Source organism: Leptodactylus fuscus, chromosome 2, assembly GCF_031893055.1.
Source record: "Leptodactylus fuscus isolate aLepFus1 chromosome 2, aLepFus1.hap2, whole genome shotgun sequence".
Taxonomy (NCBI): Eukaryota; Metazoa; Chordata; class Amphibia; order Anura; family Leptodactylidae; genus Leptodactylus; species Leptodactylus fuscus.
The window spans coordinates 256,804,943-256,877,031 of NC_134266.1; the positions used below are offsets into that span (position 1 = coordinate 256,804,943).

Genomic DNA, 72,089 nt, shown 5'->3' on the forward strand with positions numbered 1-72,089 from the left:
AATGTAGTAGTGAAGGACATACTGCTGCTATGATGGACATCCACTAGTAAGGACATACTGCCACCATGATGGAAATCTACTCCTGAAGGACACACTGCTGTCATGATGGACATACATTACTGAAGGACATACTGTTGCCATGATGGACATACATTACTGAAGGACATACTGCCGCTATGATGGACATCCATTAGTAAAGGGGATACTGCCACCATGATGGACATGTATTAGTCAAGGACATACTACTGCTATGATGGACATCCACTAGTAAGGACATACTGCTGTCATGATGGAAATCCACTAGTGAAGGACATACTGCTGCCATGATGGACATCTATTAGTGAAGGGCATACTGCCGCCATGATTGACATCCACTCAACTCCTGAGGGGACATCATATTTAAACACCCAACATCCGCCCTACTATTATGGAAGATGTCTGGAAGGAGTTAATGAATGCTTATTTTAGTACACACCCATATTTATCACCACCAGCTCTTATTTATATGCCATGCCACTGAAATTTGGTCTTATTTATTCACATATCAGCAAACGTGATTGGATAGAATACATACAGTGACACATTCTTTACCCAGGATGGCATGGATGCAAAATAACTCAAAGAATTAATGCAAAAAAGTGCACAGTTGATTGAGAAAACTTCCGGTTTTGTTTATTTTATTAATTGTCCAGCCCTACAGGTGAAAATGATTTTTTCCTTTAACACTGTTATGGTTGAGATGAAAGAGAAAATTTCAGCAAAAGCAGAAACTGGCTGATAACAGCGAGCGAGACAGAGAGAAACTCCCAAACAACCATCAGCGCCAGCCGCAAGGCCAGATGGCCTTTACTGAATTTGGGCGTCTGAATTATCAGCACCAGAAACACTCCACTTACTGAAAACAAACCAGAACCCACAATTACTAATGAGCTGATCTGAAAAAGAATAATTGTACAGGCACAGGGCCAAAACCAGGAGAAGTCATCAGAGGCAGAATCGGGAGGCGAAACCAATATCCAATAGAGTCAAGGGTCTAATCCAAAAGGGTTTTTTTATATGACTCCTCAGCTGGAAATTGGAAAAGCCTGGGGAAGTTCTGGAACTGCAGAAGTTTCCTAGGATGACATGGTAACATTACAGTTATAGCAGCTGGACTAAGAAGCCGAACATACATCTCCCCTGAACTCCTCAATTTTTAGACAACCCCTTTATTGATCGTTCATCACCATACCAAACCAAAAACAAAGTCCACCCTTTTGATGGAGTTAACATAATGCCAAAGAGGAAGAACATCAGCAATGATGTTAGAAAAGCGTTTGTTCCTATCCATCAATCGGGGAAGGGTTATAAGGCAAACTTCCCACGAGTGAATGTCCTTGTAAATTCACCCCAAGGTCAGACAGTGCAATGCTCAGGGAAATTGTAAAAATCCAAGAGCCACGTCTAAGACACTACGGGATTTAGTTACCATACTACGACCTGCACAAAAAGAAAAAGACTGAATAAGTATGGCTTCTTTGGAAGGGTTGCCAGCATGGAACTCATCACGGACAGTATCCTTCTGTCACCCACCAGCTGTACTGTGTCCACGGGGCCACCCAGGACAGACCTGGCCCTTCCAATCAGCTTGTCTAGTCTATTCTTATCCCTGGTTGATATGCTACTACTCCAGCAGGCCACTCCGAAGAAGAGGGCTGATGCCACTTGAAAAAGACCCTAAGAAGTGCCCTCTGGGCTCCAAAGGCCCTCAGTCTCCTGAGCAGGTAGAGCCTACTGGCCTTTCTGTGCAGCGCCTCCAGGTGATCGGCTCAGATAGCTTGTTATTGAGGAGTACAATCAGGTACTTATAGCTGTTGACTATCTCAATGCCTGTCCCCTGAATGTCTACTGGTTTTGGAGGATAACTGTGCTTGCGAAAATCCACCAAACCCACAAGACTTCTGGAACAATGTCCATGGACAGACAAAACCATACTGGAGATATCTGGCCATAATACAAAGCATAGTGATGGAGGAGGATGGGGTGTGATTTAGGCGTATTTTGCAGTTGCAGGTCCTGGGCACTTTGTAGTCTTTGCATTGACCATACATTCCTCTGGACACCAAAGTATTCTTGAGTCAACTGTATGGCCATCTACCCAATAACTAAAGTGTCACCAAAACTGCATCATGCAACAGGACAATAATCCCAAACACAACAGAAAATCTACAACAGAATACAAAAGAATCAAGGTGTTACAATGGGCCAGACAACAAGTCCAGACCTTGAACCAATTGACCTTGACCCAAAGTCCAGACCTCAACCCAATTGAAATGCTGTAGCGGGAGAGCTGTGCAGAAACGAATGCCCAAAACCTTGATGAACTGAAGAAACATTGTAAGGAAGAGTGGACTATATTCCTTCAGAATGAGGTGAAAGTCTGATAAAGTCCTAGAGAAACCAACTATCTCAAGTGTTTGCTGTTACAGTTGGTTCCACAAGCTAGTGATTTATAGGGCATACTTAGATTTTCGCACATGGCTTTTCCATTTTGGCTTCATTTTTGTTAGATGAAACGGTGGAATCGGTCACATGTCGTTCTCTACCTGAGGTTGTGGCTACCTAATTTTACGACCATGAAACAGATATGTCCTGATATGTAACATCATAGAATTCAGTTGGATGTGTTTTGTTTTTGTCATGACTGTATATGACAAAAGATATGCTCAACATTACATACAGTACATATCTATACGCTATTGGACATCGACTCCATACATGTAAAGATAGAGGAAATGGACCGGCCTCCAAGGGGGTAGGCATAAACCAGCGCTCACCCAATCAGATAGGTAAAAAGGCAATTTTATTGAGCACGACGCGTTACAGGCTTCACAGCCCTTTCTCAAGTGCAAGACAATCAATATTTTCTAAACTACTATAACTTGATTTCACCACATTTCTTGCACCTGTAGAAGACCTTTGAAGATTTGATGAAGTTTTCACTGGAAAAATCTCCCGTTGATCTTAGCGTTGAAATCAGATATCAGCCTCCCGCACTGTTGACATGATAGATCTGCCTGACACCAGGAACGGCTCGGTGCCGTGTTCTTATCTCTTGTTGTTCAGTTTTCTACACCAGGAATGGCTCGGTGCCGTGTTCTTATCTCTTGTTTTCCATACATGTAAAAGGACCTTAAGGTTTCATTTTCCCTGTATCCACTGCAAAATTTTTGGATACTCCAAGAGTGTGATGTTGAGCTTATGGTCATCGTCACCTTCATTGTTAAATCTGATGTCCGAACTTCCAGACTCTTTCACCTACCACCCACTTCCTCTCCATCCATTAATTTCCCCGTCTTTCCATTTCTCCTTATCACAACATGAATGTTACAGACATAGCACATTTTAACTTGACATTTAACATGGTTGTCCAGTCCAGAGGACACTTTTTGTACCCTCAATTTCAATTTTGAAACAAAGCAGTGGAGAAAAGCCCTCCATGCAGGACTGGATTTCTCCTCCAATTTTTGGCAGTCTCTGTGACGATGTCTCCAACCACTCTGACACAGATGTGAGCCCGCCCTTACTTATACAGTGCCATCTCGTTCCGAAGCACTTTACAGATATCGTCACTACTGTAGGGCTCACAATTTAAATGCCCTATCAGTATGTATTTGAAGCTTTCGAGAAAACCAACCGAAACACGGGGAGAACATACAAACTACTCCTTGCAGGTGTCCTTGGCTGGATTCGCTACTCTAATAAGCACATCCTCAGATGAGCGAACAGTGAAATATTCGATATTCATTTTGAGTAGAGCCTCTATATTCGACTACTCGATCAAATATTGAATCCCATTATAGTCTATGGGAAAAAAATGCTTGTTTCAGGGGAAACCACTATTCGACTAAAGGAGAGTCACCAAGTCCACAAGTAGCAGGAGGAGCGCTGTGCAGTTAAAGTGCATAGACCCCATTATAGTCTATGGGGTCCGTGCGCTTTAACCGCACAGCGCTTGCAATTGCGCTGATAAAAAGTAAGATCCTTCGTAATAGCAAACTGCCAACTCTCCCAGCTTGATGTTACGAGGGAGCTGACTTTTTCTCATAGGAATGAATTGACCAGCGTAGATTGGCCAGTGTACAGCATTCGGCCAATCAACGCTGGTTCTGCAGCAGGCTCGTCTGTGAGGAGGCGGAGTCTAAGATTGGACCACAATGGAGACTGCTGTGGTTTGATCTTACACTCCGCCTCCTCACAGACGAGTCTCCGGCGGAACCAGCGTTGATTGGCCGAATGCTGTACACTGGCCAATACATTCCTATGAGAAAAAGTCTGCTCCCTTGTAACAGCAACCTGCCATCTCTCTGCTGACTAGCAAGGAGGAGCCTGCTGCAGAACCAGCACTGATTTGCCGAATGCTATACACTGTTTAGCATTCGGCCAATCAACGCTGGTTCTGAATCGAATATTTACTGCGAATAGTTAGTAGCATTCGATCGAGTACGAGTATTTTGAATACCGTAGTACTCAATCGAATACCTACTCGCTCATCCCTAATGCTGTCCTGTACATATACAATGAGCTTCTCATTTACTGTATGTCATGACATAGGCACACTTTTTTTTTTTTTTTTTTTTTGTAGGATATATGTCCATGCGCATAAGGCCGCCCAGTGGTTCTGATGTGAAGGACTTTGCTCGCATGTCATAATAAAGTATTGAAATAGTATTGTGAATCCTCAACATAATATGAGTCAGGTCAGAGTTCTATACTGCGGTGGTATCTTCCGCCCTGTCGTCGCCTTCCATCTCCATGCCTTCGCCCCCTCCCCTTTTAAACAAGGGAAACTTAATGAGGCATTATATCCGTATATCAAGGTCTGGGAATGAAATGCAAAGAGAAAAATAACCATAATTGTTGAGGAAATCAGCTTTTTTATTTATTCAGCTTTTACAAAGCAGAAAACCCACAGAATCAAACCTGTATTTGCCTATCAATATTGTCTTTATTTACCGGGCTTCAATTGGGATGCGGCGATGAATGGCCCGCCATTCCCGTGTATAGAAACATTTGCCTACGCTCATAATGCCAATGTAAATTAATAGCATCGCCTTCATTAGAGGGGAAATAACAGGTGAATTCAGCGGAACGGAATGCGGTGATTATATATTTATGGATTTCTTACTCATGAAGGGTTTTAGTAAATAGGCTGCTTTATGGCAATCCCTGGGCATTGTCCTTCCGGAGATTATTTCGAACGTTTCTATAGACTTTCGGATGCCAGGTTTCCATGGCTGCTAATGCTCTTCTAATTGTTCTATCGCTGTCTGTCTGATAAATACATTATACAGTCTATACATCTGCCGCATAGGTGACGTGTATAGCTTACAGAACACAATGAAAGCAACTGACTATTCTATAGGAAGAGGGATTTTATTAAAGAGGTCTATGGCTGGAGAAAGCGCGTCCTTCTCTTCCCTTCAGGGTATGTCCAATCGGCTGTAGATTTTCGGTGCGCACAAAAAATCCAATAGTGGTGAGGTAGATCCCATTTACTGTCCGAAATCTCATCCACGTACTGACGTGACGATAGTCCAACAGTGAAAAGCTAGTCATTCTGTGCTACCCGTGGACCTTCTATGTTTTGTGGTGCGGACTCCTCTAGATAGAATGCAAGATACAAAGGAGAACCACGAAAGTGATAGGGGTGATGGAGGACCCCAAGAAGTCTGAGAAGAAGCGCCTAAGAGGGGGCACATCCTTAACTTAGAGATCTACAGTGCTGTGTGAAAGTTTTAGACGGGTGTGGAAACCGCTGGGACGCCATAACGCTTTAAGGCTAGATTCACATCTGTGTTCAGGTTTCCGTTCCGGGATCCAAAAGGAGACCCCCCTCCCGAACAGAAACCTAATCTATATAAAAAAGCGGTCACCTTAGGAAACCTGCGGACCCCATAGACTATAATGGGGTCCGTGTGCTTTCCGCACGAAAAATGCAGAGAGGAACGGAACCCCGAACACATATAAATTAATAGTTGGTTTATGTCAATTAAATGAGGTGAATGAAGAAAAGAGCGATGTAAATCCCATTAATATTTGGTGTGACCTTTGCCTTCCATCAGTTCTTCTCAGTACTTGCAGACAGTTTTTGGCAGATCTCTGCCGGGAGGTTGTTCCCGGAATCGTGGAGAACTAAGCACAGATCTTGGGTGGATGTAGGCTTGTCCAATCCTTCTGTCTCTTCATGTCATCCCAGACAGACTGGATGATGGTGAGATCAGGGCTCTGCGGGGGCCGGATCATCACTTCCAGGACTCCTCCCCCAAAGGGCAAAACTGACATCAAATATTGATGAGATTTACATTGATAAAAATAGCCCATGAACCTTTCTATTTCTGAAAGCAATCTTACTCTGCAACACCACACCTGCCTAAAACTATTTCATGGTACGGAATATAAAAAATACGGGGAAAAATGCTTTCAAGTAAAATCCACTCAGTAGGCACTCTTTCTGCCTAGAGGAAAAAAAGGTTCAGTCTCAAGAGCTGACAAGGCTTCTTAACCATCAGAAGTGAATTTACGGAATCCCTTTCCTAAGGAGCTGGATCTCTGCTGTAATAGCAATAAATGTAAAAGATGCCACAACAGGAACGGCTGACAGCTACAAAGACAACTCAGATGTCATTTTCCCAGGGCTGTGGAGTGAGTAGGACAAAGTACTGACTCCAACTCCTCTATTTTCCTACTGCCTGACTCCATCTTCTTCGTAAATGACTGACGCTCATGGTCTGGTCCCCGACTCAACTACCCTGCCTCCTACAATGAAATAACATTGATGCTTATGTAACGGCACAGAACTTTTGCTATGCTGAGATTCCCTTCGGCCATGTCCTTTCCCATCTCTGAGGGCGGGTTTAAACCTGCGCCCGGTCTCACTTTGTGGGTTTATGTCTTCTGCCTGAGAAACGGGACAGGAGATGGAAACCTGGCAGTCAGTGTCCGCCCGTGAGTGTCTTCTGCCTCTCTGCGGCGAAAGTTGTTTTTTTTTTTTTTTTAACTGGACACAAAGTCCTGCATGTCCGACTTTGTGTCCGGATAAAAAAAAAAACAGTTTCAGGCAGGTTCACATCAGCGACCGGTCTCTGATTTGTGGGGTTCCGTTTTCTGCCCGACAAACTGGACAAGAGACGGCAGTCAGTGTACAACCGTAAGCGTCTTCTGGTCTATGCATTATTTTTAAGCAGTCCTAGATGTCCGACTGTGTCCAGTTAAAAAAACGGTTTTGTCGCAGCGAGGCAGAAGACGCTCACGGGCGGACACTTTGCAAACCCATTCAAATAAATGGGTTTGAAAACTGACTGTCCGTTTCCATCTTCTGTCGAGTTTCTCGGGAAGAAGACGGAAACCTGCAAAGTGGAGACTGGGCGCAGATGTGACCCGCCCTAACGCTAGGTTCACACCTGCGTTCGGCACTCCGTTCTGTGGTTTCCGCCTTCTGCATGCAAGAAGACGGAAACCATAGACCGGATCCAGCCATGAGCGGCGGCGAGCGTTTTATGCTCTCCGCCGCAAAACCGTTTTTTTTAAATCCGACTGCATGTCCGACTCTGTGTCCGGATTTTAAAAAACTGGTTTCGCGGCGGAAAGCATAAAACGCTCACCGCCACTCACGTCCGGACAGCTTTCTCACCCATTCAAATGAATGGGTGAGAGAGTCCTGCAGGTTTCTGTCTCCTGCCCCTGTTTTGTGCAGGAAACGGAAACCTGCAGAACGGAGACCGGGTGCAGATGTGAGCGAGCCCTTAGCTGTATTTGATGGCCATAGTACTAACTATGCAGCTATGGAGTAAAAGTGTTGCATTGTTGCCATAAACAATCATCAAGTTCTGCAAAAAATTTTATTTACACAAAAAAACTGCAAATTATCAGCTTATACAATTCTTATTTCACTGCAATATACCCTATTACGTTCCTATATAACACTGCGAATAAGCGATTTGGTGCAGAGATCATGTGCGCCATGCAGAATTCATTTCATCCTGGCGATGCCACAAGGTCACAATATTCCTTGCTCTTCGTTTCTAGGAAGAAATCCTTGGATTCAGACAGCCCGCAGCAGGTCTCATGCTAGGCAGTCCCTGAGCAGATGTGAGATTTTCTTGCAAAGTCTGGATAATCCTAAGGCTTGGGATGTCTAAAGCTTCAGGTGACAGATTCACCCCTCGCTGTGGAACTCTGCCGCAATGGTAATTCTTGTTTGGAGTGAAAGTTATCCCAATAATCTGGATCCTCGGGTGTAATTGGGACAGCAGATGCCACGAGATCCTCATAGGTGAGAATTGTGAACGCAGTTTCACTCTGGAGATAGAACAGACAAAATCAGCAAAACATGCAAAATGTATTTTCATGCCTGTATGCGTGTGCGGGGCAGAGAGGGCTGAGCAGAGTCGCGGGGGATTTACTGGATCGCCTGAAGAACACAGAAGGAAATCCGACAACACCTCTGAAGGGATTAGACTTCTATAAAGTTACCAAAGTGTTTCAAAGTCATTGCAAGGAAAGGACAGAACAGACTGAAAAGATCAGCAGAAAATAAAACTGCGCTGAGTGGTCTTCCATCTTTATAGCGAGAAAACGGTTATCTATCTTATTGGGAAAGACTGAGACTACAAAGAACGCAGTTAAAGGGTCCAAACTATATAGAAAATGTGCTGTTATAGGGGGGAGGTCCAGACTACACAGGCAGACTACTGTTATAGAGGGAGGTCCAGACTACACAGGCAGACTACTGTTATAGAGGGAGGTCCAGACTACACAGGCAGACTACTGTTATAGGAGAGGTCCAGACTACACAGGCAGACTACTGTTATAGGGGGAGGTCCAGACTACACAGGCAGACTACTGTTATAGGGGGAGGTCCAGACTACACAGGCAGACTACTGTTATAGGGGGAGGTCCAGACTACACAGGCAGACTACTGTTATAGGGGGAGGTCCAGACTACACAGGCAGTCTACTGTTATAGGGGGAGGTCCAGACTACACAGGCAGACTACTGTTATAGGGGGAGGTCCAGACTACACAGGCAGACTACTGTTATAGGGGGAGGTCCAGACTACACAGGCAGTCTACTGTTATAGGGGGAGGTCCAGACTACACAGGCAGACTACTGTTATAGGGGGAGGTCCAGACTACACAGGCAGACTACTGTTATAGGAGAGGTCCAGACTACACAGGCAGACTACTGTTATAGGGGGGAGGTCCAGACTACACAGGCAGACTACTGTTATAGGGGGAGGTCCAGACTACACAGGCAGACTACTGTTATAGGGGGAGGTCCAGACTACACAGGCAGACTACTGTTATAGGGTGAGGTACAGACTACACAGGCAGACTACTGTTATAGGGTGAGGTACAGACTACACAGGCAGACTACTGTTATAGGAGAGGTCCAGACTACACAGGCAGACTACTGTTATAGAGGGAGGTCCAGACTACACAGGCAGACTACTGTTATAGGGGGAGGTCCAGACTACACAGGCAGACTACTGTTATAGGGGGAGGTCCAGACTACACAGGCAGACTACTGTTATAGAGGGAGGTCCAGACTACACAGGCAGACTACTGTTATAGGGGGAGGTCCAGACTACACAGGCAGACTACTGTTATAGGGGGGAGGTCCAGACTACACAGGCAGACTACTGTTATAGGGGGGAGGTCCAGACTACACAGGCAGACTACTGTTATAGGGGGGAGGTCCAGACTACACAGGCAGACTACTGTTATAGGGGGAGGTCCAGACTACACAGGCAGACTACTGTTATAGGGGGAGGTCCAGACTACACAGGCAGACTACTGTTATAGGGGGGAGGTCCAGACTACACAGGCAGACTACTGTTATAGGGGGAGGTCCAGACTACACAGGCAGACTACTGTTATAGGGTGAGGTACAGACTACACAGGCAGACTACTGTTATAGGAGAGGTCCAGACTACACAGGCAGACTACTGTTATAGGGGGAGGTCCAGACTACACAGGCAGACTACTGTTATAGGGGGAGGTCCAGACTACACAGGCAGACTACTGTTATAGAGGGGAGGTCCAGACTACACAGGCAGACTGCTGTTATAGGAGAGGTCCAGACTACACAGGCAGACTACTGTTATAGGAGGAGGTCCAGACTACACAGACAGACTACTGTTATAGGGGGAGATCCAGACTACACAGGCAGACTACTGTTATAGAGGGGAGGTCCAGACTACACAGGCAGACTGCTGTTATAGGAGAGGTCCAGACTACACAGGCAGACTACTGTTATAGGAGGAGGTCCAGACTACACAGACAGACTACTGTTATAGGGGGAGGTCCAGACTACACAGGCAGACTACTGTTATAGGGGGAGATCCAGACTACACAGGCAGACTACTGTTATAGGGGGGAGGTCCAGACTACACAGGCAGACTGCTGTTATAGGGTGAGGTACAGACTACACAGGCAGACTGCTGTTATAGGGTGAGGTACAGACTACACAGGCAGACTACTGTTATAGGGGGAGGTCCAGACTACACAGGCAGACTGCTGTTATAGGGGGAGGTCCAGACTACACAGGCAGACTACTGTTATAGGGGGAGATCCAGACTACACAGGCAGACTACTGTTATAGGGGAGGTCCAGACTACACAGAAGGACTACTGTTAGAGGGGGAGGTCCAGACTACACAGGCAGACTACTGTTATAGGGGGAGGTCCAGACTACACAGGCAGACTACTGTTATAGGAGAGGTCCAGACTACACAGGCAGTCTACTGTTATAGGGGGAGGTCCAGACTACACAGGCAGACTACTGTTATAGGAGAGGTCCAGACTACACAGGCAGACTACTGTTATAGGGCGAGGTCCAGACTACACAGGCAGACTACTGTTATAAGGGGAGGTCCAGACTACACAGGCAGACTACTGTTATAGGAGAGGTCCAGACTACACAGGCAGACTACTGTTATAGGGGGAGGTCCAGACTACACAGGCAGACTACTGTTATAGGGGAGGTCCAGACTACACAAGAAGACTACTGTTATAGGGGGAGGTCCAGACTACACAGGCAGACTACTGTTATAGGGGGAGGTCCAGACTACACAGGCAGACTACTGTTATAGGGGGAGGTCCAGACTACACAGGCAGACTTCTGTTATAGGAGAGGTCCAGACTACACAGGCAGTCTACTGTTATAGGAGAGGTCCAGACTACACAGACAGACTACTGTTATAGGGGGGAGGTCCAGACTACACAGGCAGACTACTGTTATAGGGGGAGGTCCAGACTACACAGGCAGACTACTGTTATAGGGGAGGTCCAGACTACACAGGCAGACTACTGGTATAGGGGAGGTCCAGACTACACAGGCAGTCTACTGTTATAGGGGGAGGTCCAGACTACACAGGCAGACCACTGTTAATGGGGGAGGTCCAGACTACACAGGCAGACTACTGTTATAGGGGAGGTCCAGACTACACAGGCAGACTACTGTTATAGGGGGAGGTCCAGACTACACAGGCAGACTACTGTTATAGGGGGAGGTCCAGACTACACAGGCAGACTACTGTTATAGGGGGAGGTCCAGACTACACAGGCAGACTACTGTTATAGGGGAGGCCCAGACTACACAGGCAGACTACTGTTATAGGGGGAGGTCCAGACTACACAGGCAGACTACTGTTATTGGAGGAGGTCCAGACTACACAGGCAGACTACTGTTATAGGGGGAGGTCCGGACTACACAGGCAGACTACTGTTATAGGGAGAGGTCCAGACTACACAGGCAGACTACTGTTATAGGGGAGATCCAGACTACACAGGCAGACTACTGTTATAGCGGGAGGTCCAGACTACACAGGCAGTCTACTGTTATAGGGGGAGGTCCAGACTACACAGGCAGACTACTGTTATAGGGGGAGGTCCAGACTACACAGGCAGACTACTGTTATGGGGGGAGGTCCAAACTACACAGGCAGACTACTGTTATAGGGGGGAGGTCCAGACTACACAGGCAGACTACTGTTATAGGGGGGAGGTCCAAACTACACAGGCAGACTACTGTTATAGGGGGAGGTCCAGACTACACACAGCCCATCTGCTGTTATTGATAAATCCAGACTACGCAGCCAGTTTAATCTACTGTATATAGTCTTAAGGAAAAAAGGGAAAGAGGGACAAGACTGAATTCTTTATATTGATTAAAGATATAAATACGATTCAGGATGGAAATGTTTAAATCCAAAATTAAACACAAGAACAAGGGGGTACAATGTGAAATGAGTTGGGCGGAGATCAGAAGTATTGCCAAGAAATGTCTGTTACACACTTCCAGCAGATGTGGTAGGAGCATCTAACGTAAGTGAATGTAAACACGTCTGGGATAAACACATCTATGTTAAGACCAAAAGGAAATAATATAAGGGCAGACTAGATGGACCAGGAGGTCGTTGGTCTTTTCCTACCATCCATCTTCTATGTCACTACTATTATACTTGCAGTTTTCAATGTCTGTGGCCACAGTGGACAAAACACATGTTGTATTTCAATATATTTATAAATGATCAAGCAAATATTTGGCAGTAATGTATACAGAAATGTCATCCCCAGTATATGGAATGTCTGCACTGTATCTACTGATGTTATATATACTCTAAGAACAGGAAACATGTTACTGTACCTGAGATTTGGGGTGGTTATTTGTATCTGCGCTCCCTAGAGCCACCGCCACATGATGCTTTTCATCTAGGAGCATTTCCTGCAAAATATGAGCCAAACAAAACCAGAATACAAATATACAGGTTGTTATGTGAATGTCCAGCCCAAAACTATCATTTACAGCCCTGAATCTGTGGATATTCAAGAACATTAGCCTTCGCTTGAAGTCTGCGGCCGGCTTTACAAAGGTTATTTCCAGTAATTTTACCTTCCCAGAAGCAATGACAAAAATTTGTAAGGGATTCAAAGTGCAGGCGGTGTTATGGAATAGAGGAGTCCGTGGCTGCCGTACAGGCGCTCATCCCCAACACCCACTTAGGGTCAGTTGTTTCTCTTATGTTTAGCCAATTTACCTATTAGTATATTTTTAGCACGTGGGAGGAAACCGGAGTACCTGGAGGAACCCTACATAAACATGGAAGAATATACAACTCCTTGCAGATGTTGCCTTTGCTCAGATTCGAACCCAGGACCTGTTGCAAGGCAATAGTGCTAACCACTGAGCCACCGTCCCACCCAACACTGCATTATGCTGCCACCACCATGTCTAACTATTTAGTAAAGGATAGAGATGAGCGAACACTGTTCGGATCAGCCGTTCCGAACAGCACGCACCCATAGAAATGAATGGAAGCACCCGGCACGGCGACCGGCCGCCGGCAAAGTGTACGTGCCAGGTGCTTCCATTCATTTCTATGGGAGCGTGCTGTTCGGAACGGCTGATCCGAACAGTGTTCGCTCATCTCTAGTAAAGGACACTAAAGCCAGGCTGAATGTGGATGTGACTAGTGGTGGGCAGCGTTCCCCTTCAAATTAATTCGGCTTTCTCCAGCACTCCCATTGAAGTGAATGGCAGAGCGTCCACCATCAGTCATGTCCACATTCAATCTGGCTGCAGTCAAGCTGAAAGAGCAGTGGAAATAAAGGACCCCCCCATCATTGGGATTGTGGGGCTCTCAGTGGTCAGATCGCCACTGATCAGGTATTTATCCTCTATCGTTTGGATACATATCCTATCCCCTTTAAAGGGAGTCTGTCAATTACTCTCAAACCAATAATAATTCTGTGTAATACCGTATATACTCGAGTATAAGCCGACCCCTCTAATTTTTCCACAAAAAACTGGGAAAACGTATTGACTCGAGTATAAGCCGAGGGAGGAAATGCAGCAGCTACTGGAAAATTTCAAAAATTAAAATGGTCGGAGTTTTTGGGTGCAGTAGGTGCTGAGTGCTGGGAAAGGGGAGGAGGTGTTTTTTTTTTTTTTTTTCCTTGACTCGAGTATAAGCCGAGGGGGGCTTTTTCAGCACAAGAACTGTGCTTAAAAATTCTGCTTATACTCGAGTATATACGGTAATTCTATAGAGTCTTTAATAGGAACAGACACATACCTTTGTGGTTACAAACCGGTGAAGCAATGCAGAGATAGTTATTTGCTTATGGATATGCAAATCAGCCTGCAAGTGCAAAATGAGCGGGGCCTGATTTCCCTAAATAAAGAAGTACCCCAGGCAGAGGTTGAAAATGCCATTCACTGGTAAAGGGGCAGCAAACTTAGGGTATGCTCACACAGCGGAAAATGGTTTCCGCTGTTTAATCTTCCGCCTATCTAGCCACGACAGAATGCCGATGCAGTGCCTCGGCATTCCGCTACTGATCAAGCCCGAATGAATGGGCCTAAACAGAAGCGTGTCTCAAGGCGCTGACGCCGCGTTTGACTCAGCCATGGAATCTGCGGCAAGATAGGTCATGTCGTTTCTTTTTTCCGCTACTAGCTAGCGGGAAAAAAAAAAAAAAGCGAGCGACTCCCACTGAAGTCAACGGGAGCCATTTTTGAAGACGGATTCCATGTCAAAATACGCCTGCAAAAAACTCTGTGTAAACTAGCCCTTAAAGGACATTCACAGCACTTGTGACTGTTTGTAGGAGAATCTAGCAATCCAGACCCCGTTTCGATGTACTTGCAGCAGATTTGCATATCTATAAAAAAAGATGTCAAGCATGGGGCACTGTACTCTCATGGCTGGGAGCAACAGAAAAATCAGCTTCCTTTGCCAAGCTTGCTTGCACGGTTGCAAGTTCAGAGCTTTTTCACCATGCTCTTTTCTCCCTTGCCTTGTGTAATTGTGATTTTGTAGTAACATAATGCACCATAAGCCCTGTCCACATGGTGAAATCTGGTGCTGATTTTTAGGCAAATTCCATCCCATAATCAGCATCAGACTCTGCTCCGAACCCGTCTCCCATTGTATTCAAGCGGCAGAATGTTTGCAAAAGGCAAATTCTTATTATTGACACAAAAAGCTCCGATTCAATATAACACAACTTTATTTACTCTGAGCAGGGAGTACGCTATAAATCAGATTGTACACGGCTGCATCTCTCCGAGGAGACGCGCTCTTACCTCGAAGGACCAGTTTTCATCTTCACCATCAAGCAACATCTTGGTCTGCGTGTAAACCTTTCCCACTTCCATGTCCAATGGCGACACCTCAAATTCAACTCTTTGTAGGTTAAAGCCGAGTCCGACCCCTATGGCTTTTATAAAGCTTTCCTTGAGTGCCTGAAACCACAACCACACACACGCTGCCAAGACAGATTTTCGTAGTCGTAACAAAATTCAATGTATTATTTACCAAAGTTCCCATCGTATCAAAATCCTTTCGTGTCTGCGCATTCAACCTTATAAATGTTTCACTTCTTGACGTGAATAATGTATGTAGTTATGTCAGCAAAGAAGCGGAGCATTATCTGACGTAGGGAAGTGTTGCTACTGACCTCTTGTCCCCATAGTGAAAAACATATTCTTGTTAGGAAACCACGTCTACAGTTTACTGCCAACAGTGCGGCGGCATATGTGGCGCCAATGAGTAAAGGGGTTATTGGGTTATGGACCGGCAATATCAGACTGGTGAGGGTCGGGCACTCGGGGTCCCTCAGATATATGAAGGGGCCCCCTGTATTGGTTATCCAACATAGTGATGTCCTTTTAATTGTGGTTGGGTTTGGTACTACAGCTCTGTCCCATTCTAGTAAATCAGATTCAGCTCTACATTTTATGGTGGATCTTATGACTATGGGTTTGTAGGGACAGGATGTAATGGATATGTCCTAGGTTAGGTGAAGCTTAAAGGGATTGTCCAGTTTCAGCAAATAAATGTTATTGTTGACATAACGAAAGGTTGTACAATTTTCCAATATACTTTGCTTATCAATTCCTCATAAGTTTTCTAAATCAGGGCTCACTGTGGTCTATTTTTTAACTGCCAGTGGATTGAAATCAGTCCAGAGTCATGTGATGGTTAGTCTTTGATCAAGTGATGGGCAGTCCATGGTCATGTGATGTGCAGTCCATGGTCATGTGATTGGCAGTCAGTCCATGGTCATGTGATGTGCAGTCCATGGTCATGTGATTGGCAGTCAGTCCATGGTCATGTGATGGGCAGTCCATGGTCATGTGATTGGCAGTCAGTCCATGGTCATGTGATGTGCAGTCCATGGTCATGTGATGTGCAGTCCATGGTCATGTGATTGGCAGTCAGTCCATGGTGACGTGATGGGCAGTCCATGGTCAACATGTAATCTTAGTTAAATATGATCCGACAGATACCCAGCAGTTGATACATGGAGAATGGAGCCAGAAGTAAATGGTCCTGTTCTCTACAGGTGACATCCCATGCACTTGAATAGGTGCTGTTGTACAGTGACTCATCTTGGCCACTACATGGAGAACAGCGCTATCTGCTTCCAGCTCCATTCTCTGTGTACTGGCTTCTGGGAGCGGAGGTCCAGGGTGTCAGACCACCGCTGATCTGATATTGATGACCTATCTTAAGAATAGATAAGCAATTTATCTGTTATGGAATCCCCCTTTTAGAATAATATTAGCATGTACGCTCGAAACGGTCATCGCAAACCAAATCTTTACAGCCCGTACAGCCATTGCTTTGTATCATGTAGCCCTACAGTCCGTACAGCCATTACTTTCTATAATGTGGCCTTTACTTGCCAGCAATGATTTACCCAGTGCCTGTAGAACATGTCGAGCCGTGCCCAGTCACTTCCCAGACTCTTGATAGAGTGCCACTCTCTTTCCGTGAACTGGCGGTGCATGATACGAAAGAACTCCTCCGTGGAGCCGCTGCCTGAAAAATGGCAAACATAAATTCAAATGGTCTGACTAAATATTATACTTCTCACTTTTAACAAGCAAATGTGACCTTGCAGTAATATACTGCACCTCGCAAACGGGAGAATCCAGCTGAAGATTTACCGCAGTGCTGGAGCCCTGCAATTTATATCAATTACGCGGTATAGTGCAGGAGTGGAAGCTTCAGTGTGTGATGGCTGCACCTGGATATCCCGCCAGGCTCAGGGCTAGGATACAGGAGGATGCAATGTATTATACAGAGATATAATGTGCAGGTGAAGACCAAGTAGAAAATGATACACAGGGTATGGGGCCATCTCCTAGCACTCAGCAATGACTCCCAAGCACATTGCTTACCCTAAATTTGTGTTTCTCTACAAGATGCATGCAGGGGAAGCATAGAAGCAATGAATTGTCAAGACAAGACCCAAAGCAAAGTTTCCTTTACCCTCCATCTACTATATTGTATTGCTGCAATGTATTCCAATAAACGTCATGAAGCCTTGTAGGGATGAGCGTCCCTTAGCTTCTCCCCGGATGCAGCAGATTTTAGCTTAAGACTCTGTTCACAAGGCTTCATTCTAACACAAAAGCCTCAATGTTCTCCAAATGACAAACCACATTGACATACAATATAATGGGGCCCATCTGGTTCTACCAAGGTGTTCATTTTGATTGGAAAAATATGACGGACACTGAGACAAAGGTGACGGTGATGTGAATGTGTATTGCAAATTGGGGTTTTGGGTTTTTTTTGCACATTTCTAGAATTTTTTTTCTATTTTGTTTTTAGTGCCAGGTCCTCTATACAATGGACTCCTTTGACTTATAATGGGTCCATCGAGTTTCCACCCTGATGTCATGTTTGACGGGAAGAATAGCATAGCAAGTTAACAGACTATTAGACAGTTGTTATGCAGCACAAAATATTTCATTAAAGGAGGCTTCAGAGAATAAATCGTCCAGGCCCCACACCGATCAGAAGTTTGAGGAGATTGCAATGTTCAGGTGATCGCTGCAGCCTCTGCAGTACTTAAAGGGGTATTCCCATGTCCCTTGCTCACCAGTCTTCACTGCTGCAAAAACTTCTTTCTTCCTAATTTTTGAAGTCAATTGTTGGGGGGGTTGGGCGGGGTTTCATATGCAAAGCCATACTGTCCGACTACCTCCAGTTTAGCTCCGCCCACCACATAGCGTGATCTTATGGGACGACTGAAGGGCCTGTGATGTTATCAAAGGTCCTATAACACTTGGATTTCGCTTGTTCTATATACAGTCGGCTAAATCCTAGTGGGCTAAGGGACCAGGGTCCTTTAGCCCACTAGGATTTAGACTGTCTTATATAAGAAAGCAGCACTCATTTCCCCCTCCTTTATCTGAGAGCAGGAAGCTAGGTCACGTGTGTGGTGCAGACACAGGAACAGCTACAGACACAGGCTTGCTCCCATGCACTTAGCCCCTCCTCCCTGAGAGCAGGCAGCTACGTCACTTGACATTTGAGCAGATAATCCCAAGGGCCATAGAAACGCATTGTCAACAATGAAGTAAATAAATTAAGATAGTGGACAAACAAAGCAGTTTTGCTGAAGCAGTGTATTTAAGAAAAGTCTTAAATCCACATTAACAAGCAGTATAGATAGAATCCTTGTGATGGGACAACCCCTTTAACACTACAGTGCCATACATTTGTATAGTGGCTGTGCTTGGTATTGCAACCCACTAGAATAGAACTGAAGCGTTCAGCCCACGATACAGATGAACATGATGTAACATAATGGCTATCGCTCCAACCAGTTGAATCACAAGTTTCCTCGGTGCCCGACCCCCACAGTTCTTTTATCGATGACCAATCCCATTTATGAAGTTGTCAGACTGGAGTCAGACTTTCTATAGATCGCAGTGAGGTAGCTGCTCTGCTACGCACGAAACCCTGACCCAGAATCGGGTCGTCTACAAATAATTTAGCACCGGGTTCCCAAAGAACATACGATGCTGTGCGGGAGAGAGGCAGCGGGCTTCATGCCATGCTCCGGCCCCGTGGCCAGCTGTGGGGATGAGGCACTTCCCGCCAGTTATCCCAGGCCAACCTGGGTTCCTCGGCCCTGCGGTATCTTCACGTTTAGGGGGATTCTGACTTAGAGGCGTTCAATCATAATCCTACAGATGGTAGCTTCACCCCATTTATTTATTTATAGACCTCAGCCAAGAGTCAGAGTTGGTGTCAGTGGCTTGGTCTCACTCCACGGCCCTATTTCTTTGATTTTAATGCACTTTCTACATCGGACTCCTATCTAGCATGAAAAATCCCTCTAGTTTTATAGAACCCAATTTGAGAACCGCTGGTATCCTAACCATAAGTCCAAGAAGGTCCTCCAAAGCTAGGTTAACGTACACATGGACATTTTCTTTCAGTAGAAGGCAGATGAGTAAATTTTCCTATAAGTTCAATACTTTGTTGAAATTAAATTTTTGGAGCCTTCCTGGAGCTTTATCCTATTAGTTGGATCAATAGTTCATTTCGTAGAAAATCGATAGCGTCAAGAAGACGGCGGTAATAGTAGGACTGCAAAGAAATACCCGAGATAACCGCAGCAGTTAATGAATTACACCGAAAATCTACTGAATGGGATAATTGGCTGTATGCTATAAGGCGCTTATATATGGCCCCTACTAGATATAGGATCTGTAATTCCATCAGATAGACCCCAACTCACTTTCCATTGAATTACAAGGTTCTTATCTGAAACTCTCCGAAGAAATTGACATAATTGACTTGATACGTTGGAGAAAAAGAAATTCTGCGTTGGTAAGGAAAAAAGTTTCCCAACATGGAGAATCAAGTGTAGGACTATAAAGTCCCCAAGGCGATCCAGGGTTTTATACTGACTGCCGGACTTGGGGTCGGGGTGGGAATTTTTTCACTTGACATGGGGCAATTGGTATCAGCCTTATGGGGTTTTTTTGCCTTCCACTAGTAGGGTTATAGGTTGGACCTGATGAATCTGAGTCTTCATCCAACCTTATCTACTATGTTACAATATCATACTATTCCGATATTATACCATAGGCTCAATTCCCCAAATTCCGAGCAGCTTTCCCACTGTAATGCAGCTTTAGCTAAGAGGCCACAAGCTAAATCCCTTCGTGTCTAAACACACCAACATCTGTGGCGCGCATACATCATTTATTTATAGACCACTACTACTAGAAGGATATTGTGTTAAACCTCTGCATTAAAGGGAAACTCCACAGAAACATGGTCGGAAAGACTCTAATTGGTCCTTTATGGCTCGGCTAAGCAGCTAAAACCACAGCCGCTTGGAGATATCCATGCTCTTAAAGGGTTGTCTCATGAGAATCCACTTCTTTAACCCTTTCCAGCGGCAAACGGTTTTCGTTTTTTGATTTGCAGGTATGGCCAGGTCACCACTGAGGCCCCACGGACGGATGACATCATAGGAGAGCAAAGACACCGCGAATAGGCCCAGAAGAGGTAATAGAAGGTGAGCATAAGTGTTTTTGTATTTTTGTTACCTCCCCCCGGCCTCCAACTATTAAGACCCCAGAGTATAATCATTTACCAGAGGTGGCCATTTTAGTTAAAGGGGCTCTATCAGCAAAATCATGCTTATAGAGCCCCACATATGCGTGAATAGCCTTTAAAAAGGCTATTCAGGCACCGTAAATGTTATATTAAACTACCCCCCCACACTGTTTTAAAATAAAACCCTAAAAAAGAATGTGATCTACTTACGCATCGTGCACGCTGGGCGGGCGTTCAGGGTGCGCCGTCCTCTTCGTCCCCGCCTCTTCTTCCTGCGATGTCCTCCGGTCCCGTCCTTCTCCAGCGCTCGTGAACTGACACTGATATAAAAAAAAATGGCCTGGGTGCATGCGCAGTAGCATACGGCTTCTACTACGACTACTGCGCAGGCCATTTTTTTTTTATCAGTGTCAGTTTGCGAGCGCCGGAGGAGGACGGGACCCGAGGACATCAGAGGAAGAAGAGGCGTGGATGAAGAAGACGGCGCACCCTGAATGCCCGCCCAGCGTGCACGATGCGTAAGTAGATCACATTCTTTTTTAGGGTTTTATTTTAAAACGGGGGGGGGGGGTAGTTTAATATAACATTTACAGTGCCTGAATAGCCTTTTTAAAGGCTATGCACGCATATGTGGGGCTCTAGCAGCAGGATTTTGCTGAAAGAGCCCCTTTAATCGAAGACAAATTTCAGATTTTGTTAAACCTAACCATTTGGAATATTTGGGTCAAATCTGGTTAGTTGTGAACCGATTAGCCGTTCTCTAGCCGGCATGATAACAGTGATCTCAGGTAAACAGTTTTTTCCGTGATTTAATATAATTACAAAAATACTAAAAATTATTTTAGTCGCCAAACCGTAACATTTTGTGTTTCCATATACAGAGCGTTTGTTTTTTTTTTTAAGCACCACAACATTTAGGTTTTATTTATATCCTTTTTGAAGAACGTCTGACATTGTGATCGAGTTTTATTCAATTTTATTTGGGAGGTGAAATAGGGCGGCTCACACCTGCGCCAGGTCTCCGCTTTCAGGTTCCCGTCTTCTGCCCGAGAAACTAGACAGGAGACGGAAACCCTGCAGTCAGTTTGGTGCAGTCCATGGTGCAATCACTGTACTTCTACTGAGACCCGTCACAAGCAAGCCTCAATGGATATATAGTGATGACAGGCCCTTTATAAGGCTCCCAAATGTCATGAACCCAGGACTGTTCCCATACTCTCGCCATCAGAGAACCATCCTGCAACATTCAAGAGAAGAGCTGTGGGAACCACAAAAGTGGGATGGGGAGGGGTGAATGGGGGCCAGATTAAAGGGTTAATACCTGCGAATGGAGCATGAAACAACAGGGGGGTTATGAAGTCTGCTCTGTTTCTGAGTGGGTGCCATATTTAAAGTCCTGACATGCACTCTAATAGTATGTTGGATGTCGGAAAGGGGTTAAAGGCACAGTCATGACCTTAATGATGATACATAAGTCAGTAACTAGAAGGGAGGCTTGTCTACCATTTATTATTCGGTTGAAGGAGCATTCAAGTGAAGCATCCTTTCCATGGAATATAAATCCCAGGGCCATAAATGTATTGACCCCCACCAATCACATACTGATAACCTACCCTAAGAATAGATCATCAATGTACAGGTCCGAGAGAATCCCCTATCTGCTCTCAGGTCCTAGGGATAAATTTTAACTTCTTGGGGGAGCAGAGGGTTTAACAAGATACTTTCAGTCTCCTTCTGGAATTCCTTGGAAGTGCACGCTAAGGTATTCTATGCATTGCTATGTGTGAACCCAGCCTTAAAGGGATCCTATCATTGAATACCCTTTTTTTCTGACTAACATGTAGGAATAGCTTTAAGAAAGGCTATTCTTCTCCTACCTTTAGTTGTCTTCTCCGCGACGCCATTCGGTAGAAATCCCGGTTTTCTTCGGCATGCAAATGAGTTCTTTCACAGCACTGGGGGCGGGCCCCAATGCTCAAACAGTACTGGGGGCGTCCCCAATGCTGCGAGAGAAATCTCCAGCGCCATCTCCATCTTCTTCTGGAACACCCTCTCCCTGTGTCTTCTTCCATTCTGGGTTTCAATCTTCTAGGCCTCAGACAGAGCTGACTGCACATGCCCATGGCCACAAGAAAATGGCCGCTTACAAAGTAAAATGTGTAAAAGGCCATTTTCTTGTGGCCGTGGGCATGTGCCTGAGGCCCGATGGCAGAGCCGGCTGCGCATGCCTAGAAGACTGAAACCTAGGATGGAAGAAGACGCGCAGAGAGGCCGTTCCTGAAGAAGATGGAGGCGGCGCTGGAGAGTTCTCTCGCAGCATAGGGGACACCCCCAGTGCTGTTTGAGCATTAGGGACCGCCCACAGTGCTGCAAGAGAACTCATTTGCATACCGAAGAAAACCCGGATTTCTACCGAACAGCGGCGCGGAGAAGACATCTAAAGGTCGGAGAAGAATATTCCGACGGGTTAGTCAGAAAAAAAAAAAATATCCAATGATAGGATCCTCAAGCACAAGAAGCCATATTGAGCTTCCCGCCGTGGCCTGTATTAGTAGTGTTCAATACTTTGTTACAAAGTTTTTGTGCAAATTGTCTATAATAGAAGAACGCCGGCATCATTATGTGTAAAGACGAATGGCGGCAAGTCACGAAATAAAAGAAAAATTCTGGAAAGACCCCAAATCGCAAACTAATGACAAGGAGAAAGACTCAAACAAGGCCAAAATGTCGCTGCGATACCAGGTGATGAAAAGATGTCTCTGTCATATTGGAGCGGCGCGGTGGAGGTCTATTTTCTGGACATTGCACCATTATAAGTAACGCTCATATTTTGGAAGCTCTGCTAATGATCTACTGTGAGACTAATGAGAACAGTCACCTAATGTCGGAAAGCAGCACAGGAATTATAAGGGATGTCTGGAGGTAGATAGCAAAAAGTGACACTTGCAAGAACGAGGAGGATACGTCTAAAGAGACTGTCAAATGTAATGAGGTCTCTATAGAAACTGAAGAATCTGTATTATCCAGGTCATGGTATTTCTGTAGCTCTTCGGATGTGATGGCTCAATAATGAAGGACAGAAATATATTAATCCCTCTGGACTTTGCTATTCATGAATAATGGAAGTGGCAATGACCAAAGGAAATGCAATTTTAACCGATTTATCGAAGTTTTAATGTCAAGCATAGGTTTGGACAGATGATGTCAATTATTCTTGCAAGAGATGAAGAAGACAACCGATGTTACGATGAATGGAGATGAGGAAAGATCATGAGCACCCTACTGGGCGGCCAGAAGACTCATCTAGGTAGTAAAGATTAACTTGGCACTACAGTGTGGCACAGAAATTTAAAGGAATTCTATCATTAAAATCACATTCTAAAGAAAGGCTATTCTTCTCCTACCTTTAGATGTCTTCTCTGCGCCACCAATCCCGGTTTTCAACTGTATGCAAATGAGTTCACTCGCAGCACTGAGGGCGGGCCCCAGAGCTCAAACAGCACTGGGGGCGTCTCCTATGCTGCGAGAAAAATCTCCAGAGCTGCCTCCATCTTCTTCAGGAACGGCCTCTCCCTGTGTCTTCTTCTGGAGCTGGGGTTCAAACTTCTAGGCCTGCGCATGCCCACAGGCCACAAGAAAATGGCCGCTTACACCAGCTTTCTTAAGGCTATTTCTACGTGTGATTGAGGAAAAAATGTGATTTTAATGATAGAATCCCTTTACAGGGTATGTTTAGACAGCAGAATTTGGCACAGATTTTGACGTGGATTCCACCCTGAATTGGCCTCCGTTTTTTCAATTTTAGTCAAGGACCAAAGAAGGGCACCGAATATCATAAGAAAGCATTAGGGGCTGGAAAAGCCCTTTAAGCATGAGTTCACACAAAGTTTTTTGCAGGTGGATTTTAAGGCAGAATCCACCTCAAAACAGGCCTTCCAATTCTCCCATTGATTTTTCAGCTACAGAAAAAATAAGAAGCGTCGTGACTTATCTTCAGGTGGATTCTACCAAGGAAAACCTATTGAAATGAGTGGGAGGCAGAGGAATACCTCTTTGGACTCCATTATAGCCAATGGGGCTCTCCAGGCTCTGTGTGTAACCTCGGTTTTAGCGGTCTGCCTCGCCGTTGTTCGGGTCACCCTAGTGTTAAAAAGATTTTCAACTAGCACAGCTCTTAAAAAACAAAGGATAGAACTGTTAAGCCGATGGCATTTCTGTGAATAAGAAAGCTGGGAAATACATAGATCAAGAAAAAATAATGATTGATGTTATACTATGATGTTGAGATCAAGGTTGTGGAGTTAGCAAAAAACATCAACTATAAAACTGGTGTAGCCCCCATTTCTTCCTTTTCTTGGCCAGGTTCACATCTGTGCCGGAATCGACCCCGAATTTGGAGTCTGCTGGATTCAGTATAAAAGGATAAAAGGCTGAGTCTATGTACGTAAAGCGCACTGTTGTGAGAAATTTACTAATCACTTTATTGCGAGGTTATGTGCTCTCCTCTGAAGCGCTGACCTCCTTGGTTCTTTTCTAACGTGTTTTTTTTCTCGTGTTCCAGTGGTCAAACCATGAATGCAGATCTATAGGAATCAGACTAAGGATCTAATAGACCTGAAGAAATAGTCTGTCCTGCATTAAAGGGATTCTACCATTAAAACCTCTTTTTTTGGTGGATAAGATGTCGGAATAGCCTTTAGAAAGGCTATTCGTCTCTTACCTTTAGATGTGATCTCCGCCGCGCCGTTCCTTAGAAATACCGGATTTTACCGATATGCAAATTAGTTCTCTCACAGCAATGGGGGCGGGCCCCAGCGCTGAAAATGCGATGGGGGCGTCCCCACTGCCGTTCGAGAACACAATCCTGCGATGCCTCTATCTTCGGCTGGATCCTCCCTTTCTCTGTCGTTTTCCTCCTGCGTTACCTCCGACGCCTAAACACAGTTGGCTCTGCCAGTGAGACACTAGTAGAGCTAACTGCGCATGCCAGCCGGCAGCCATTTTTGGGAGGCCCCTCTTGCTCTTGAAGTTCAATGCAGGAGCGGCCTCCCAAAAATGGCCGCTGGCATTCGCACTTGGCTCTGCTGGTGTCTCACTGGCAGAGCCAACTGCGCAGGTGTCGGAGGTGACGCAGGAGGAAGACGACAGAGAAGGGGAGGATCCAGCCGAAGATAGAGGCGTCGCAGGATCGTGTTCTCGAGCAGCAGTGGGGATGCCCCCATCGCATTTTCAGCGCTGGAGCCCGCCCCCATCGCTGTGAGAGAACTAATTTGCATACCCGTAAAGACCGGTATTACTAAGGAACGGCGCAGCGGAGATCACATCTAAAGGTAAGAGACGAATAGCCTTTCTAAAGGTTATTCCAACGTCTTATCCACAAAAGATGTTTTAAAGGTAGAATCCCTTTAAGTAAATCTGGGGAGAATTTATTAATCAATCAGTTTTCTGGCATAGATGGGTTTTTGTGATGCCAAAAAATGCCACAAATCCTTCTTTCTGAGCTTCACTCACTACTTTCCGCAAATGTTGGAAGAATAGGGTGGGCGCGCCTTAACCCGACATATGTGTTTACACCATTTTCTGGCTCGAGTTCCACTGGAATTCTATACCAGTTTCTGCCTTCCATTGTGGCTCACAGGCAAGCACCTGATCCGGATTTATTAAGAAGCTAGAGAATATGCCTTAAAACTCTCAGGGCCTTTATTAAGACTGGTATACACCTGGTATACTGGTATAACACCTGTCTAAATAAATCTGATCCACTGTGTACACTGAATAAGCAGTGAGATGGTCCGTGCTCCAGACAGGAACACATAACTTTACAATAAACTTAGTAAGTGTATCAGTAAGGGTACAATATACATAGGCTCATCTCCAAACAGGGAGAACGTGGGGAAAAATTGCTACATAGACAGTGTTTTAAATGACTCTCTAAGTTCTTCGAGCCATTTTTATTTGCCGTGCTGGATGACTGAGTCATTTGGAGCACAGAGTTTTACTTTGCAGTTGTTTCAGTACAAGATACTGACATAAGAACCCGACATGTGGCATTTAATTTCATTTGATGGACGTCGGCTGTTCTGTGAAATCCAGTCTGAAAGATGAAATAACTTAAGACTCTATAAATTCACTATACAAAAGGCATCAAGGGACGGACAGAAACTGTCAACAAAAGCAGGCGCCTCTTTTTTTCCCCCTCAATGCCCGAGAGAGAAACCTCATTAAAATTTTTTAGAGTCTGTCCAATCTTTACCTAAAATAAAACATATGAGGGATGAGCAGGAATTGCATCTGCCACTTCAAGATAGAATATGCTTACCGCAGACAACTTACATGCCATATCTCTCTACTACAAAGACTGTCACAACAAACGTCCTTATGTCAGGCCCACAGAGGGCACGGCAAAGGATGAAAGCGGCCAGCAGTAGCCGCCTGCGAGGAAGGAAAGGCAGATGATAAAAGGCTACTTGGCTGTGAGTTTTCCTTCCAAAAAATCCAAGATAACGATTGCCTATATCTAAGGCTGTGCTTACTGATGATACCATGGCACTGGGAAAGCTCATGGCACATACAAACATATCCATAGGCACCCACTTAGCCAATGAATGCCAAAACTGTGACTTTTTGACACCCGTATACAACCGTATAGAAACCAAAGTTGACTTGAGTGAACTCCCCCAGTGGTTAGCACTGCAGCCTTGCAGCGCTGGAGTCCTGGGTTCGAATACCGCCAAGGACAACATCTGCAAGGAGTTTGTATGTTCTCCCCATGTTTGCATGGGTTTCCTCCGGGTACTCCGGTTTCCTCCCACACGCCAAAGACATACTGATAGGGAATGTAGATTGTAAGCCCTATAAGGGACAGTGACTGTCAATGTCTGTAAAAGCGCTGCGGAATATGATGGCGCTATACAAGTAAGCTAAATAAATAAACAATAAATAAAGTACATTTTTAGACAATATGAATAAAGCAATGATTTTCATGATAATGGAGCTGCAATAGAATAAGGTTATGTCCACATGTAGGAATTTGGAGCTGATTTTGAGACAGAATCTGCCATACATTTCAGTGGGAGGCAGGGGCAGATTTTCTTCTACTAGCTGATTTTTTTTCAGCTAACAAAAAAAAGAAATGCCCTGCTCCTTCTTCAGACGGATTCTACCCAAAACCCCCTTTGAAACGAAAAGGAGACAGATTTTGGAACAGTTTTTGAAGCAAATGTTAAGAATAGGCATCAAAATTAGCTTCCAAATTCATCTGCAAATTCAGACCTAACTAAAGACTTTAGGCATTAGCCTAAAACTATCAGAAGTGATTGCTCAGGAATGGCGAGGGTAACAATTCCAACTGTGCCTACTGGACGATGTAAAGCATTCAATTGAGGTGCTAAAAGATCCTGTCTTTTTTCCTAAGCTTTTCATCACAGCCCGACTTGTTCAGATTGGCTGCCGTGTATGAGCACAAGCCCAGCAAAAGCTCAACACAAGATCAGAGCATGAAGAGATCACTTCCATTACATCAAAGACACAATAATCATAGTAGTACCAAAACTCAGTGATCAGCCCTATTGCGTTGCAGCACTAGGGCCCTGAATCCAAATCTGGTGTATTTTGTATGTTGTTTGTGTGTGTGTCCAAAAGCGTCATGTGATCATGTGTATCTCAGTTTGGATATCAGTGAAAAACCTGCAATGTTGTTATGGATACCTGGAGTAAAGCTGTGTGAATGTGACCTTGGGTAACAGTGTCATCCACAGTGCCCTGCCCCTTTAAAGAGGACCTTTCATGGTTTGGCGCACAGGCAGTTTTATATACCGCTGAAAAGTGCGCTGAATTCAGAACACTGTCGGCTTTCACGATCTGTGCCCCAGGTGAAGAGCTATCGGTCCCGGTACTGTAGCTCTTCACAGTCAGAAGGGCGTTCCTGACAGTCTGTCAGGAACTTCCTTCTGCACAGCAGCACCAATAGCATTGGACAGTGTGAACGGGGAGGAACGCCCCCTCCCCTCCTGATAATACTCATCTATGGACGAGCACTGTGAGCACAGGGAGGGGGCGTTCCTCCCCGCTCACACTGTACAGCGCGATAGACACTGCTGTGAAGAAGGACGTTCCTGACAGAGTGTCAGAAACGCCCTTCTGACTGTGAAGAGCTACGGTACCGGGACCGATAGCTCTTCACCTGAGGCACAGATCGGGAAAGCCGACAGTGCGATGAATTCAGCGCACTGTCGGCTTTCCAGCAGTATATAGAGCTGCCTGTGCCCCAAACCATGAAAGGTCCTCTTTAAAGCTGACATACAGCAGTGAAGAAAAATGGCTAGGTTGCTATGGAAACCTGAAGTAAAGTTCTGATGTGTGGTACTGTGTGGAGAGCCACGTATCTAATCCTCCCGCGTGTGGTACTGTGTGCTGACGCACGTTTCTAATCCTGCGGCATGTAGAACTGTGTGCAGACGCATGTATCTAATCCTCCAGCATGTGGTACTGTGTGCAGAGATGCGTATCTAATCCTTCGATGTGTGGTACTGTGTGCTGAGCCATGTATCTAATCCTCTGATGTGTGTATCTCAGTTTGGATATCAATGTTGGATTGTAAATGTAGAGTGACCGTGTGTATTGCAGTTGGAATAAGAGTGAAAAACTTGCAGGTTTGTATTGGCTAATGGGGGTCATTGTTTTGGGAAAGCTGTATCTCCGGAATGGTACATCCAAGCGAGTTGAGGCCTCGTATTAAATCTTCATGGATACTGAAGTATCTGTGCCAAATTTGGTGAAGATCAGTCCAGTCGTGTGGTTGCGCATAAAGGACAGACAGATATTATAGAGATATATCTCTTTTCTTATATATGGAAAAATTAGTATTTGTGTGTTCTTTATGTGCGACCAAACGACAGGACCGATCTTCACCAAATTTGGCACACAGATACATGAGGTGTCTGTCAAGGTTTTAGAACAGGCCTCAACTCTCTTGGATGTACCATTCCGGACATACAGTATTCCCAAAACAATGACCGGCATTAGCCAATACAAACCTACAAGTCTTTCACTCATATTCCAACTGCCATACACACAGTCACACAGCCAACACGAGATACACGCATCAGAAGATTAGATACGTGGCTCAGCACACAGTAACACACGCCAAAGGATTAGAAACACATCTCAGCACTCAGTACCACATACCAGAGTATTAGATACAGGCCTCACCACAAAGTACCACCCCCCAAAGGATTAGATACATGGCTCAGCACACAGTACCACACGCCGAAGCATTAGATATGCAGCTCAGCACACAGTAGCACACGCCAGAGGATTAGATACGTGCCTCAGCACACAGTAGCACACGCTGGAGGATTAAGATACACGCCTCAGCACACAGTATCACACATCAGAGCCTTACTCCAGGTTTCCATAGCAACCCAGCTATTTTTCTTCACTGCTGTATGTCAACTTTAAAGGGCAGGGTGCTGTGTATGACTCTGTTACACAAGGTCACATTCACACAGCTTTACTCCAGGTATGCATAACAACAGATCACAGGTTTTTCACTGATATACAAACTGAGATACACATGATCACATGACGCTTATGGACACACACAAAAAAACACACAAAATACACCACTGCAAAAATGGGCAATTCTTATGGGGCCACTATAGAAACAAAAATAACTACACCCATGCGAAGCCAGGTCCTCCTACTAATATTATATATATATATAAATATATATATATATATATATATATATATATATATACATACATACAGAGTATATATATATTACACACACACCTTTACATGACTGAATAGTACAAGCAGTTCCCAACAAAAGAAAGGACTACTCATTACAATAAGACCTCCATTTCTATTTCACGCCAGTTCCATAAAACAGTGTACACATAAGGACGTGTTAATCCTCCCTGATGGTGAAGCTTACACAGCCGGCAAAATGGAAATGACTTGACTTCTGAAGATTTGTAATCACTGGATTGTTGAGAGCGGTTCCAGAAAATCAGCATCTAGAAGTCTTTACATCCGCTGCTTTTACAGCCTCTCTCTGGTTACCGCTACATAACCTCATGTGGAGACGACCCCTTTAAGTTGGTATATTAAGGCACATCTTGTTTGTAAAAAAAAAATATATATATTAGTCATATGATAGAATTCCTTGATATAAACAAATCACGAATAAAACAGACGTCAAAATGACGCACCGTTAGCGGATTTAATTTCAGGTCATGTGACCACATCTGTGACGTTTTGTTTGCAGGCTCCTTGGAAGTGCTGAAGGCTACAAACGAAAAAGTCAGGAGCAGAATTTTTTTCCTCTAGAGGACTTTTTAGCATCATGACCCATCTGTCTCGCATTAAAGTAAAAGGTCAAGTTGGGAGGATATTTTTTTTCTAACTTACCCTTAGGCTAAGTTCACACGGTGGGGCGGTATGGCGGATTTTGGCACAGAGAGTGATGCGGGGAGCCACGTCACTCTAGGGTCAAAACCCGCCTGCCACAACTGTTGCTGCTTACCCCTCCGGAGTCGGCTCAAATGAACGGGAAGTTGCTGCCGCGAGGCGGACGCCGCGGATCAACGAGCTGCGGTATCCGCCTAAAGAAAGGGCAGCCCGCTTCTTTTTTCTGTGAGCGGCAACATGCCCCTCACGGAAAAAAGTAGCCTGGCGGTCTACATAGACCACCATTGTGAGGGGGCGGATTATGACGTGGATTACGTGCCATAATCCGCCCCATCTGTGCCCGTGTGAGTGGTTATCATGTTTTTCCCCCTTTAGAGAAGTGGATACATACATGACAGGCCTGCTTCACTTACCTTTGGTCTAATATAAGTACGATCAGTAAAGCGTTCAACCATCTCCATAGTCTATGAAGATATACATGTAATAAAGCCATGACACTACCACCGGCCCACTAACCAAAAATTACAATGACATCGATTGTGCTCTAAGTATAGAAAATACAGATATCCATCAACCTAGGCAGGAACCAATTTACAAATAACTACCATAAATGAGTTTCGTTTCTGTTGCGGCCGTAAAATGTTCTGTATTATATCATAATGTACAAGACGTACGCAACGTTACTCCTTTTAAGTCTCCTAATACGTTCTCAGATTATAGCCTTAAAAAACAAAGCATTTTTATCCCTATTAGTTAAAATGTCTCAAAGCAAATCTCATTTGCAGCACGAAATAAATGAATCTGCTGCAGCCGAAGATCAACAGCACCACCCAGTGGCATCTGAGGGTATGACCTAACAAAACAAATCCGACACATCATAATTCAAAGGACACTGTAACGCAGAAACATCCTGGCACACAATCCATTATTCAGACTACAGTATATACCTAGAGCTATTCATGCCGATGGAATCGGGACTATTTCACATATGGTAATGAGAACGGTATATAATAATAGTCAACCTGCGGATAAGCCGAGCTCACGGGTACAACGCAGGAAATCAATGGCATCACTCATGACCTGTGCATTCCAAGCCGTTCCTTCAGGAGCGTAGATAGGCCGTGAGATATATCCCCCTCATGTATACAACACATAAATTGCATCTATTAAACATATTACAAGGTCCCTGGTGGAAGAAAGGAGAATGCTATTTATATCTACCGACGTCATTCATTATGCTGGAAGGCTGAAGGAATCAATGGTCATTAACATATGTGCGCTAGGACTGGAGCGCAAAGGGAATAATAAAAGCACAAAAACACATCGCTTCTCCGTCATACACATTATAGATTTATCTATATCCCTTCAGGTACTAAAACCCTAAAACGCGCTGTAAGATGGAAAAATAATGGGCGATTCATCAAAAAATAACCCAAACTGATATCATCCAGGATAGCCGATGTGATTTTGTTTACTTGGGTTCAGTTATTACAATATTTGTGAGGTTCTACCTCAGAGACCCCAGAGTATAATAAGGGGAAATGAGTACGAATACAGTGTTACTCACCTCTCCTGGTCTTCGGCGCGACTCCCTGCCCTCTTCGGGTCTTCAGACTGATGTCCAGGACCGCTGAGACCTATCTATGATTAGGCCTCAGTGGCTCAAGTAGTGTTGTGACACATAGGCACAAGCGTGACCTCTAAGACCCAATCATAGGCCTAAGCAGTCCTTGACGCAAGTCAGAAGACCCGAAGACAGGAGGGAGTGGCGCCGGAGCTCAGACGAGGTGAGTAACACTGTTTATTAGCCTGATCACCCCAAAATATAATAGTTTCGATTTAAAGGGGTTGGCTCCAACCTAAAGCACTTGGTGAACCAGGGAAGACAAATCTCACGATGTTCGCCCAACACATATTCATACAATAGGACGGACGTGACCTAAATAACGCCATTAAAGGGGTTCTCCGGGCAGCCACTCCTTTTTTTTTTTTTCTTTTAGAAAGGTCTGTTAGTGCTAGTAATGGGTTAATAAGTACACCCATGTGCCTTTAGCAGTGTTTGGAGTGATTTCTGGATGTCTCCGGCAGCTCTCTGCCTACATAAGCTCCTCAGCCACACGTACATCAGCTCCCCGGCCCCGGCCACATGTACATCAGCTCCTCGACCCCACCTACATCAGATCCTTGAGCCCGGCCACACCTACATCAGACCCGGCCACACCGACATCAGCTCCTCGGCCCCGGCCCCACCTACATCAGATCCTTGAGCCCGGCCACACCTACATCAGCTCCTCAACCCCAGCCACATGTTCATCAGCTCCTTGATCCCGGCCACACCTACATCAGACCCGGCCACACCGACATCAGCTCCTTGGCCCCACCTACATCAGCTCCTTGGCCCCACCTACATCAGCTCCTCGGCCCCACCTACATCAGCTCCTCGGCCCCACCTACATCAGCTCCTTGACCCCGCCCACACCTACATCACCTTCTTGACCCCAGGCCACACCTACATCAGCTCCTCGAGCTCAGCCACACCTACATCAGCTCCTCGAGCCCGGCCACACCTACATCAGCTTTTCAGCCCTGGCCACACCTACATCAGTTCCTTGGCCACACATACATCAGCTTCTCAGTCCCAGCCACACCTACATCAGCTCCTCGAGCCTGGCCACACCTACATCATCTCCTCGGCCCCACCTACATCATCTCCTCGGCCCCACCTACATCAGCTCCTCGGCCCCGACCCCACCTACATCAGCTCCTCGGCCCCGGCCCCACCTACATCAGCTCCTCGGCCCCGGCCACACCTACACCAGCTCCTCGGCCCCGGCCCCACCTACATCAGCTCCTCAGCCCCGGCCCCACCTACATCAGCTCCTCGGCCCCGGCCACGCCTACATCAGCTCCTCGGCCACACCTACATCATCTCCTCGGCCACACCTACATCATCTCCTCGGCCCTGGTCACACCTACATCAGCTTCTATTTCTGTATACATCTGGCTTTCTTTGGCCCCCGCCTTTCATTGTGTATTATGATGATGAATATGTCAGTTTAGCACCTGAAGTTCGACGAGATCGTAGAAGAAAATAATTTCCAAAATAAAAAAAAAAATGTCATTGTGATGAATTGCTGCAATTTATTCTTAGCTGGAACATGTTAGTGATGCAGACAGCGAGGGCCATGCTGGTTTAGCGGGTGAACAGATCAATCCGTGGGGAGAGCGGCGAGGTCTTTTTCATTAACCACTGTACTATTACAGAGTCTACAGGGATCACGAGCACAGAAACTTTATACGTAATGTAAAAAACACACAGAAGAAACGGGCAACAATGTGACAGAATAAAAGAAATACTACGCTATAGATCTCTGTACCATATAACATAACATTAAAGGGGCCCTCAGGGCTCAATATAATTACAGAAGAAAGTTACTTCTATTCCTGCTGCTCTCTATGTCCTCCCGCCATGTGCAGGAAGACGTGAGATTAATTACAAGTGACATCACTGCTGCCTGCAACGTACTAAGCAAGGGACCGGCCATTACAATAGAACTGCCCTTAGTGCTGTAGAATATGATGGCGCTATATAAGTGAGCACTATAAATAAATGAACCCTATTGTCATATGAAAGCTGAGAAACTCCTCTTACATATGTCACCAGGAGCATGTTTCCATGCATTAAGAATGTCCAAGACAGCTTTTTGATCTCAACAGAGAAGCAAGAGAAGGAATAAAGACATGCCGGATTTCACAGTGACACCTAGGACCCCCAACGATCAGCTGGTGGAAGATGCCGCAGTGTTCTAAGCTTCTGTCCTACATGGTGCAATCAGCATTGACTGTAGCATATAAAGGGTTAAAGGGGTTGTTCCACTGTGGCTCCCACCATTAAGAATGTCACTCACCTTAAATGGGTTGTCGCATCACAAGGATCCTATCTATACTGCTTGTTAATGTGAATGTAAGACTTTTCCTAAATACACTGCTTCAGCAAAACTGCTTTGTTTGTCCACTATCTCACTTTATTCAGGGAGGAGGGGCTAAGTGCATGGGAGCCAGCCTGGGGGGGGGGGGGGGGGGAGTAGTTTACCCTTTGGGGGGGGGAAGGGGCCGCCAATACAGACCTGGCATCCGCTGTAATAGAGAGGCGGATGCCGGGGAGGGTTAGACGCCGGCACAGATGCCTGCAACATTGCTATGCTCCTGCCCTGCATGAAGCCAGCAGCGGCAGGAGCGATGCTGCTATTCCGGGGGGGAGGGGGGCGGAGGAGCGGAATAACAGGGCAGGAGTATAGCGATGTTGCAGGCACCTGTGCTGGCGTCTAACCCTCCCCGGCATCCGCCTCTCTATTACAGAGGATGCCGGGTCTGTATTGGCATTGTGAAGGCTAACCGATTCCAAACTGAAGAAGATCCAGCATCCAGCAGGCGAAATTCTTAAAATTCCAGCTTTATTAATTCATTTAAAATACCATCACAGGTTCATCCAAGAGACATGCAGTTATTGTGGCATGATAAACGGCTGCGCGCTTCGGGACTGCAACATGTCCCTTCTACTTGGCAAGTAGATGCCAAGTAGATGCCAAGTAGAAGGGACGTGTTGCAGTCCCGAAGCGCGCAGCCGTTTATCATGCCACAATAACTGCATGTCTCTTGGATGAACCTGTGATGGTATTTTAAATGAATTAATAAAGCTGGAATTTTAAGAATTTCGCCTGCTGGATGCTGGATTTTCTTCAGTTTGGAATCGGTTAGTTTTTTGGGGACACAGTCCATCCTCTATCCGTGCAACACAGGACGAAAACTGGTTATCATAGCAGGGTGAGCTGGAAATTTACATACTACTATTTTGAATTGTGAAGGCTAGACTGGTCTCACTATCTATGAGCGTGCACGCAGGGCCAGCGGCATCTCGCCGCTGGCTTTGCATATGTAACCCCGCCCACCAATGACGCAACAAAGCAATTAGACAGAAGATTTTACCGCAGCGAAGACTGGTGAGTATGCGACGTGGGAATACCCCTATAAGAACAGTGGTTCCGTGTATCCCAGATAAGGCTGGGTTCACACAGGATTTTTTTAACTGGATTTTGACGTGGTGGCTACCTCAGAATCCAGTCCAAAAAACGTCAATGCATTCAGTGTACTGGCATACAGTTGTGGCATTCCGCTCCGGATTAGGCGGCCCAAATGAATGGGCCTAGTCGGGAGGGAGTGTCACGAGGCTGAATCCACCTGAAGAAAGGGCATGTTGCTTCTTTTTTCTGCGAGCGAGAACAAACCACTCATGGAAAAAGGAAATGACCGGCTCCCATTGATTTCAAAGGGAGGCATTTTTTTGAGCCAGATTCTGATGCAGATTAAGTGTCCAAATCCTGCCCAAAAAACCCAGCCTAAATGTCTCACGTGCTGCTGTTAGAAACAGCTATGTACAGTGTTTAGATATCTTCATCTGTCCTGACTGGAGCAGCAGTACCCATGCAAGACAGTCATTCTATTTAAAGGGGTGACCCAGGTAGAGACAACTGCAGGACCTTTATCCCACTGCACATTCAGCCTGAGCGAAGTCATCCCCTATGCTCCCACTCACTTCTATGGGAGCGCTGTCCACATTCAACATGGCTTTGCTCAGGCTGAATACCTGGAGGACATACGCCATGCACTTTTTGTAACGTGAAAGAAAGGTGATCGGCAGGGGTCCGGACAGTAAGACCCCAGCCAATGTAAAATCAATGACCTATCTTAAATGGGTGATGTGCTATTTTATTTATGTAGAGAACATAACGTGTCCTAATTTTCCTGTATTTAAAACTTTGCTGACATACCACTTTTATATCCATTCAGTAGGCCCCTGCTTACAAAAAGTGGATCGCAAGAAATACATAAAAAATGTGGTGTGCAGGAGTATATACCGGGTTTCAGCCACCCTTTAAAGGGATTTTCCAGGGCTCCCAGCTCTCACGAAGGGCCACCAGTATGTGATAGGTTGAGTCCAGCCCAGCACCCACATTAATCAGCTGCCTTAGATGCCAGAAACAGACCCTAATAGGAGAAAGAGCTGCAGTACCCCGGCACCAGGTCAATATAGTGGACGAGGCTGTGCACCGAATACTTGAATACAAGTAGAGCTGCTTCCGGTCCTGTCCACAGCAGACGCTTCGCTGATCAGCGTAGGTTCCAGGTCCACTAATCCGCTACTGTAGACCTTACCCACAGGGGCCTGGATAACCCCTTTAGCGAGGATTCTGGAAAATGTCTCATATTAAATCTCCCCCAATGACTTACCTGGCCGGTCAGTTTTCATTATGTCCACTCCGACCTGTAGCTCGGGCTCAGCGGCCAGAACGGCGTAATCGCCCTGATGGGAGACATTGAAGTTGAAGTTCGGGAGCTGAGGTGGCGTCCCACTGACCAGGAATGGCTTCCCCTTGGCTGTCCTGTCCAGCTGGATCTTGTCCCAGGGTATCTGAAGTTTTTCTGAGATCAACTTTCTGATCAGGAGGCGACCAGCCTGAAGAATAAAAGAGAAATTTACTCTGTAATGAAGACTCAATCATATATAGCTGAATCTAGAAGGGGTACAGCGAGCATTCATGAGGCTAGGGCTACACGGAGACTTTGGCCACATCACCCGTCATACCACCCTTCAATAATGTAAACTGATAGAATCACATTGTGATCCCAAAGGTGCCACGACTGCAACTTCTAGTTGCAAAATACAAAATCCAGCCGTGCCCAATGTATTTGTGACTGGATGTGAAACGTGACTGCGTTCACTTACATTGGTGAAAAAAGTAAAGCAATCTTTGGTTGTACAATACGAGTTGCTGCATGGCCATAGCCAAGTAGAATAAAGTAACATCACCAGCACATGAACCACTTTGGTCACGTGACAACACAACATTATGGGTGTCTGTATCCATCACATGACCTCAGAGTCTCCCTATGTGGCCATATAGGTTGTCACCCAACTTTCTTGGATACAAATAACATTAGTAAAGACGATTTTACTCAAGAACTGTAATGGGAGAAAGGAATCAATGACTTGTAGTTTAGTAGGTCAAGACTATGTCCAACTTGGAAAATATTTTTATTTTCTTGCTCCAATGTACATAACCTAAAATACAAAATGAAGCAACGCTGTAGACTACCTTTATTAATATATATATATAGCTAGAGGTGATGGAGAGACTACAAGGAGGAGACGAGACAGGTTGGAGCAAGAGGTTATGAAGAAGGACTCAAAGAAGTGGAAAGACAGAGCAGAGTGTGATGGAGAGAAAAAGTGCAAAAGACCAAGGGGGAGATGATGAGACTTTAAGGGGGAGAAGAAGAAAGAATAGACAGACCAAAGAAAGAGTGCTGGAAAGATGGCAGGCAAGGAGGAGCAAGAGACAGAGCAGAAGGAAGCCGGAGTGAAGGAAAGGAGGCGAGACAGACCGGAGAAGGCAGTCATTTAAGAGACTGCAGTGGAATGGAGCAGAGAAATACAGGAGCGAGAGGTGATGGGGAGTGAGTGCAGGTATGAGAAGAGACAGACCAGAGCAAGGGTGAGAATAGGAGAGACAGACCAAAGCAGACAGTGGAGAGACTGCAGGGAGGAGGAAGAGACACAATGTGGATTGAAACATGGAGTAATGGAAAGGTTGTGGCTGGAGGAGGAGGGAGAGAATACAAGGAGAGACAGATCAGATCATGGGGTGATGGAGAGACAGATCAGATCATGGGGAGATGGAGAGACTATAAGGAGAGACAGATAAGATCATGGGGTGATGGAGAGACAGATCAGATCATGGGGTGATGGAGAGACAGATCAGATCATGGGGTGATGGAGAGACAGACCAGATCATGGGGTGATGGAGGGACAGACCAGATCATGGGGTGATGGAGAGACAGACCAGATCATGGGGAGATGGAGAGACTATAAGGAGAGACAGATCAGATAATGGGGTGATAGAGGGACAGACCAGATCATGGGGTGATGGAGGGACAGACCAGATCATGGGGTGATGGAGAGACAGACCAGATCATGGGGAGATGGAGAGACTATAAGGAGAGACAGATCAGATCATGGGGTGATGGAGAGACAGATCAGATCATGGGGTGATGGAGGGACAGACCAGATCATGGGGTGATGGAGAGACAGACCAGATCATGGGGTGATGGAGAGACATACCAGATCATGGGGTGATGGAGAGACAGACCAGATCACGGGGTGATGGAGGGACAGACCAGATCACGGGGTGATGGAGAGACAGACCAGATCATGGGGTGATGGAGGGACAGACCAGATCACGGGGTGATGGAGAGACAGACCAGATCATGGGGTGATGGAGAGACAGACCAGATCATGGGGTGATGGAGAGACAGACCAGATCATGGGGTGATGGAGAGACAGACCAGATCATGGGGTGATGGAGAGACAGATCAGATCATGGGGTGATGGAGAGACAGACCAGATCATGGGGTGATGGAGGGACAGACCAGATCATGGGGTGATGGAGAGACAGACCAGATCATGGGGAGATGGAGAGACTATAAGGAGAGACAGATCAGATAATGGGGTGATAGAGGGACAGACCAGATCACGGGGTGATGGAGAGACAGACCAGATCACGGGGTGATGGAGAGACAGACCAGATCATGGGGTGATGGAGAGACAGACCAGATCATGGGGTGATGGAGAGACAGACCAGATCATGGGGTGATGGAGAGACAGACCAGATCATGGGGTGATGGAGGGACAGACCAGATCATGGGGTGATGGAGAGACAGATCAGATCACGGGGTGATGGAGAGACAGACCAGATCACGGGGTGATGGAGAGACAGACCAGATCACGGGGTGATGGAGGGACAGACCAGATCACGGGGTGATGGAGAGACAGATCAGATCATGGGGTGATGGAGAGACAGACCAGATCACGGGGTGATGGAGGGACAGACCAGATCACGGGGTGATGGAGGGACAGACCAGATCACGGGGTGATGGAGGGACAGACCAGATCACGGGGTGATGGAGAGACAGACCAGATCACGGGGTGATGGAGAGACAGACCAGATCATGGGGTGATGGAGGGACAGATCAGATCATGGGGTGATGGAGAGACAGACCAGATCATGGGGTGATGGAGAGACAGACCAGATCACGGGGTGATGGAGAGACAGATCAGATCACGGGGTGATGGAGAGACAGACCAGATCACGGGGTGATGGAGAGACAGACCAGATCACGGGGTGATGGAGGGACAGACCAGATCACGGGGTGATGGAGAGACAGACCAGATCACGGGGTGATGGAGAGACAGATCAGATCACGGGGTGATGGAGAGACAGATCAGATCATGGGGTGATGGAGAGACAGACCAGATCATGGGGTGATGGAGAGACAGACCAGATCATGGGGTGATGGAGAGACAGACCAGATCATGGGGTGATGGAGAGACAGACCAGATCATGGGGTGATGGAGGGACAGACCAGATCATGGGGTGATGGAGAGACAGACCAGATCATGGGGTGATGGAGAGACAGACCAGATCATGGGGTGATGGAGAGACAGACCAGATCATGGGGTGATGGAGGGACAGACCAGATCATGGGGTGATGGAGGGACAGACCAGATCATGGGGTGATGGAGAGACAGACCAGATCATGGGGTGATGGAGAGACAGACCAGATCATGGGGTGATGGAGAGACAGATCAGATCATGGGGTGATGGAGAGACAGACCAGATCATGGGGTGATGGAGAGACAGACCAGATCATGGGGTGATGGAGAGACAGACCAGATCATGGGGTGATGGAGAGACAGACCAGATCATGGGGTGATGGAGGGACAGACCAGATCATGGGGTGATGGAGAGACAGACCAGATCATGGGGTGATGGAGAGACAGACCAGATCATGGGGTGATGGAGAGACAGACCAGATCACGGGGTGATGGAGGGACAGACCAGATCACGGGGTGATGGAGAGACAGACCAGATCACGGGGTGATGGAGAGACAGACCAGATCATGGGGTGATGGAGAGACAGACCAGATCATGGGGTGATGGAGAGACAGACCAGATCATGGGGTGATGGAGAGACAGACCAGATCATGGGGTGATGGAGAGACAGACAGAAGGGTTGCAGACGGACAGACCAGAGCAAGGTGCAGACTACATACAGTCTGCTAGCCCACTGGCTATAGTATATAGTATGATGGCCATATACAGTTATCCCTCCTGACATGGATCAGCCAACAGGACAGGAGATCAGAGGCCAGCACTGCTCTGGCGCCGCTTATCTCCAGGTGAAGTCTCTTCCCCTCTGCCACCAGCCTCGCACAGTCACTCTGCCCCACAATCTGCCATGCCATCTTCTGCTGTATTATGTGTCTGCCCCCCACATGCCCTGTATCCTATACCATGGCTGCCTTGGCATCGCGGGTGAAAATGAACTGTGCAATGCGCTGCTTCTCCTCAGGCTGCACACAGCGGGCACACAGTAACCAATCCTCCCGGCCGGGGGTCCAGCGGCCACAGGGGAAGGCCCACCGGACACCCTGCATGCCTAGAGACCTCCGCAGAGGGTGCATGTACCTCACCGGGATCACTACCCCAGACCTCCGCGCACAGGCACTGCATAGGACACGGAGCAGAAATATGAAACCGAAACTGAAAGATACATGGCTCCACCTCCAATACTTGTCTGCAGTTACAACATATTACACGTGTCGGCCATGTTCTCAGAGATCCTGAAGTGTTAAACTCGGTCCTGGTCTTCGACAAGATGGCGTCCATCGCGGCAATACGGAGACGCTCTGTGGTAAACACTTTTTTTCAATCAACTTTAATATACACGAAATAGTGAGCACAAGTGATTTACTGTGTATCGGGCTATAGTAGTATTGTCTTCTGGGTGACAGTGTATAATGGAGAGGTGTATATTGGATTCTTTGAAGCTTTAGCCATTAAAACATGTGATTAACCCTTTCCTGTCGCAACAATTTTTTCGATTTTAATTTTTTACTCCTATCAAGAGCAATAACTTGTTTATTTTTCTGTTCACATAACCATAGGAGAGCTTAAAGAGGTTTTACGGACAAATTATTATTATTTTTTTTAAAGTCTGTTAGTGTAATGAATGGGTTAATAAGTGCACCCATATAACTTTAGCAGTGTTTTGAGTGATTTTGGAGTGTCTCTGGGAGCTCCTGGCACCCTCTGCCTTTGCTTACCTGTTGTAGCTTCCTGCTATCTTACCATGATGCATTGCATGAGCCGACTCACACTACCTCCCTGTCTCCCTACCTATACCAGCGCCGCACCTCCCATGAGGCGACCTGAAGTGACCGCTTCAGGCGGCGCTATGCCAGGGCCCCGGGGAGGGGGGGGGGGGCATTTTTGCTTACCTAAGCCAGTCCAGGACAAGCGTCACCGTCACCGAGCGGTGGATTGGGGAGACCCTGTGTCCCCTCACACTCAGGGAGAGAGCAGGTCCTCTCCCTGTCTGCTCTCTGCCTGCTAACGCCACTCCGCCACGCCCCCCTTCGCTCTGCCATGCCCCCCTTCGCTCCGCTCCGCCGGCTTTCTGTCGTCCGCCTCGGGCGGCAAAAAAGGTAGTTTCACCCTTGCACCCACCACTAGTCCTTCCCGACTAACCACCTCCCATCACACTTACCTGTCTTCTAGAGATGAGTGAACACTGTTCGGATCAGCTGTTCCGAACAGCACGCTCCCATAGAAATGAATGGAAGCACCTGGCACGTACACTTTGCCGGCGGCCGGTCGCCATGACAGGTGCTTCCATTCATTTCTATAGGAGCGTGCTGTTCGGAAACGGCTGATCCGAACAGTGTTCGCTCATCTCTACTGTCTTCCTGTCCAGACTTCCTCCTCTTCTTTGACATCTGCCAGCGTGCGCGCTATAGTCCCAACATTGCACTCTTGCAATGCTGGCTTCTCCATCCTCCCACGCCTGAGCAATAGGGATAGAGTGCTGGCTACAGTGTAATGCCAGGATTCCGACTGTATTGTGCATGTGCTGGCAGATATCAAAGAAGAGAAGGAGCCGTCCCCACAGAAAGGGACAAGTAAGTATGATGTGGGCGAGATAGTATTGGTGATGTTTCGTTTCTGGCAACACTGTGTTTTTTATGTTTGTATCCTCCCCTGGGTCTCTGATTATTATACTCTGGAGTCTGAAAAGATCCCAGAATATAATAATTGTTCATGGGTGGTCCACAATGAGGCATAAAACTGTGTGAAAGGGCCACTATGGGGCATTAATGTGTGCAGGGGCCACTATGGGGCATAATACTGTGTGCAGGGGCCACTATGGGGCATAATAGTGTGTGCAGGGGCCACTATGGGACATAATACTGTGTGCAGGGGCCACTATGGGGCATAATAGTGTGTGCAGGGGCCACTATGGGGCATAATAGTGTGTGCAGGGGCCACTATGGGGCAAAATACTGTGTGCAGAGGGCACTATGGGGCATAATACTGTGTAAAGGGGACACTATGGGGCATAATAGTGTCTTCAGGGGCAACTATGGGGCATAATAGTGTGTGCAGGGGCCACTATGGGGCATAATAGTGTGTGCAGGGGCCACTATTGGGCATAATAGTGTGTGCAGGGGGCACTATGGGGCATAATACTGTGTGCAGGGGACACTATGGGGCATAATACTGTGTAAAGGGGCCACTATGAGGCATAATACTGTGTGCAGGGGCCACTATGGGGCATAATAGTGTGTGCAGGGGCCACTATGGGGCATAATAGTGTGTGCAGGGGCCACTATGAGGCATAATACTGTGTGCAGGGGCCACTATGGGGCATAATAGTGTGTGCAGGGGCCACTATGGGGCATAATACTGTGTAAACGGGCAACTATGGGGCATAATACTGTGTGCAGGGGCCACTATGGGACATAATACTGTGTGCAGGGGCCACTATTGGGCATAATACTGTGTGCAGGGGCCACTATGGGGGATAATACTGTGTGCAGGGGCCACTATGGGGCATAATAGTGTGTGCAGGGGCCACTATGGGGCATAATAGTGTGTGTAGGGGCCACTATGGGGCATAATAGTGTGTGCAGGGGCCACTATGGGGCATAATAGTGTGTGCAGGGGCCACTATGGGGCATAATAGTGTGTGCAGGGGCCACTATGAGGCATAATAGTGTGTGCAGGGGCCACTATGAGGCATAATAGTGTGTGCAGGGGCCACTATGGGGGATAATACTGTGTGCAGGGGCCACTATGGGGCATAATACTGTGTAAAGGGGCCACTATGAGGCATAATAGTGTGTGCAGGGGCCACTATGGGGCATAACAGTGTGTGCAGGGGCCACTATGGGGCATAATACTGTGTGCAGGGACCACTATGGGGCATAATAGTGTGTGCAGGGGCCACTATGGGGCATAATACTGTGTGCAGGGGCCACTATGGGGCATAATAGTGTGTGCAGGGGGCACTATGGGCCATAATACTGTGTAAAGGGGCCACTATGAGGCATAATAGTGTGTGCAGGGGCCACTATGGGGCATAATTCTGTGTAAAGGGGCCACTATGGGGCATAATAGTGTGTGTGCAGGGGCCACTATGGGGCATTATAGTGTGTGCAGGGGCCACTATGGGGCATAATACTGTGTGCAGGGGTCACTATGGGACATAATACTGTGTGCAGGAGCCACTATGGGGCATAATACTGTGTAAAGGGGACACTATGGGGCATAATACTGTGTGCAGGGGCCACTATGGGGCATAATAGTGTGTGCAGGGGCCACTATGGGGCATAATAGTGTGTGCAGGGGCCACTATGGGACATAATACTGTGTGCAGGGGCCACTATGGGGCATAATACTGTGTGCAGGGGTCACTATGGAGCATAAAAATGTGTGCACTGGCCACTATGGGGGATAATACTGTGTGCAGGGGCCACTATGGGGCATAATACTGTGTGCAGGGGCCACTATGGGGCATAATACTGTGTGCAGGGGCCACTATGGGACATAATACTGTGTGCAGGGGCCACTATGGGGGATAATACGGTGTGCAGGGGCCACTATGGGGCATAATACTGTGTGCAGGGGCCACTATGGGGCATAATACTATGTGCAGGGGCCACTATGGGACATAATACTGTGTGCAGGGGCCACTATGGGGGATAATACTGTGTGCAGGGGTCACTATGGGGCATAATAATGTGTGCAGGGGCCACTATAGGGCATAATAGTGTGTGCAGGGGCCACTATGGGGCATAATCGTGTGTGCAGGAATGCAGTTTGTGCAGGAGTGAGGGTTGGTTGGGGTCATGGGGGGGGGGGGGGCTATGTCAAATATTCGCCTTGGGGCCCAGCCATTCCTAGTTACACCACTGGTAAAAGCCAGCTCTTTAAAAAACGTTGCACCACTAGGTTAAAGACGTGGGTCAGGCATGGAACGTGTTGGAGGTTGGCAAGCTCCAGTGCTGCTACCAGGTTCCTGCCGTTATAAGACACAACCATGCCTGGGCCCAGGTGCAACGGCTCAAACCATATTGCTGTCTCATCAAGGAGGGCATCCCTCACCTCGGAGACATTGTGCTGTCCGACCCCCAAGCTGATGAGCTTCAGCACGGCCTGCTGACGTCTACCCACACCAGTGCTGCAACGTTTCCAGCAGGTAGCTGGGGTCAATTTAACGGAGGAGGAGGGTGTTGTTCAGAGCCCTTGCCAGGAATGATAGGCGGGGAGACGAAGTACACCGGCCCAGTTTGTGACCCAGTCCCAGCCTCAACTACATTCACCCAGTGTGCCATCAGTGAAATGTAGCGTTCCTGTCTGCATGCACATGTCCACACGTCGGTGGTCAAGTGGACCTTTGTGCAAAGCGAAACTTAGGGCCCGCCTGATGTTGCGTGACACGTGCTGGTGCAAGGCAGGGACGGCACACCGGGAGAAGTAGTGACGGCTACGGACGGCATAGCGAGGTGCCACACTTGCCATCAAGTCACGGAAGGCCTGAGTTTCCACAAGCCGGAACGGCAACATCTCCTGGGCCAGGAGTTTGGAGATGTGCACGTTTAAGGCTTGCGCATGTGGGTGGGTAGCGCTGTACTTTTGCCTGCGTTCAAATTTCTGAGAGATGGTGGGTTGCTGGGAGGAGGCGCATGATGGTGCAGGAGAAGGAGCTGAGACAGGAACACGGGAGGATGAGCGAGAAGTCCTCAAAGTGGCAGAGCCAGATGTTGCGGTGTCCTGGCTGGTGCTCTGGACTGCAGCGCCAACACTGGCAACAGTGGGAGAGGCAGTGGCGCCAACACCGGACGACAATTGTCCTGGGTTTGCTCTCCCCCAGAGTCCAGTGCTTGCATTCCAAATGACGGCGCATGGAAGTGGTCGAAAGGTTGTTGTTTTCAGAGCCCCTACTCAGTTTTGAGTGGCAAATTGTGCAAACTGCACTATATTTGTCCTCCTCATTCCTTGAAAAATCTCCACACCATCGAGGAACGTGCCCTCAATGGGGAAGTTTTTCTGGGCTGGCTATGATAGGGAACATCTTGGGCCATTCTGGGTGTGGCCTGGCTTCAGCGAAGCAGCTGACTTCTGCTTCTGGACATGCCTCTGCCTCTAGCTCTTTGGTACTTCACCTCCCTCAACATCGACACTGCTTTCCCCCCTTGACATCCCCCCTGTCCAGGTCGGGTCAGTGTCCTCGTTGTCCACCAACTCCTCTGCCAATTCCTCTCTCGCCTCCTCCTCCTGCACACCGCACATGGCAACAGGCTGCCCTGATGGCAACTGTGTCACGCCATCGTCACTGAGTGTAGGTTGCTGGTCAACCACCACAAAATCAACAGGAGATGGAGGAGGCTCCAGTGTTTGGGCATCTGGACACAGAAAGTCGTCTGGTAGCTCCGTGGAATCGGGAAATGGAGGGACAGGGAGAGGGACAGACCAGAGAACAGCTCAGGAGGTGGGAAAATGCCCAAATCTGCTGGGAAGATTGAGCATTTTGGGAGGAAGGCTGACACAGACGGCGCTTGGATGTCATCCATGTTGCAACTACTGTTTAATCACGCCTCGGTCTCACAGTTGTGTGCTTGTCTCTTACTCGGCAGGGTCTATAGCTTTGCTGTGTACATGACTAGGTTTACATGTAGTCTTTTGCACCAAAATTTAACTCCACTCTGCTATATTGACTAACACAACTTTGCTACATCAGTATACAGTACAGAGCTGATCCACACAATGAAGCGTAGTATTATCAGAATGTTAATATTTAATGACATATTCCAATGTTTCCAGCCATTTTCATAGGTTCCCCCTCCAGCACAGTGCCAGGCTGTGATGAATAATTCACTATACCATCTATGAGACCAGCAGCCTCCCCTGCACTGGCATTGTATACAGGCAGGCCTGCAGGCTGATGTGTACACTGCTCCCTCCATCCAATACTTTCCAATAATTCATCCTCCAATAGGAAAGGCTGGAATGAACGCCAGTGAGCGGCAGGGTAACAATGTCTGCATGTACCCGGCCTCCTGATTGGCTGATCCTCCTGTGATGAGGCTGCTGATACATTGTTACAATGTTAGCTATTTGTGTAGCCATGTAAATGTGACCGATGCAGCTGTATACAGCAGCTGTGCCTGCCCTGACACTGCCTGCCCGCCTGCCTGCCCACCACCCACACAGGTACAGTCAGTCTACTATTAACCCTATTGTAATGTGTATATCATGTGAGGATGCGTGTATATCTGTGCAGACAGTATGTGACTATATACGCAGCTTCTGTGTGTGTATACACGTGTCCCTCTTGAATGTTCAGTATGATGTGTGTGTGTGTGTGTGTGTGTGTGTGTGTGTGTGTGTGTATATATATATATGTGTGTAAGTTTATGATAGTGTGTGTATATACTGCATGTGACTGTACAGTAGGTATATATGTGTACATGTCAGGGGGGAGTAATAAAGGATTATTTAATCTTATAAATTGAAGTTCTGGGCACGATGCAAAATCAGCAATGGGGCCACTACCTACCATATGCCATTAGGAATAGTGGCACATTTTATGTGGCAGGGGAGTCTATGGGGCCCCCATAGTGCCCAGGGCCAATAGTGACTGCTATCTCGACACTCTCTATAGCAAAGCCCCTGGTATATGCGCTGCCTCAAGGAATTATTGCTTTGGGCAACAAAGACAGATTTGCTTTTAGACAGTTTCACAATTCCTCAAATGTGTATTTGTTAAACTATTGTAGTAAGTTTTCTTAATTCTTTATAATATCTCTGTCCAGAGCAAGGGACAATTAAAGGGAAAGTGTCACCAGAACCAGCATATCACCCAGCCCTGCAGATAGATAGGTTACTGTCACCAGAACCAGCATATCACCCCAACCCTGCAGATAGATAGGTTAGTGTCGCCAGAACCAGCATATCACCCCAGCCCACAGATAGATAGGTTAGTGTCACCAGAACCAGCATATCACCCCAGCCCTGCAGATAGATAGGTTACTGTCACCAGAACCAGCATATCACCCCAGCCCACAGATATAGGTTAGTGTCACCAGAACCAGCATATCACCCCAGCCCACAGATAGATAGGTTAGTGTCACCAGAACCAGCATATCACCCCAGCCCTGCAGATAGATAGGTTAGTGTCGCCAGAACCAGCATATCACCCCAGCCCACAGATAGATAGGTTAGTGTCACCAGAACCAGCATATCACCCCAGCCATGCAGATAGATAGGTTACTGTGAGCAGAACCAGCATATCACCCCAGCCCTGCAGATAGATAGGTTACTGTCACCAGAACCAGCATATCACCCCAGCCATGCAGATAGATAGGTTACTGTGAGCAGAACCAGCATATCACCCCAGCCCTGCAGATAGATAGGTTACTGTCACCAGAACCAGCATATCACCCCAGCCCTGCAGATAGATAGGTTACTGTCACCAGAACCAGCATATCACCCCAGCCCTGCAGATAGATAGGTTACTGTCACCAGAACCAGCATATCACCCCAGCCCTGCAGATAGATAGGTTAGTATCACCAAACCCAGCATATCACCCCAGCCCTTCAGATAGATAGGTTACTGTCATCAGAACCAGCATATCACCCCAGTCCTGCAGATAGATAGGTTACTGTCATCAGAACCAGCATATCACCCCAGTCCTGCAGATAGATAGGTTAGTGTCAGCAGACCCCAGCATATCACCCCAGCCCTGCAGATAGATAGGTTAGTGTCAGCAGACCCCAGCATATCACCCCAGTCCTGCAGATAGATAGGTTAGTGTCAGCAGACCCCAGCATATCACCCCAGCCCTGCAGATAGATTGATGAATCATTGTCTCTGTTCCTGAGATATAGCATTTTTGTTAATATGTAAATGAGCTATTTGGAGGAGGGAGGGCATTACCATTGCTCCAAAGAGGTAACTGACAACCTCCTCAGGACTGTGAGAATGGGTTGATATACCAGATGTTCTAGCGAATCCCATGCCCACTTTACGTTAAAAACTGCTGTGCAGACATGCCATGATTTCCAAAACCGGCGCGGTTTTGGAAATCGCAGCATGTCAGTTATACCTATGGAAGCGCCAGTGGGTTCCCAATCAGTGTAATTGTAGCAGAAAACTCTGCAAACTTTTAGTTTAAAGCGCTGCAGGAAGAACCGCAATGCGTTCCCGCCACGGTTTTTCCCGCAGTGCTTTATTGCTGCATGACGTCCCGTGAGGCCTTAGCCGTAGAGTTCCTGTATAACGCATAGCAGAATACATTTGCAAGTTATAATAAATATGGCGTCCATGTCCCAGATCATCCTGTCACCCACATTCACAAAAAATGGGAAGCAAGTGCAGAATGGGGAATGTGTTGAACATTGGCGCAGGAGAGGGCATTGCACCAAAAATGTGCCACTTTATCATCCATCTGTTCCAAAAACTTGGAGTAGATGGAATAAAAAATCCCCCCCAATATGTTTTATAAACTGGCAGATGATGGAAGTTTTTCTCGTCCATGTGAATAAGGCCTAAAAGCAGTGACAATGTACCGTATATAATGTAATATACGATCCTCACATTCTGTGAGCGGGCTCGATGGCAGGATTCAGTCCGCACATGTGACTCGTAGACTCAGTCTCATTAACTCACCTGTTCTCAAGGAGACAGATTGCTTTTATATTTCCGCAGTCTTTCCTGATCCAGTTTTATGTCAGGAGAAACATGAGACGACAAAGGAATAGAGGGGGTGCAAATTCTTCAAGAGCGCTATATCTGGCCAGTTTGGGTCTGGATAGTGCTAGTCAGTCAAATCGGCAGCTGACAAGGCAAGACAATGAAGAGGCGAAGGGGATAAGAAGACGTAGACTAAGGAAATCCAGACAAGTTGTGAAACCTGCCAATGAAACGCAAGCAAACCCATTGCCTCTACAGGACAAAAGGGGCAAGAGGAGCTTCAGGTTCTCCAATACTGAGAACATGACCCTTGTGTCCAAACTAATACCCATGTATGAGCAGCTACTGGGCAAATACAAGGCCACAACCCCCGTCCTGAGGAAGAGTCAGATGTGGCAGGAGATCTGCGATGCGGTCAACTCCGTGGGGAAGAAGCAGCGCCTCATCCGCCACTGCAAGAACAGGTTTAGTTGGATCAGAAGACGGCTGAAAAAGAAACTCGACAAAGAGAAAAATCACAAGGGAACGTCTGCCTTCCAGGTCCACTACACTCGGTACGAAGAGGAGCTCAAGAAAGTTCTGCCAGCGGAAGTCATTGATGGGATTGAATTCTTTGATTCAGAACATCCTCATATGGTGCGTCTAGAGGAAACGGCTGGTAAGTGTGCTGCTGCCTACTAAGGGTGCATTCACATGGTGCTGTTCATGCCCTCCCCGCCCTGTGTGGATCAGCAGTATCCGGCTGCCCATACTATACACAATACACCGTACTCTGTGCACTGTATAGTGGCCGGGTGCGGTTACTGCAGCTCCGCTCCCATTGACTGCCAACACCACTATACAGGGACCGGAGTCCACTGCCTTCAGCTCCATGCTGTGTATAGTATCTGTGTCAGAAGCAACTCCTACAACTGATCCATGCAGGGGCCACCAGTGGGGACCCTTACCAATAGGTCAGAAAAAAAAAAAATCAGACCAACCCCTCCAAGGAACTGTATGCGGCTTTAACTGCACTGTGTGAATCCACCCTAAGGCCCTACGTTGCGGAAAAGCTGCTTTTTTTTTTTTTTTTTTTTGCAGATTTTAGTGCGTTTTTTTGAGCCAAAGCCAGGAGTGACTATAAAAAAAAAAAAAAAAAAAAAAAATTAAAATAAAAAAAAGTGAAATATATAGGAAGTCCTTATACTTTTCCTCTCAGCTCAATCCACTCCTGGCTTTGGCTCAAAAAAAAGAAAAAAAATACAGCAAAATCTGCAACAACAAAAAAAGCTGTATTTTTGCAATGTGGGGCCTTGTCTTAATTGTAATATTGTATGTAACACTATAGCTAGGGCAATGGTGGAGGGCACTGATACCTGCAACAAAACAGCTTGCAGTTTTTGACACCCTTGATATGGTTTTTTTGATGGGGTGTTCACCCATATGACTTAAAATGTCCTTAGAGAGGTGAAGCAGTGAAATATGTGGCAAAAACGATCTGCAAAACCGTGGCCATATTATGTTGTAATATAATGTACATAGTTCCATAATATGGGTCCAATAAAAATTGGCACAATCGATAAAAGGAAGTAATTCTAGACTGGGTATCTAACAAGTGCACTTGGTTTTTGCAACATAACTGATCTACTGACTCATCTGTTAATGGCTTTAAAATAAAAAAAATTATACTGAAAGGGGGAAAAAAAAAATTGTATGCTGTGAATGTAGGCTGCATTGACTAGCCTTTAGAAAGTCTATAGGCAGCAGTTGGGTATTGCACCTTACTAGAGATGAGCGAACACTGTTTGGATCATCCATTCCGAACAGCACGCTCCCATAGAAATGAATGGAAGCACCTGGCACGGCGACCGGCCGCCGGCAAAGTATACGTGCCAGATGCTTCCATTCATTTCTATGGGAGCGTGCTGTTTGGAATGGCTGATCCAAACAGTGTTCGCTCATCTCTACACCTTACACTAGATTCACACCTGCGATTGAGTTCCGTTTTTTTATGGATCAAAAAAAATTGAACCATAATCTGCTTAAAAAGTGGTTACATGCAGAAACCCGCGGATTCCATAGACTATAATGGGGTCGACCCAGTTTCACTTGAAACATGCAGAGAGTAAAGTTCTGCTTACAGGTGTGAACCTAGGCTTACCCAGGTTTAGGATTGAGATGAAGTGGAGACCGCCTCAGGTTCGTGTCCAAAATACAGTGCAATAAAGTGCACCGGCATCCAGTCGCACGCTCCGCACCAGATTAGGCCCAAATGAATGGGTCTAGTCGGGAGGGAGTGTCTTCAGGCGAATGTCGCGAGGCGAATCCGCCTGAAAGAATGAGCATGTTGCTGCTTTTTCCAGGAGCTGGAACGAACGACTCCCGGAAAAAAGAACTGACCGGCTCCCATTGAAATCAATTGGAGCCATCTGAGGCGGATACCTAGTGTGAACTTACCCTTATAGTCTGGTAAGTTCTGATCTAGTCTACATAAATCTATGGAACTAAAAAGTCTGAGGCTACTGAGGGGTAAAACCTAACATCTCCCAGTGCCTCCTATAATAATCTACATATAGATCGTTGGTCAGTAAATAGATACAACTTCCAGTCAATTCTGCTACTGTTCCGTTTTTGTTTCATTACAGGGCCCTCTTGGTGTACCCCTCAGACTGGCCAAAAATTACAAAAACCCGAAGCCCTACAAGGACAGTTATGTGTCAGTCTCGTAGATGATTCGTGGTCATTCCTTCCAGACCCAAGTTCTACCTTCCCTGAGGAATCGAGTGCTGTAGGGTCTATGGACATCTCCACTGATCACTTAGGACTACAGCCTAGACGTCCCGTTGACCAAACAAGACCAGAACTCCATTCTGTGAGATACTCCACGGTACAACCTTCACCCCGCACTGCGCCAACCCCATCTCTCTGTGATGAACCTCTACTCAAGATTCTGCAGACCACCCAGAGGATGTTTCGGAAGGGCATGACGCACAGTCTAAACGTCCTGCGCTCAGATCTTGTCCACTTCAACAAGTGCATTGATGGAAATAATTCCATAGCTGATAAAGTGCTAGAAGTCGAAAGTCGGAGGAATCGTATATTGCATCAGATGAACGTCCGGCTGGACCAGCTCGGACAAAGTGTACAGGAGTTGGTAAAACAGCAAAAGGCTGACCACCTTCTGCTCCAGGACTCTCCACAAAGACAAAGTCTTGGCACTCCATCTTTGCATCCTTCATTGAGAAAACAAGGGACTAGAGGTGGTCATTGCCAAGCTGGAGAAGTGCACCGCTCCGCTCCTTAACCCCTTCAGTTGTGACGTCTGGGTCCATACTGGGCGCACAACATGGTCATCTGAGTAATGCAACAATACAACCTTGTTCACACAGTACCAATAGCTTATTTACTATCTTCAATGTATAAGAGAATTATACAGTTTTTTTTTTTTTTTTTTTGTTTTTCCCCTTAAATTATTTTGTTTAATGTTATGTATGGTAATTGCTATAGCTGGGAGTTGTATATGCAGGGTTTCTTTTTTTTTTTTTTTTTTTTTTTTTTTTGTCAGACGTGTATTTAAAAATAATACAAAAAAAGTGCTTGCAGTGCTCCTTCCTGACAGATCCAATTTTGGCTTTGATTTGAAAAACTTCTTTAAAAACTGCATGCGTGACATCAACGCAAAAGGTAAAGGCCTTATTCACACAACGGTGATGGTTTTTGACAGATTTAACTGCTGTTAGTGTCGTCTGTTTCGCAATATTTTCGGTGGAAGAAATAAAAATATTTTGTTTGTTGTTGATGGTTTCTTTTGGACTTTGATTTTGGAATGGGTGTATTAATATATTTTTGGCTGGGTTCAGATGGGGTTTTTGGGCTGGATTTTGATGCGAAATCAATGGCAGCCGGTTATTTTTTATTTTTTTTTTTTTCCTCTTTTTCGTTTTGCAGAAAAAAGTGACCTGCCCTTTCTTCAGGCGGCATTCAGCTGCGGCAATACCTCCCTCCCGACTAGGTCTATTCATTTGGACCTAATCCGGAGCGGAATGGCGCGAGTAGATGCCGGTGCACTACTTAGGCATCCAGTTGTGGCTAGCTGTTGTTTGGACCAGAATCTGAGGTTCAGTGGACATGCTGTAACTTCCAAAACCGTTGGGGTTTTGGAAATAACAGCATGTCAATTATACCTACGGACATGCTGGGAGTTGCCCTATAGGTATAATGGAAGCAGAAAGACTGTGATGGGGCCGTGGCGTTTTCTTGAACTTTTTTTGGTGCTGCAGTTTCACAGTCTTGAGAATAAAGTAAAAAAATGTATACTTCCCAAGTGTCAAAGGACAGAATTTACGTTACACATAGCACACCATGGCAAACTTGATGCCATTCATTCCAATAACATCCCTCTCCCGCTATGTGCCTCTGCACCTGCCCCCAGTTTAATGTCCTTGCCCAACGGACTCCATCAGTTTAACATAAAAACCAGATACTTTCATTTCCCTGCTGTTTTCTCTGAAGTTTCTGTGGCCGGAAGCTGCAGGAATGATGAGAGATCACATTGTGCCACCAGCTCTAGAAGAGCACAAGGGTTGCACGGTGAAGCAGGGAGCAGATGGCTCCCTGCTTCACCATTGTATTCAGCTCCTTTGCCGACCAAGGTGAGCTGAGGTTAGGACATGCCTCTTGCCGACAGGAATAGTGGTACAGGACAAGGGGTGTTTCCATGAAAGAAGGTTTTCTCCTACTATAAGACAGGGAATAACGGGCGGAGCAGTGACGTTCCGACCTCTCACATTCTCGCTGATCAGAGCAACGGCAGAGCGTGGTACTTAGTCTATCTCCAGTCGCCCGACCACAACTCCATTCAGAACAGTGGGGAAAGTAGTTATCAAAAACTGTGTCCGCACACACCTACTACAGGTTTCACCCATGACTTTCAACTTTTGCAATAAAAATGTGAATCCTGCAGTTTGGGGTGTGTTTTGCTGTGGAAGCTTTGAAGGGAAGACACTGCTGATGCTGAATAGGTTTCCACAGTCAGTGTAACCTATTCAGTTGGAGGAAATTTTACATATGCCTTTTATTGTACCCGGAAATGAGCAACACATCCCAAACTGAGAATATGTAAGGACTCATGTACACAGCCATGTCACCAATCCCTACCATCACAGTGTGGATCTCAGTACAGAGCTTGGGCCCTTTGTGGCGGCCATGTTTCCTGGCATGTCAATCACGGTTAGGTTCGCCTCCTTGACTTATCAACATAGAGCAGAGATTTCTGTGGATAAATGAGAAGTAAGTGTATGTTCACACAACACAATGTACATGCTGCACCCCATTTAATAGGAGGCAGAGATTACAGCAGCAAGATCAAAGGCGGGCGGGAGACCGAAAATGAAAAGGAATTGGAATGTAGCTCAAGGTTAGGTTGACATGGTGGAAAAGGAAGAGAAATTCCTCTTCATTTTCTGTTGCCGTATTTTCAGCGCGGTCTCGCCCCAATGTTATGCTGATGCAGTGTATTATCATTATGTCGCAGCTTTCCTGTTCATCATGTTCATCCGGGCCTAATATGCAGGAGCTCCGCAAATATGTCTCCCAAATAACAAGAAGCCTATGGCACTTACATAAATAGGTTCCTGCGAGCCCTGACAGTGTTCTACACTATGTTATATAGATAGGTTCCTAGGAGCCCTGACAGTGTTCTACACTATGTTTTATAGATAGGTTCCTAGGAGCCCTGACAGTGTTCTACACTATGTTTTATAGATAGGTTCCTAGGAGCCCTGACAGTGTACTACACTATGTTTTATAGATAGGTTCCTAGGAGCCCTGACAGTATTCTACACTGTTTTATAGATAGGTTCCTAGGAGCCCTGACAGTGTACTACACTATGTTTTATAGATAGGTTCCTAGGAGCCCTGACAGTATTATACACTATGTGTTATAGATAGGTTCCTAGGAGCCCTGACAGTGTTCTATACTGTGTTTTATAGATAGGTTCCTAGGAGCCCTGACAGTGTTCTACACTATGTTTTATAAATAGGTTCCTAGGAGCCCTGACAGTGTTCTACACTATGTTTTATAGATAGGTTCCTAGGAGCCCTGACAGTGTACTACACTATGTTTTATAGATAGGTTCCTAGGAGCCCTGACAGTGTTATACACTATGTTTTATAGATAGGTTCCTAGGAGCCCTGACAGTGTACTACACTATGTTTTATAGATAGGTTCCTAGGAGCCCTGACAGTGTTATACACTATGTTTTATAGATAGGTTCCTAGGAGCCCTGACAGTGTTCTACACTATGTTTTATAGATAGGTTCCTAGGAGCCCTGACAGTATTCTACACTGTTTTATAGATAGGTTCCTAGGAGCCCTGACAGTGTTATACACTATGTTTTATAGATAGGTTCCTAGGAGCCCTGACAGTGTACTACACTATGTTTTATAGATAGGTTCCTAGGAGCCCTGACAGTATTATACACTATGTGTTATAGATAGGTTCCTAGGAGCCCTGACAGTGTTCTATACTGTGTTTTATAGATAGGTTCCTAGGAGCCCTGACAGTGTTCTACACTATGTTTTATAAATAGGTTCCTAGGAGCCCTGACAGTGTTCTACACTATGTTTTATAGATAGGTTCCTAGGAGCCCTGACAGTGTACTACACTATGTTTTATAGATAGGTTCCTAGGAGCCCTGACAGTGTTATACACTATGTTTTATAGATAGGTTCCTAGGAGCCCTGACAGTGTTCTACATTATGTTTTATAGATAGGTTCCTAGGAGTCCTGACAGTGTTCTACACTATGTTTTATAGATAGGTTCCTGGGAGCCCTGACAGTGTTCTACACTATGTTTTATAGATAGGTTCCTGGGAGCCCTGACAGTGTACTACACTATGTTTTATAGATAGGTTCCTAGGAGCCCTGACAGTGTTATACACTATGTTTTATAGATAGGTTCCTAGGAGCCCTGACAGTGTTCTACATTATGTTTTATAGATAGGTTCCTAGGAGTCCTGACAGTGTTCTACACTATGTTTTATAGATAGGTTCCTGGGAGCCCTGACAGTGTTCTACACTATGTTTTATAGATAGGTTCCTGGGAGCCCTGACAGTGTTCTACACTATGTTTTATAGATAGGTTCCTAGGAGCCCTGACAGTGTTCTACACTATGTTTTATAGATAGGTTCCTGGGAGCCCTGACAGTGTTCTACACTATGTTTTATAGATAGGTTCCTGGGAGCCCTGACAGTGTTCTACACTATGTTTTATAGATAGGTTCCTAGGAACCCTAAAAGTATTTTACACTATGTTTTAATCGAACAAAATGAATCCTGAGAGGTTTGTCCATCTCATACCTCTTTGTCACAGGGAGCAACAATACCAACCAACACTGATATTTAAAGGAACAGTGTCTAATTATAATGAATGGACATTCTACATTAACTCTTGTACATTTGCAGCTGAATATTGTGCTACAGTACATGTGTATATTTTATTATTGTTGCATAGCCAAGTCATTTTGCTCCAAATCTACTGAGAAATATTTGACTTCTGTTTTTGTCCTCTCCAGCTTGCCCTCCTTTCCTGGCTCAGCATGGATTCATTCGGGAGAGCAGTATGCAATGGATACTTATCTGCTGAAAAGAAGTCATTCTCCCTGGTGGCAGAAAGTCATGGACAGCAAATATTAACCATTCTGCAGAACTTCAGAGAGCAAAACATATTCTTTGACTTCAGCATAATTGTGAAGGATGAATCCATTCCATGCCACCGTTGCGTGTTGGCAGCTAGCAGTGACTTCTTCAGGTATGATCCTTTTGTTAAAGTGTACCTCCAATTATAAAACAACTTATCATATATAAATACTACAGGTGAATATAAGAAACTTTGTAATATATGTTCTTTAGGAAATCTGTTTCCTTCACCATTTATTGAGCTGAGTTGCTCTTTCCATATTAGTCTATGTAGAAGGGAGAAGGAGGAGGCTGTTGGAAAACTCTGCTACATTCTGCTACTCTGTGAGCCTGGTAGCTCCTTTAACACTGCTATGCTTTTAGATTACAGGCTACCAATGCACAAATGCAATAAATCAGTGACTATCCTCCTCCTCCCCTCTCCATAGAGTTCCATGCGTAGCAGCCTAATAAGTAGGAAATGAAACATATTTCTTTAACAACATATATTACAAAGTTTCTTATATTCATATACTGTATATTATTCATTTATGAAGTGAATGGGTTGTGCAAAAGTTTGACTGCCAGGTGCGTAATTTGATGTGCAATTTGGTCAAGTAGATTAATTCAGTTTCAAATTGAATTTTTCCATTGTGTGAACATAACATAAAGTTTATGGAGGGGAGGAGGAGAGAGACAGAGATATGGCTCATCTAATGCAGTAGACAGCCTCATATCTGTCAGGAGACAGCTGTATAGTAATTCCTGATAACCCAGCTGTGTCTCTGTATTGAGGAGTTCTCCTTTTCCACCTCCTCCCATTTCCATAGACTTCTATGGTACACATTTGAGCAATGGCATTAAGATACATGTAAGTGAAGCAGGCCTAGTTTTTTTTTAACAAAGTATATTACAAAGTTTATGTTCACCTGCACTATGGATTTATGGGATAAAAACTATAGCTACACTTCTACTTAATGGCTGATGAGTCTATTCCAGCACATTAGCGCATGCGCATAGCGCCCACTGAAGCTGAAGTACACACACCTCACTTTCCAGCACATGCTCTTGATGTGGTGTACTGACCTCAACTTCACAGCACATGTACTGATCTGGGCACATTGTCTGTGAGTAATTTAATCTCCTACACATTGCAGAGATAGGTGGCTGTAATTTCAATACTGACCAAGTCTTCCTGTGTCTGGGGACACTCCCCCCTGTCTTCTAGCAGTGGGCCGAATAAGTTAGCTAGAGAGACGGGGGGAGTATGGGAGGGGAAAGTAATGGGCGGGATCGCTAGGCATATTGAGACAGGAAGAGTGGGAGGGGCTAGTAATGGTAGGATAGCTAGGCATAGTGAGACAGGGAGAGTGGGAGGGGCTAGTGATGGGCGGGCTCACTAGACATGGTGATACAGGGAGAGTTTTGTAACGGAGTGAGGTGGGGGCTGAGTGAGAGGGAACTAGTGTAGCAGCTACACAGGAAGCTGCACAATAGGAAGCTACACCTTGTAAACAAAGGCAGAGGATGCCAGCAGCAACCAGAGACACCAATATTCTAAAAAAATATATATATATTTTCTGCCCGAAAAACCTCTTTAAGACTGGCGCCAGTCTTGATGAATCAGCCCATTTTATAGAGTTGGATAAAAAGAACTTCTCTAGAGTCTCTTGTGTTCCATGATACATTCTGATTTGACTAAATGAGTTTCCCTTTGCATTTCTAGGGCCATGTTTGAAGTAAATATGAAGGAAAGAGATGATGGAAGTGTCACCATCAGCAATCTGTCACCAAAAGCTGTCAAAACCTTCTTGGATTATGCTTACACAGGTAAAGCCGAGATTACAGAAGAGAACGTGGATATGCTCTTTCAGATATCCTCCTTTCTCCAGGTGCCTCTACTTGCCAAGGCGTGTAGTGACTTTTTAATTAAGACCATCGACACAAGTAACTGTTTACAGCTATTGTCGTTGTCGGATAGCTACGGATCCACCCGTCTGTTTGAACGTGCCTTACACTTCGCTCTGCGCCATTTCCCTTTGCTAACGCAATCTACGGACTTTATGGAGTTGAACGTCGGAGTGCTAGAGAAATGTCTGGAGGACGATGACTTGAGTGTGCCAGACGAAGAGTTTGTGCTCATGGCCATTCTCGCTTGGACTAAACATAGTACAGAAAAGCGCGAGAGGTTTTTCCCAAAGTTGATAAGTAAAGTCCGACTACATCAGTTATCGCAATCTGTTCTACAAAACGTCTTAGATTCTGAGGAGCAATTATTAAGAAGCACAGATTGTTTCTCGAAGATCCGTAATGCCATACAATGCGTGGAAAGTTTTGGAGGGTTATACCCAGACGCCCGCATTTCCACCACCGAGAAGTATATTTTTGTCCATAAAACTGCTGAAGATGGAGAAACGCAGTATACGTTTTGCTACAATATCAAAACTGATAAATGGATGGAGCTTCCACAGATACATATCGTTGACCTTCCAGGTTCTAGCTTGTCTAGTTTTGGAGAGAAGATCTTCATCACGGGAGGATGTACAGGTGGCTGCTGTCGTGCTGTCAGGCTTCATATTGCTGAGCCTCACCATGAAGCCACCGACCAAACCTGGTGCTATTGTCCTTCAAGCAATAACTCTGTCCTAGTACCAGCCATGAAAAAACCAAGAACCATGCACACCTCCGTCATGGCCCTCAATCAGTTGTTTGTGATTGGTGGGAAAACCAAAGGAGCACAAGACATACGGAGTCTTCTAGACGTCGAGGCTTATAATCCTTTAACTAAGGAATGGAAGTCGGTTGGACCATTGCCAAGAGGGATATACTACCCTGAGGCAAGCGCGTGCAAGTCCTTCATTTACGTACTCGGATCTGAAGTGGAGATTACCGATGCTTTTAACCCTTCCCTTGACTGTTTCTTTAAGTATAACGCAGACACGGATCAATGGTGTGAACTCGTAGCAGAATTTGGCCAGTTTTTTCACGCCACGTTAATCAAAGCCGTGCCAGTGAATAGCACCTTGTACATCTGTGACCTTTCCACGTACAAAGTTTACAGCTTCTGTCCCGACACTTGCGTGTGGAAGGGTGAAGGATCTTTCGAGTGTGCTGGCTTTAATGCAGGGGCAGTGGGTATTGAAGATAAAATTTATATCCTAGGCGGCGACTATGCCCCTGATGAAATCACTGATGAAGTGCAAGTCTACCATAGCAATCGGTCTGAGTGGGAGGAAGTGTCTCCCATGCCCCGGGCATTAACAGAATTTTACTGTGAGGTCATTCAGTTCAATAAATGCAGGGATCCTTGGGGTGTAAGCCATTTGTAATCCCTATTCACAGTACAAAAGGTGATATATATAATGTTATATATATATATATATATATATATATATATATATATATATATGGACAATCTTCTACAGAGGACCTGAATGTTAGGCATGAATACATAGTAAGTAAAGCCTGCAAACCTAGACAGGGTCAGTGGTTAAAACAACCTATCATGGACTATCTTTCCATTCTGTGGCACAGTAGTCGAACATCTTTTAAGTTCCTCAGATGTTCTTATGTTTAGGTTCCACAAATATTTTCCTTCTTACTTTTCTTCTTGGCTTGAGATATCCTGACATGAGTGGCACGTACATTTTTCCAGGTCTGTGGGGTCAGAGTTGGAGTCATAGAGTCATAGTCAGGGCCAGATTTAGGTGGAGTAGGAGTTGCGGTCACCCAATGGACACCCAATGGATCCCATTGTAGTCAATAGGGTCCTCTGGGCTCTGTGTGTACCCGCTATTACAGTCCGTTGTTCTGGTCCTCTGATGGACCAGAACAACTGAAAGGTGACTCTAGCGTGAACCTAATGTCATCTTGTGCCAAGAGGAAAGGTAAAGCAGAACACATCTATATGTAGAGTTGCTAAAAGACCAATGTCTATGAATCCTACGAGGTTATTTGTCCTCCTGGGATATTTCTGTTTACAAAACACAAAATGGAAATAAGGAAAAACCAAATTCATCACATTAGTGCCCAATTCAGACATCTGAAAATGAAGAGGAATTCGAGCCGGACATCCGCCATGGATTCCCCTTCATCATCCATGTGGCTTTCTGATGCAGGTGAATGATCCTTATCAGCAGGGAGCTGTCTTAAGCCGTAAACTCTGCGGCAAGATCAAGCAGGACGCTCATTATTTCTGTGTCCTTCTCCCATCTCTGCCGCCCATTAAAGATGTAAGATCATAGCGGAATCAGACGCTGATTTGGGGGCAAAATCGGGGCTAAATTCCACCAAGTGAGCGGGGCCAATGGGCCATGGAAGATGCAGATTATCAGTTCATTGGTTTATCATGATCCCGTCACATAATTGAGGTTCTTGTATATTTGTATTGGGTCTAGTAATAAATACTATGAGATTTATTGGAGGATATTGTGTAGTTTACGTATTAAAAGATGAAAATGATCGTCGTAATCTTGGAAGTGCCTGAAAAACTGGAAAAACTTAGGGCATGGGTAGAAACTTTTATTCAGTAACTGAGAATCCGGCATCACTTGCTGGTCCTTTTCTTATCGGAGGACTGTGTACCTGATAGACCTGATAGACCTTATTCATACATCCGTATTTTTTACATAGGTGCTCCATACGTATTTTTTACGGACAGAATGCAGACACATTGATTTCAATATAATTATTCACAAATTATAGATGAGTGGAGCAGATAGGATCAAACTGGATTCCACAAAAGTTTTGTGCTGGTCCGAAAACAAAATTTTTCGGGTTATTTTTTTTACACATTCCCTGGACCTCCACCTATTGTACTATGGGGTTTGAAGAGACCTCATACTATAATAATTTCACTTCTCGTTCTATCCAAAAAAGTTCAGACCAAAATGAAACGAAGGGTCAACTCGTTCGACCCTGAGATGGAACGAATCTTCAGAGGTAAATAAAAACAGCACCAGCCAAATCTCTGCAAGACTTTAGGCAGCCATTTTATTTGTGATTTTGAGGGCATTGCTACACAACAATATATAGATGCCTTTTTGTTCACGTTTACCTATCAAGTCTTGGTGGTTTATCCCATGATAACAGAATACCTGGACATCACATTGACCCTTACTATTGCATGAGATTTATCTATAGAATGTCATTGTCATGATTTCCTCTCCTTTGACTGTACTAACCTGTCAATCGTGCATTGTCTGCTTATGAATCCACTAGCATTACCCGCGTAAGTTTTGGTTGTGCATTTATTGCACTCTCTAGGGGTCTTGAACCCCAGGGTGTGTGATTAGTAATGCAAGTTCACGTAGCATAGGGTGCAATAGAAGCGCCGGTGTTGTGCAATGCATTGCATAATACCGGCGCCTTGATTGCAGGCTACGTAGCATAGGCTGCAATAGACGGGCCGGTTTTCTGCACTGCATAGGCTGCAAAAGAACCGTGGGTTTTATGCTATGCTTTGCATAATACGGTGGCCGCAATGATCGTCTGCATTAACCCTTTCAGCGCCTCAGTCACAGCTGACCAAAGTCCTCGGTCAGTTGTGACTGAGGCGCTATTAGGGTTAATGGGGACGCTCGTTGCGGACATCGGCCACCCCCACCCCGCTGGACTCACCTTGTGTATTCTGTGTAGGCTGCAACATCTGCCGGCATGAGTGGTCCTGTGCAGCCAGCCGGCATGCCGGCAGTGTGTAAGCAGTCTGGGATGGCAGCGGCGGGCGGAATGTGCAGGCTGCCGTCATGTTGACTACCGTCTCCCCGGTCAATCGCCCCGCCCACACTTCGCCAGCAACGTATGGTGCCGCAGCGCTGGCTCCATAGCCTGCCCACACGCTGCCATGCACCAATAGGAGGTGCGTGGAAAGACCTGCTCTGGCGTAATGTCAGCACCTACAGCAGAGATGGAGTGAACTTTTGAGGGTCGCAGTGGCGATTTGGGGTGAGTGACCCACATTTAGAGTAGCCTATCCTTCCTTCCTGGGCAATATGTCGGAGTGTGTGAAATTTCAACAAAATCCATTCAGCCGTTTGGCTGTGATTGAGGAATGAACATCCAAACCCACAAACATCCAAACATTAACTTTCACCTTTATAATATTAGTAGGATGGTTGGAAATAGTTCATGATGGTCGGTCTTTAGTCTGTGCCTAGAGGCCTATAGAAGGCCAGAAAATAGTAGGCAGAATAATCTGAGATAAAGCAACACAAATCTCTCTCCTGATCAGGTTTAAAACTGGACCACGAGAAGTAAAGGGTTAATTCCCTTTAATGATTGATAGGAGATCATAATGGTTAAGAAGGAGAACCATGGACAATGTCATCCAATGTATAATAACTGACTGACCATGGCATAGAAGGAGAACATGGCATCTTCTACTGTCATGGCACCGTCCATTGTTCTTCTTCCTCCACCGCTGATACTCCGATTTTCTATTACATGACGGACTCCACTTTACTCAACCGACTGCGTCCTGAGTAGAGGGGAGATGGTGACGTCACTGAGAGTTGGAGCATTAGCAGGAGAGACAGGAACTAGAGTCCTGGCCTCCCAACTGTCCTCCGCGAAGGTAATAATTTGGCCCAGGGTGTATATTAGTAATTATCCATTAAAGGAAATGTATTATTCCTCAAATTACTCCTTTAAAGAGGACCTTTCACCACCTCCATCAATTCCAGTTTCTTACCATCCACTGATTCCAGCACAGTTGGCATTTTTTCTCTAGGCCCCACCAATCCTGAGCAACAAGCACAGATAGTTTTGGTGCCATTTAAGGCCCGGTTCACATCTGCGTTCGGGTTTACGTTCGGCGAGTCCGCATGAGATCCCCCGAGCGCAAACCTATACGCTTTAAAAAGCGGTTACCTTCAGGAAACCGGCGGACCCAATAGACTATAATGGGGTCCGTGTGGTTTCCGCACCAAACATGCAGAGAGAAAAGTGCTGCTTGCTGAGACCCTATAGACTTCAGGGGATGCTATGGAAGAGAGTACTTTAGCACATGACTGCAGGATCAGACTACACAAGGTTTGCGTGTAGTCTGTAACCATGGAGACACATAAGTCTGCAGAGTAACTGTAAACACAAAACGGTAGAACATTTTTAACACTATTTGAGAAGTTCCTTGACTTTTTTATGCATTTATACACTACATTGGAGCAATACAGTGTAAAACTTTTTGTTACAATGTAGACATAGACTTTAACCCTGTTTTAAACCATTTCTTTCAACGGCTCATATACATGACTAAGTTATGGGGGTACACTGCATCTCCAGATAGTTTACAAGCCATGAAATATATCTAGCAGAATGCGAAACTATGAATATATAATACATGTATATTTCCATAAATATATTGGTATATCAATGCTTTTTATGAATATGCTTTAAAGTGCTATATGCTGTAATGTTTGCTATAAAAATAAACTAAATTAACCTATTGAGATCATATAAGGATAGATTTTATATATATAGTAAGCTGATGGCTGGTCAGGTAATGGAGGGGGTGTACATCTCACCCAGACTACTCAGGTGGGTGAGATGGGAAAACTCCAGGAATGTTTGTTCTCAGCAGACAACTTTCGTCTGCTGAGCATTTTGGTAAATGGGTACTGGGCTGGATTTTTAGGAATGGCAGGTAGGTTGGTAGTGGGACCTGTCATTCCACCCCCCTCCAGTCCACACTTTGGGGATGTTCCGGCAGCGACTCAGCTGCAGAGAGTCTCCTCATCAAGGAGGCTTAAAGGGATTCTACCACTAAAACACATTTTTTTCTAGTTAACACGTCGGAATAGCCTTTAGAAAGGCTATTCGTCTCCTACCTTTAGAAGTGCTCTCCGCCGCGCCGTTCGTTCAAAATACCGGTTTGTACCGGTATGCTAATGAGTTCTCTCGCAGCGATGGGGGCGTCCCCATTGCAGCTCGAAAACCGACCGCAGCGCCGCCTCTATGGTCTTGAGTATCCTCCCCTTGCTTCTTCAGCGTCCTGTCGCACGCCTGCGCAGTACGCTCTGTTCGGTGAAGATTGCCGAACGTACTGCGCATGCGTGAAATTGCAGTGTCCGCACTATGGCTGGGACCGCAATTTCGCGCATGCGCAGTACGTTCGGCAATCTTCGCCGAACAGAGCGTACTGTGCAGGTGTGCAACAGGACGCTGAAGAAGCAAGGGGAGGATACGCAAGACCATAGAGGCGGCGCTGCGGTCGGTTTTCGAGCTGCAATGGGGACGCCCCCATCGCTGCGAGAGAACTCATTAGCATACCGGTACAAATCGGTATTTTGAACGAACGGCGCGGCGGAGAGCACTTCTAAAGGTAGGAGACGAATAGCCTTTCTAAAGGCTATTCCGACATGTTAACTAGAAAAAAATTTGTTTTAGTGGTAGAATCCCTTTAAGAAGCCAGCTCCAGCAGCAGACTTTGGGGCAGAGCTTTGCTGGAGAGCTGACAGAGAGGTCATATTTTTGGAGCTGTGTCCTGAATGATTCTACTGGTTTTTGGATTTCTGTTATCCTAGATGAGGTAACCTATTCTATGTTTAGTTAGAGCCTAGCCGGGCAGGGATTTATTTTTTGTATTTTGTTGCTGCACTGCCTTTTTGATTGAAAATAAACTCTACCTTTGTTTTGGACTAAAAGAAACTGGACTTGTGTGTCTATGCCACCCTACCTAGCAACCCCAGACCCTGACAATAAATATATACTGTATATATATATATATATATATATATATATATATATATATATATATATATATATATATAACTGGACAACCTCTTTAATATATATACATAGTCTACCAGGTCTTTGTTAGGCCCCTCACTGCCGTGTTAAACCCTTGGCTCCCTGTGTCTTCTAAATGGTTAAACTGCTATTGCCTCAGTCTGTAAGTACCTTAATCACAGGTACAATACAGCTACTATTGCAAAAGGAATAATCCTGTCTATTATTTCAATCTACCCTTACATTTTTTAATAGACGGGCAGCGGAGTGACTCAGTGGTTAGCGCTGGAGTCCTGGGTTCAAATCTTGCAAGGAGTTTGTATGTTTTCCCTGTGTTTGCGTGTGTTTCCTCCCACACTCCTTATACTGATAGGAAATGTAGATTGTGATCCCTATATGGGACAATGTCTGTAAAAGCGCTGTGGAATATAATGGCGCTATATAAGTAAGCAAAATAAATCTACATTTAAAATCTACATTTAAAAAAAAGAAAAAAGAAAATGTAATCTCTATTAGGCTGGATTCACATAGGAATTTTTGGACCGGATTTTGACGCGGAGGCCACCTCAGAGACTGGTCCAAAAAACAGCTAGCTGCAACTGGATGCACTGGCATCCAGTTGCGGTATTCCGCTCTGGATTAGGCCCAAATGAATGGGCCTAGTCGGGAGGGAGTGTCGCACCGCGGACGCTGCGGCGGATTCTGCCGCGGAATCCGCAGTAAGAAAGGGCAGGTCGCTTCTTTTTTTCTGCAAACCGCTAGAGGAAAAAAAAAGAAGTGAACAGCTCCCATTGAAGTCAATGGGAGGAATTTTTTAGGACCAGATTCTGAGGCGGATTCCGCATCAAAATTCGGTCCAAAAATTCCCGTCTGAACCCAGCCTTAGATTAGACACAACTTGGGCAATGTGTTCTCTCTGCACATAACACTGGTTATATTAAGCTCTCTGTGTTATTTGGACCAGAAAACAGATTGATTGGGAGTACTCCATATTAATAGGATCATGTGCAGAGATTATGCAGGGGGCGGGATGTACAGGAAGTCAGCTAGATGCAGCTTCAACCAATAGCTGCACAGCAGGAAGTGATGTAACAAAAGGGACATTACATTAGCAATCTCTCCTGTACATTCCACATGCATTCATTATTGTCTCCCACAATATGAAGATCCAATATTGTACAGGCTGTGAGCTGGAGCTCTTTCCCATTCCTTTGAATGGGACAGAATGGCAGAAGAACAAGTGAATGTGACATCACAGGTCTGAGAAGTTCTCACCCATGAGCCAAAAACTTTTCAAATAGCTAATAAGCAGTAGTGCCGAGGTGTTGCACCATTATCAATCTCATCTTCATGTCCTAGCCGAAAGATAGTTCATCAGTATCACAGTCCTGGAAATATGTTTTAGCATCCTTGGCAGGGTTAGAGTTGGGATGTGGGCCACTTGCACAACTGCCCAGGGCCTCCATCCCCAAAGGGGCTTCACGGGATCCTGAACACCAGACGGTTAGTTTGATGTCTTGTACAAAGGCATACTAGTTACTCTGGAAACTAATACGGATTATATCTATCACCTATGAAAGAGCAAGAGGCGTAGAAGTCATACACAGGACATGAGGGTGCTGGTATAGGGGTAGAGGTGACATCACTGCATTATGCCACCCACACCGGACTGCAGAATCTGATGGTAGAAACAGGCCTCCACTGCTTCATTTGTTAGAGGATAGGGGTAAGGTACGTATAAGAGGGTACTGTCAGGATACGGAGTCGCCGCGGTCTCCTTGCTGCGCGGCGTCTCCCTGGGAGACGTGTTAGGAGTTCTATTGGGTGTGCTTAGGTCATTAAGGGTTAATCTTTTCCTTGCCTTCAGTCTCCATGTCATTAGCCATCAGGTGTGTTCTCTGCTGCTATTTAATCCCCACCCAGGCATGGATCCTTGCCAGCCATTCACTTTGGGTTTCCTGGTCCCCCTGCTCAGTCTGTTTCCCTGTCTGTTTGTATTCGGTTTGTTCCTTGGTTGTATACCCGGCTTGTATTTTTGACTATCCCTTGTCTTTTGATTTGGTACCTTTTATTACATCTCCTGGCTCGACCTCTTGCTTGTCTGACCTCGCCTTCTCTTCTGTGTCTTGCTGGGACTTGTGGTCCTCCCTGGTTCCATGCTGTTTAGTCTTTTGTTTTGCATTGCATTGACACTGTGCTTTCTGTTTAGGTGTGACCCCGTGACTCCAGTCCCTAGGACTTTCAGGGCCTCCTCTCCCCTTATCCTAGCCACCGGATAGAAGGTTAGGAGCCGTGGTAGGCGCACTTCATTTAGGAAGTGCATTGGTCTGCCTCATCTCAGATATTACAGCATAGTTATAGCTGCAGGGCCTACGACCCCTTTTGTCATTAGTTGCACAGTGTTGCTTTCCCAGCTGTGTCACTTTGCACTGCCTGACCCTGACTCCAATCCTTACAGGTACGTAATGGACATTATTATTTATAAGGGGGCACCCAAACTGGTTAAGAGACATGATTGTTTAGAAGGAGACATTATTTGTAAATGAGTCTACTAGTGACAAGGGGCAGTGTTGTTTATAAGGGAGGACTAAAAATATAATAATAAGGGAAGACTCAAAATATGATAATAACTAGTCTCTGACTTCAGACTTCATCTGCGGGTTGTTGGCGTCGATGATCCGCCTATATTCAGTAAATTGCTGCCGTTGACGGTTTGCCTGCTCCGGTGTTCCAGCAGCTCTTAAGCTGTCCTGCTGCTGAACTTGTTCCTCATGTGCCTTTGATTGTTCCGGCATCTAAGCAGCTCCCTGGGACGCCATATAATGAGTGTGCTGTTGGTGTTGATGATCCGCCTGCTTCAGCGTTTCTGCAGCTCTCAAATTGGCCTGGCACTGAAGTTATTCTTCGCACTGTGCCTGTAATTGTTCTGGCATCTCAGCAGCTTGCTGGGACGCCATATAATGAGCGTGTTGTTGGCGTCAATGATCCCTCTCAGCTGCGCTTGAGGAGAACTGTGTGACTATTGGCTACCTCCATAGCTGTTGTTGTTTGCGACAAATTAGATTTTCTTTTCCCCGGCATGTTTAAAATTGGCAAACTGCCAATTTGGATTAAAGGTGTTTGGCCATGTCAGTTTGTCAGCACTAGAGCAGATCAGATAATATGAAAAGGTGTTTACACACTGTGGGTTAGCCTGTGTTTACACAGAGAGATAACAGCTCTGGCTGAGATAAACTGCTGCTAAGAGCAGTTTAATATAGTATGTGGACATAAATTCATAACAGTCGTATGTGAACATAAATTCATAACATTTGTGAGGCCATGTCATTTACGGGGATAAAAAGTAGACTATGTGTTAATCGAGGTTACAATCTATCTATGTGCCGAATTTCATCCGTTCAGCTGTTTTTGCGTGATTGAGGAACAAACATCCAAACACACAAATTTTCACATTTATAATATTAGTAGGATTAGTTAGTAGGATAAGGGAGGACTAAAAATCTACTAATAAGGGAGGACTAAAAACATAATCTTGCCCAGATCTACAATTTGTATAAAACCAGCATTGCTCCCGGGTATTTATAGACATAAACCTAGTTCCTCCATTCTCCACTTTATGGTAATATGAATAGGCTTGCTATATGGGATATGTGAGTCCAGAGATGATGACAATGAGGCTATTAATGAATCTATAAAGGCGTTTATGACTTATTCTAGCCGCTGCCATACACACATGACTGCTGTAACCTTGACAACTCAATTTATAAGAGAAAATCGGAGACTTTTATAATATATTCCTTGTTGAATATCTCAGCAAAGTGACAATTTTTATTATATAGGACATTAATGGTAAAAAATACACTTAAAATAATCACTTGCGTGTGGGAGGGAGGTTTCTGTTGTTCTATGGTTTACTGTATTGTTATTACTGAGAGAATCAAAAAATAAATAATCACTCCGTATGCCCAGTCTAGGGTCAATTTGGTTATGCTAGGTTCACAATACCATTAAGCTGTCCGTTGTTCTGGTTCATCCAACTATAATGGGGTGTTGGTTGGTTTTAACCCATTTATGCCTAGAGTTCCATTATTGGAACTCAAATACAATACAACCAACGGCATAAATGGGTGAAAGCGCGCGGATGACCTTGTCAATTGATAGGAACTGCGATGGAGTCTTTTAAAAGAGACTCCGATGTAGATATGAATTTAGCCTTATTTGTCAGGGTGATGGCACATATGGCAACCTGAAAGCGAATGTGGTGAAAATCTCACTCACTCATGACAGCCCAGTGACTGTATGATGTTGTAGGAATCACCTATGGTTCCACAGATTGGCAAAGTTTCAGCTATGTGTGGTTGCTGCATGTGGCTGTCGTCAACCTTGCTATCCTGATACCGTCAATGATGGAGATCTTACAGCTGGTAAAGTTTTTTTTTATAACTCAAATTTTTATTGAAAATTTTTTTAAACAATAAGAAAAGAAAAAACAATTACAAGTTACAAGGCGAACACCCGCCCTGCGAACAGAAAAAGCACACAGTGCAACACAAAATACAATCAGAAGAATAAAATAAAAAAAATAAAAAAAAATAATAAAAAAAAAATAATAAAAAAAAAATTAAAGACAAAGAAAGCAACATAGAAAAAAAAGAAAAAGGAAAAAAGGGGGGGGGAGGGAGGGGTTAGTGGGACAGATGAGTGGGGGAGAGGACTAAATGTGGGGGGTGAAAGGGTAGGTAGGGGTGAGTGTGAGCAGTCAGGAAACCAGTGAGAGCGCTCGCCAGGTCATCCATACCACAGCCAGTTGGGAAGGGTTCGGGAGGAACCACTGGTCAAATACCTGAGACGAACAACAAGAGTATCAATCAGAGGAGGGGTCAGAGCCCAGGAGCGTCCGGTACTCTGCAGACTGTTGAAACCTGAACCAGTAGAACCAGGTTTTGATGTACGCCTCAGTCGTGCCATGCAGGAAAGACGTGAGATTTTCCATGCGCATTATCTTGTTGACCTTCGAAATCCAGAGGGAGAGAGGAGGAGGATCCACTCGTTTCCAAAAAAGGGGGATACAAGCCCGGGCAGCGAGGATCAGGAATCTAAGTAGGGAACGCTTAAAGACCTTTACAGAAGACTCACAATGATTAAGGAGGAACAGGGCAGGGCCCAAATGGTGAGAAGTTTCAGTAAGCTGGAGGGTTATCCGCTTGACCCCCTCCCAGAAGGACGAAAGGGCAGGACAGGACCAAAAAATGTGTAGCAGCGTGCCTTCCTCGTCGCCACAGCGCCAACATAATGGGGAGACCTGAGGAAACATAGCATGGAGTCTCGTAGGAACCCTATACCATCGGGACAAGATTTTGTAGCTGGCCTCCTGGTGGCGAGAGCTGATGGAAGCAGTATGAGAAAGGCGAAAAATGCGCCTACGCTGCTCCTGAAAGAGGGAAAGGGATAAGTCAGATTCCCATTTCAACAAGAACGGCGGAACAAAGTCCTCCGGAGGTTCAACCAGGATCCGGTAAGTGAGCGAGAGGGAGTGGCGAAGGGGGCCAGCACCAACAAAAATCTTCTCCAAGGGGGTAGGTTCGACGCGGAACTCTGCAGGAGCAGGGAGAGAATGTAAAAAGTGACGAAGTTGCATCCCCCGCCAAGCATCCAAAGGGGGCAGCTCAGGAGGGGCCTGGGAATTCAGAAGTGTAGTCCATCCCCCAGCGTCCTG

General features: G+C 45.8%; 2 protein-coding genes across 2 annotated transcripts; one reads left to right on the forward strand and one right to left on the reverse strand.

The window, feature by feature from the left end:
* Positions 1-7,956: 7,956 nt before the first annotated feature.
* Positions 7,957-41,445, reverse strand: AASDHPPT (aminoadipate-semialdehyde dehydrogenase-phosphopantetheinyl transferase). The gene is made up of 6 exons (XM_075266147.1): positions 41,248-41,445; positions 37,125-37,350; positions 16,750-16,871; positions 15,131-15,289; positions 12,689-12,766; positions 7,957-8,340 (listed from the first exon to the last, which is right to left on the reverse strand). The coding sequence occupies exons 1-6, from the start codon at positions 41,416-41,418 to the stop codon at positions 8,185-8,187; spliced, it is 912 nt and encodes a 303-aa protein (XP_075122248.1). The 5' UTR covers positions 41,419-41,445; the 3' UTR covers positions 7,957-8,184.
* A 5,950-nt stretch (positions 41,446-47,395) lies between these two features.
* KBTBD3 (kelch repeat and BTB domain containing 3) lies at positions 47,396-61,052 on the forward strand. The gene is made up of 3 exons (XM_075266125.1): positions 47,396-47,509; positions 57,547-57,782; positions 59,376-61,052. Exons 2-3 carry the CDS (start codon positions 57,571-57,573, stop codon positions 60,976-60,978), a joined length of 1,815 nt encoding a protein of 604 aa, XP_075122226.1. The 5' UTR covers positions 47,396-47,509; positions 57,547-57,570; the 3' UTR covers positions 60,979-61,052.
* Positions 61,053-72,089: the final 11,037 nt, after the last annotated feature.

Coding starts and splice junctions, on each gene's coding strand:
- AASDHPPT (XM_075266147.1), bottom strand. CDS start 41,418: ATGCACCCTCTGCGGAGGTCTCTAGGCATGCAGGGTGTCCGGTGGGCC. Junction 15,290..16,749: donor ACATGTTCTACAGGCACTGG/GTAAATCATTGC, acceptor TTGTGGTTTCAG/GCACTCAAGGAAAGCTTTAT. Junction 12,767..15,130: donor ATGAAAACTGGTCCTTCGAG/GTAAGAGCGCGT, acceptor CATATTTTGCAG/GAAATGCTCCTAGATGAAAA.
- KBTBD3 (XM_075266125.1), top strand. CDS start 57,571: ATGGATTCATTCGGGAGAGCAGTATGCAATGGATACTTATCTGCTGAA. Junction 57,783..59,375: donor GCTAGCAGTGACTTCTTCAG/GTATGATCCTTT, acceptor TTGCATTTCTAG/GGCCATGTTTGAAGTAAATA.